Source organism: Otolemur garnettii, unplaced genomic scaffold (assembly GCF_000181295.1).
Source record: "Otolemur garnettii isolate 467f Iridium unplaced genomic scaffold, OtoGar3 scaffold00061, whole genome shotgun sequence".
Classification (NCBI taxonomy): domain Eukaryota; kingdom Metazoa; phylum Chordata; class Mammalia; order Primates; family Galagidae; genus Otolemur; species Otolemur garnettii.
Genome location: NW_003852456.1, coordinates 9,184,634 through 9,256,722, shown reverse-complemented (window position 1 = coordinate 9,256,722; position 72,089 = coordinate 9,184,634). Strand labels below are relative to the sequence as shown.

Genomic DNA, 72,089 nt, shown 5'->3' with positions numbered 1-72,089 from the left:
CTAATAGTTCAATCAAAAAAAAAAAAAAAGAAAGAAACCAGCTGGAGAAACTGCAGCAGAAAGAGTGGTCCATTCCAATATAGAGGCTTTTAATATATCTGTGTAGAGTGTCCAGATGTCCAGATGTTTGCAGTGAGTGTGGTTGTATAGCTGGCACAGTTTATTTTCATAGTAAGCATCTAAATATCCATTGGTATAAACGGGATCCCCCAATTAACATGTGTTATGAAGTAGATGTTTTTATTTTTATTCTATCACTTTTTATAACTCCTTAAGACTTTTTAAATTCATTCCACTTCTTCTTTTGAGCGAACTAAAAATATTATAGACTTTTTTGTTGTTTCTTTATTCAAAAGCCTGTAGTTTAATAAAATGGTTGATCAAGAGTATGGTAATGTTATATTTCCCTCAACAACAGCACAAATGTGACAATAAATGGCAATCCCCAGCGTGTACGCATAGCAGAGAACGTGGCTTACTGGAAAGCTATATCCCTGGTGGCAACCTTGGGATATAAACTCAGGGCCTGTCTATTACTACCATGCTTACAAAAAGTCTAAGTTGGAAATCCAGATTTTTATGTGACTTCAATCGACTTTTAAAGGTTGGCAACTAATTTAAAAAATTTTAAACACTGTGCAGACCGACAACCAATTTGCAAGCTGTTTCTGGCCCATGGGCTGTCAATCTACACCCTCTGATTTAACTTGAGAGCTTTTAATGGCATCCTTTATGTCACTTTATTTTACAAAGAAATAATCCTCATTTCTTTTATCTTCCCTCCACTGAAATATAACAAGCATTTTTTGCAAATAATTTGATACAAATTGATATATAATATTTATAATAAATTATGATGATGATTTTAATGTGCTAACGATTTGCCTCATAAGCACAAAGCTGACAGAACTCGTAACAAATTTTGTGCTTTTTCAAGCATCCTGCTGTATAGACTGAATTGTGTTCCTTCAAATTTGTGTGTTGAACCCTTAACTCTCAATTTGGAGACTGGACTTCAAAGAAGTAATTAAGATTAAAGGAAATCAAAGGGTGGGGCTCTAATCCCAATAGGACTGGTGTCCTAATAAGAAAAAGGGGACATACTGGGGGTGTGTATGCAACCATGGAGGAGGCCTTAGGAGCCACTAACCCTACTGACAACTTGGTCTTGGACTTTCAACCTCCATAACTGTGAGAAAATAAGTTTTTTATTTAAACTCCCCTGCCCTGAAAAAAAGGGCAAACAACCACAACCTCCTTCACTCAAATGACCAGATACTGATTGCTGCATATTTTCTGCAAAGCAGTGACATTCCAACCAGTCTGTGATGTAAAGAAGCTGATTCCGTCAAGGTGTCTGATCTGTGCTGCACGTGATAGGGATGGAGAAATGTCTGTTGGATGAGTGAATGGCGTTCATACCGTAATGTTTGGAAATGTCAGTGTGATTGAAATGTTTCCTCTTTCTTTTTTAATGACAAATGCTGACTGGGTGTGGATATAAATGTTAAAATCTTCAAAAAGACATAAGGAAACGGCAGTATTTTTCTAAAAAAAATAATTTGCCAACATGAGCCCTTACTTTTCCTATTTAAAGTGTGAGAAGAAGAGTTCCTATTTCGACTTAGCACTGTATTTAATTTCAGCCCAAATTATACTTTTTCCATTCCTGTTTCTAATTACATATTTTGACTCAGTTGCAACATGCCATTTAAAAGGCTAAGGCCAAACCTAGGACACTGCATTATATGAATAAAAACATAATTAAACATAAACATCTAAAAAGTCTCATTAATATGACTATACAGTATTAAAGTAACCAAAGTATTTTTTCTTATAAATTATATGGAAAAGTAAATAGCTAACACATGCAAAAATATGAAATGCAGAAACCAAAACAAAATAACATGTGTTATTGAATCACAAGAAAAATTTATGTTTTTTTATGAGAAATTGAATTTTACTAATGGCCATCTTCCAATTTTTTTCAGAACGAGGAAACTGAGTAATATACATGTAAAAAATTATCTCATTTGAAAAAATTTTAAAGTATGGTCTTGGGTTAAGGGATTATATTACTAGCTAATGTGAAAAAAAATAAGGATTAAGAAATTAAATATGCGTTTAACATAGTACTTTTAAGAAGAAATGAAATATCTGCAAGTAAAAAGTAATCGGTTATTTAGAAGAGCAAAAATGCATTTGTTACTTAGTTAAAATTCCTATAAAATTACATTTTATAATAATGAAAAGAGACATTTATTCCCATGATATCCAAATATAGGCTATGCTTATTTTATGTATATAAATGACAGAGAAACTGGGAAGAGTTGGGGGGGGGCAGGAAAATGCCTCAATTTATAACAGATGTTCAAAATGCACCCTGGGATACACTCGTTATGGACACACACAATTGACCCTTCACAGTCTGCTCTCCCACTTGCTTTCCTTACCTGTTCATTGGTTTACACCTGCATGTTGGGGGCACACCTGGTTGAAATGTGAGCGACTCCTAGCACAAGCTTGTTAAATCTTTTCCTATAACCTTTCCTCTTTAAAATGTAGCAAAATAAACTCAGAAACAAAGAAACGCACCTACGCAAACAAGTAGATCCCTGAAAAGCATAAGCAGCCACTGGACTCAACCAAAAAGCACAGGTGGAAGGAGAGTTTAAAGGGCCACAGAGCACTATGAATGTTTTTCATAGCGTCACAATTACAGAAACACCTGGTTCCTCAAACTGGCTGATCCACTGGGAAAATTTTCCACAATGTTCAAGGAGCCTCAGAGTAGCTTTAACACACTGAATGGGGGCTCCGTGGTGACACAGACTTAAAAATATCTGGGATCCCAGACCAAAGAGCTTCTTGGTAACTGTTGTTCTGTCCACTGAATAAGGATTTACCATGCATTTTTATGGCACCTATTATAAATAGTTACAAAACTCAAAACATTATGAGACTCTCCTGATTTGGAGAACATAGTGAAATTCAAAGAAACACGTTAGTATTTGATGAGAAGATTGAAGAAATCATTAGACAAAATAATAAGCCAAATTGCTGTCTAGGCAGGGGGTTGTTATTTCTCTGTGTTTAATTATATCTTCTATAATGATAACCACTAAAGATATTGTTATCTTTCTGTCTATTGTTATTGCTACATGCAGTGCTCCATGTGGTAGCAGAGCTGGAAGAAATTTTTGACACCTAAACAAGGTTTCCACATGTAGGACACATGAATAATATAGATAATTGATATTGTAAAAGCACAACTCTTAGTTTCATACTCTGCATCAGTTGAGGTGAGATATCATGTAATCCTGGCAGGTACAGAAAGTCATTTAAATATTGTTCCTTTTAACTAAAGCCTTCCACTATATGGCTGCAGTATTCAGTTTTGAGCATCGTGACTTCTTAGATCTCCAGATACTTGTACAGATGTAAAAATGAAGCCACAAATCCAACTGTCAATGCAAAAATAAATAATTCTGGCTTATCTCTGCCATTCTACCCTTGGTTGATATGGAAAATGGGAGTAGATTGGGTATCTTCTCATTGCTACTTTATGGAAATGAAAGAGTAACAGGGGTGGGCAGGGTGGCTCACACCTGTAAACCCAGCACTGTGGGAGGTTGAAGAGGATTGATCCCTTGAGCTCAGAAGTTTGAGATCAGGCCGAGCAAGAGGGAGACCCCATCTCTAAAAAAAATTAGCCATGCATTGTATGGAGACCTATAGTCCTAGCCACTTTGTGGGCTGAGGCAAGAGGATCACTGGAGCCCAAGAGTTTGAGGTTGCTATGAGATATGATGGCATGACACTTTACCTAGGGTGACAGAATGAGACTCTGTCTCAAAGAAAAATGAGAGTAATAAGTACTTAAAAGAATGATATGGCCTCACTTATCTATCTGGGGTAGGGTGGGGTATTTCTCCTCACAGTTGTCAAAGTGTTGGATTGTGTCTGGCAGGTTTGATATCACATCAGAAAAGTGATGTAATAGAGACCCAGATCCATAAGGATCTTAAAAGCCATTGTAAGTATCATAAGTACTTCAACTGTTACTCTGATCGAGATGGGGAGACATTGCAGATATGTGGCAACTGAGTGACACTATTGATTTCAGCTTTCATAGTTACTAGTTACAATTACTGTACCAGTATCTGTAAGAGCAGATTTTTATTAATTGTGTATCACTGTGTCTTTGTTTAACAATGGCTCAACTATGAAGCTTTAGGATTATTTCTATTTATCCACTATTATAAATGAATCTACGGTTAATATCCTTGGATAAAAACACTCGAGCAGGTATCTGTTATTTCTGTATGATACATTTCTTACAAGAATCCATGGATTTTAATGCTCATGATACATATTGTCAAACTGTTTTTCAGAAATTTTGTAAATACAATCAGTATGTTTAAGTAAAAACATAAAGCATTTTAAATTTAACCTTTTATGGTAAAGAATAAATACATTTCATTTGTTGAGTAAATAATATGGGTATGATGCTAAGCATTATATATACATCATCTTATTTCATCCTCACGGTAGCATATGGTATAAACATTTTTATCTTGTTTTACACATGAGGAAACAATCTCAGAGAAAATAATCTATCCAAAACCTCATAGTTGGTAGCATCAGAATTCGAATAACTGTTTAAATTCAAAAGTTTGTACTCTTAATTATTTTAGCACATTTCCTCCTTATTTTAAACTTTTGTGTGCTTGTTTTTCTTATAAGATAGTGCTAGTTGTCTTTTTGAAAACTCTAGTTGAAGTCTATATTTTAAAGTGGGATGTTTAACCCATTAATATTTATTGCAGTTGATATTTGTTTTTACCTCTGTCCCTTAATTTATTCCATTGTAGTTTTGTTTTTTTCTTTTGTTTTATATGCCTCCTATAAACAAACATATTTTATTCACATTTGTTTAGCCCAAAGCTTTGTATAGTATATATTATACTTTGAATTTTGTTAATAAATAACAATTTTTCAAAGCCATGTTTTAATTTATATTTTCTCAATCCTTAATTCTATAACTTTTTACTAACTTAATCCTTGACATTTTTTCATGAAACTTAAAACATTAATGTGTTTTTTGTAGATTATATTTTTCAAAAATGGCCAGAACAGTATCTCTAGTCCCAGTTATCCTTCTGATACAGGAGTGGGCAGACTTCTGTAAAGAGACAGCTAGTCAAAATTTAAACTTTGTGCCCCATGTGGTACCTTATTTCAACTCTTCAATTTTGCTGCTATAATACAAAACAGCCACAGACAATATGTGGATATATGAGTGAAGCCTGTTTATGACCTAAGGAATCTTTATTGACATTACCACGTAGCAGGTCAGATTTGGCTTCGTTGCTATAGTTTCCTGACCACTGTTCTGGAATCTTTATATGCCACTATCAAGAGGTAGTACTTTATTCTCTACTCTCCAGATATGGAGGATTTCTGTCTCATTTGCAATGAGTAGGATATGGAAGAGGTGATGGTACGTGCTCTGAAGACCATGTATGTCAGAAAAGGCAATGAAACCTCTGCCTTGTGTGCTGGAAGACGTTAGAATCCTGAGCCACCCATGTGAGTGGCATGAATGCCCAGCAGCCACCATGACATGAAGGAGCTTAAGCTACCTCACTCCCCATGGATAGATCACAGGAGCAGACCAGAGATTACATGGGGAAGTGCAATGCTCTTCTTTTGGGCTCACAAAATCTTGACCCACAGGAGATAGAACAACAAATGTTGTTTTAGGCTACAAAGTTTTGGAGTTCTTTGTTGTGTGGGATATAACTGGGACATAACTTGACAGCTGGAGGTGAAGTGCTGCTATAACAAAAACCCAAAATGTGTTGCATTGGTTGAGGTACCAAGCAGGAGGTGGAAGACTTTACCTCCTTCATGTTTACATGGATGGAGCTGGAACATATTCTTCTTAGCAAAGTATCTCAAGAGTGGAAGAAAAAGTATCCGATGTACTCTGTCCTACTATGAAACTAATTTATAGCTTTCATATGAAAGCTATAACCCAATTATACCCCAAGAATATGGGGCAAGGGGAAAGGTAGGGGAGGGGATGGGGGAGGATGGGTGGACGGAGGGTGATTGGTGGGACCACATCTACCGTGCATCTTACAAGGATACATGTGAAACTTACTAAATGTAGAATATAAATGTCTTGACACAATAACTAAGAAAATGCCATGAAGGTTATGTTAACCAGTTTGATGAAAATATTTCAAATTGTATATAAAGCCAGCACATTGTATGCCATGACTGCATTAATGCACATAGCGATGATTTAATACAAAAAATAAAAACTAATGTTTTGGATAAAAAAAGTCAAAGTGAGTTTCAGTAAAAATTGGAAGGACCTCCACAGAAGGGTTAGCAGAAGCCTGGCAGCCTCAGGAAGCTGTCAGTGCAGGCTTGGAGGAAAGTGAAGGGAATGTGACTAGAGGCTAGAAAAGTGAGATTCCTGTTGCCAAGTGGTGGAAAGTTTAGCAGAACTGTTCTTGGTAGTGATGTGGCAGATGATGCTGGTGATACAGCTAAGAAGATTTCCAGGAAGGGTGCTGAGGGTTCTTTGAGAGAAGAGAAAGATGAACTAATGGAAAATTTGGAGGAAATGTAAAGGGGGAAAGAACAGTCTTTTTTTTTTTTTTTGCGAGTACAGCATTTATCTTAATTTACCTTATGGAATTTGCACATTGCGGTGCCGCCAGAACCAGAACAGACTCAGAACAATTCTAGAGCTGCCACGTGGTCAGGCAACATACTTATGGACAGAAAAAGGAAGTGACTACAGGAAATGGAAGTGAGATATAACAGCTGGGTTGAGTACAGTGGAGGTCTGCCTCATGTCAACACAGCTTGAGGAGTTGGCCACTCGTGATTGGCTGACAGTTGGCTGCTGCAAGCCACCAAGACTTGGCGACTTGTCACAAAAGGAGGTTCCAGTTTGTTTATACACCCAATCAGGTTTCAGTTCACTCTGGGTAGAAAAACCTTTAGGATGAACTTAACATAGCAAAGGGGCATCTTTGGGCTAAACTTAACAGCCATATACCCTGTGCAAACATCTCTGGAACTCAGTTTCCCTATTCTAAAAATCAGGCTGTTGGACTCAAATGATCTCTAATTTCCTTCTCTGAAATATTCTACAATTGTTAATCTTAAACCAAAACACTTTTAGTGTAATATTCTTCAGATACGAGGAATAAGAATGCTATTCTAGTACTAAATTAATTAAACATAATTCCCCTTACAATAGTAAATAGTATAAACATATACCTTTAGGATGATTTAGAAATTTGCTCACTTTATGTAGCTTGCCCACAGACATACTTAAAATATAAAATTTTAAATTTAGACTTTGGCTGAACGTTTAGAAATTAAATTCAACCTATAGCCATCTTTGAAGCTTCATATCTAAAATTAGTGTGACTAATAAAAAATTCTGTATGTAGCCAACTTTAAGCCTAATGTAGGTGGAAGGGAAATAATTAGTAAGGATGAGTTTTGAAAGAAGTTTATAAAAGGAATTCTCATCAGTCTTATTCTTGTTTCACCACCACCACAATTGGTCACAGTATTTAACATCTAAGAAAAAGTTTTCAAGATATACATTTTTCTTTAGTAACTATGCCAACATTCAAAACAAAAGGAGTTTTAAGAGGACTTCATTTTCCACCCTTTTTATTTTTTGGCAGGAATAATTTCTGCTTCTGAAACAAGTTCATCTAAATTTATTATATTACTTTACACAGAGATTAGTAAATTTATACCACAAATTGCTCTATTTTAGTTTAAGGTACAGCTAGTAGTCGTAGAAAGAGAACTGAGAGCATTGGTATGATTAGGTGTTAAACTGTATTTTACAATTGTAAATCCTGTATATCTTTAGCTTAAAGTATCAGTTTCGTAGAGCTTCATTTTAATGATCCAAGATGGCAGAAACATAGCCTTTGCAAATGGGCTGAACTTGGACTTAAAGTTGATGACCCAACTGTAAAAACATTTAACGTGAAGCATTGGTGATATTGTGGGTTACACTAGGGAGGTGCATGTTTACAAAACATATTTTTCTGAAGTTCAGAAGTAATTTCTTACCTTTTCCTGTGATGATTTTCAAATTGAATTTAGATTGCACATTTATAACTGTGAAACATCACCCCAGACCGGACTTCCACCTTGAAGCTGCTCACTGAAGACAGTGCTTTGACTCAGTCAGGTAATGATTAAGTGTTCAGATCTTTATATTTTGTTAACTCTGAAGTGAAATGATGCTATATTCATATGTAAAAATTGAAGATGGTGGGTGAAGCCTAATTTAATAATCAAGGCATAATGTTTATGATGTAGTCCACTGGATTCCCAGGGGGACTAGAATAAATAGATCTCTACGGGCAGAAAGCACAGATAACTTCTCAAGTAGGTCCAATTTTTAGTTCCAGAGAATATTTAGTCAGCAAGCAATAGGTACTTGTTTTGCTCATGTCTTTTTGCCACCCTCATTTTATAAACAACCCGTAGGATAAAAGCCCCCAGAACTGCAATGAAGCACTTGGTGGTTTTACTCATATTTGCTAAAAAGTAAAGTGGATTGAATTAAAATCCTCATAATGTTTCTTATGCATGAAAATGAGTAAAATGTTAGCTGTTTTATACATATAATGCTTTGGAATATTCTAATTTTTAAATAGTTTTTGGAGGAAAAATAATAGGAGGATCTACGTGGCGATCTTTTAAACAAGTCTAAACCATGTTATAAGGATAAGCTGCTCCCCCATGAGACATTCCCATTTTTATTGGCAGTTAATTCTTATCATTGAGTGGTATTAGGTAGCCACATTTAGATACACATCATGCTTCTGGTATTCAATGAATATCAGGATCTTTTAAAATATTACACAATAGAAAAATACTTGGTGGTAAAGCCAATTAAATCCATTACAATCAGAAATGTTTTATGAGTTTCTTTTAAAGTTACTCTTTCAGCCTACACCATTTTAATGGAAATGCCTGAGTGATTAAATTAAAGCCTCTCCTTTGGTGCAGAGGTTTCTTCAGTCATCTTATCCTGTATGTGTTCTTTGCTGTTGTGAAAGAACATAACTTTCCTTTTAGGGACAGAATTTTGTAAGAAATTCTGCGTGGTATTACTCAGAATAAATACATGTCACGGGAGTGAATAATGTTTAGACTCTGTCAAACACTACCAAGAACTTTTTTTTTAACCTGAGTCTCCCACAAGGCCAAAATGTAGGTTCAATTCCTGGTCTATAACAGTATTTTTCAACCTTTTTTTAATCTCACAGCACACTTGAAACTATAGTTAAACTATCATGGTACACTTAAATTATGTTAATCAAAAATACAATAAAAAAAGAATATACTTCCCATGCTTTGAATTTCTTTAGAAAATAATTTAATTAATGATTGCTAAAAATTCTGTGGCATACCTAAGATCCTCTCACAGCACACGGATTGGAAATCACTGGTCTGTAAAGTCATTTAGTTTCAAACGTCCTTTTGACTGGAGGTAAATGAAGGTAGTGATGTTCAGCAGTAAGGTCAGGCGGCACTTTTTCTAGGATGACTTGGTGAACTTAATTGTCCAGACTTGTGCAGGGTGGTGAGATTTGCCTTCTTTGGGCGCCTCAGCATTTACTGGGGAACTGAAGGAAGTGAAGAAGTGGCTGCGAGTTCACGTGGAGGGAGAGTGTGCCCAGGGAGGGCACAGCATGTGCAAAGGCCCTGAGGGAGACCAGGTGTGTTTGAGGAAAAGCGATGGCTGTCAAGAGGAAGGGACCGGAGAATAAGTGACAGGAGGTGGTGTCAGCAGGGGACCACCCGCAACGCTCTGACTTCTACCCTTGGGATGGGGGAGGATGAGCATGTCAGCTCCATCAAGGAAAGGCGAGAAAAGAGCTGGAAGCAGCAAGACCAGGTGGGGCAATGCCGGGAGATGAGGTCGTGGGGGCAGATGGGCGTGGCACACGAGCTGAGGCGTGGTCAGACCTGGGCAAGGCAAACGGGTCCCCTGATGTACTGACAGGGGAAATCAAGGGAGGTTCCACGGCTTGGGCCTGAGTGACTGGAATAACAGCGTGGCTGCTGACCGAGACGGAGAACAGTGTCGAAGACGTTTCCATGCTGAGTGGAGGGGGCAGTAACAAAAGAGAGCCAATGCATTTTTCATTTTAAAATTTAAACAAATCTAGCTGGCTTTAATTTTGGATGGAAAGTCTCACATCAATCTGCTGAGAATTTCTCTGGGAAGACAGATCTCCTGTTTAAGGCAGTGCGTATGATTTTGATTCATCATAACTCGAGGGGACAATAGTTGAGCCTGGTCATGATAAAAGATGAAAATCTCTACAGCCCGTCTGTGTATACATCTGTCTCAGGGATGTTCCCTCCTTGAATAACGGGGGGTGATTTCGCGGGATGTGAAGGCAGAGAGCAGATGGCTCGTGTAAATAGCAAGCTTTCTGGATGGGATTTTAACAGTCTGGGCTTAGAGTAAGGCAACGGGAAGTATCTTCTGAGGACTCAAGTACTAACTTGGGTATTTGGATCAGGGATTGACAAGTGGCATACATGCCTGAGAGAGGTTCTAGCTGCTCTGGTGGCCTGTACTCACACATTTTGGCTTTCCTATACCATATACAGAGATGGGTATGACAGCTAGATAGTCAAGAAACTCCTTCGCTGTGCAGAGATGCTCCAAAGTGTCCCTGTTGTCCAGTCTTCCCATGTGCAGCTGGGAATGACTGGGTTTGGATCAGCTCTTCATATATTGGCTTCTGCTCTGCTTTCTTTAACAATTGAATTGTCCTCCTCATGCCATCAAGGCCATCTGAAATTTGACTCTGTCTTCACATTGAGTTGTAAGGAGGCAACAGACCTCCCCGGCCCCCCAGCTAACCTTCCTGGAGGAGGCCACAGCAACCTCCTCAGACGTACATGCTAATGAGTCTCTGTGTGCATCGTCCGTGCCAAACAAATGCCTGTTCATCCAGTGGACACCATGGAGGCTGACAGCAGGAAAGAAGGGCCTAGGAATAGCAGACTTCTGTAAAGAGGTGGGACTCTCTGTCCAGAGTCCTCAACACAGCAGCAATCTTGCTTCTAAACATAGAAGCAATTTAGGTCCTCTTTCAGGGCAGGGGGACAATTACTGCCAAAACAAATAAGGCAGTGTCTCTGGACCTATGGCGCTGCGTGACTGCTGTCTGGCAGGGGCCACAGGGAACAGCAGCACATTGGTTTGCCTGGGCCACCCTGGGCCGAGGGCTTTACTTGACTGTCACTGCCCGGTTGAGGTGTGTCCCCGTAGTGGATATCTTTGCCAGCTGACGCAGAATGTGAGACACGGGCCCATGTCCTGTATGCTTCACACCCATTCGCCCAGCAACAAACATGTACTGTGTGAACTTGAGTTGGGACACTTTGGGAAAGGCTAACGACCTTTGCAACTTCAGGATATAATTTTTTCAAGTTGCCTCAAAATTCTGATTATGTCCTGACACCTTCCCTTTGAATTTATCCGAGTGTCAGGGTGAGGATGTGATGGATCAATGTTCTTCTCTCTCTGATTAAGTTAGGACTCCAGGAGCTGAATAAATGCAATTTCAGAAAACAGCTTCATTGAGCTTGCTGGCTGACCACTTCAGGGTGTGCCGCTGGCCTCCATGAAGGCCACCTGCATCAAAGTGCTTTTTCTAGGGTTCCACACCCCATCTTCATCTCCACCCATCTACAGTAACTTCCACATGTGAGTTTTAAGGAAATGTGAGGATAGTCTGGCTTCAAAATTCTTTTATCTTCCTGGCTCCTGCCCTTCTCATCTCCACATCCTTCAACTCTGAATAGCCTCAGTTTCCATTCCTCTCTGCTTTTGCTCCTGGGCTCTGAAGCAAACCACTCAGACTCATTTATTATTTATCTTTGGCACATCTTCAAGGGCTTAGACCAGTGATTTTCAACTGGGGTGCTGCGGTATGCTGGTGTACCAGGAGAGGATCTTAGGTGCATCTCAAAAACTTTTAAAGATCATTCACTTAATTATTTTTGACAGAAATTTAGGGCACAGTAAGTATATCCTTTTTTACTCTTTTTTGGACCAATATAACCTTGTGTGCCACAGAAGTTTATAAGTTCCAGTGTGCCGTGAGATAAAAAGAGTGGGAACCACTGGCTCAGGCCACATGGCGTCCCCAACTCTACTTCCTACCTTGGTGAGACCAGCTCCTTGGACGTCTCTCAGCTTCACTCCTCCTGTGTCCTTAACCACCTTGTCATCTTTGTTCCTTCTCTTTTTTTCCTCATCTGGCAGAAAGTAGGAATTCTGTAGATGTTTGCTGAATGAATAAATGATTATCATGTGGTGATCCCAGCTCCTGAGACAGATGCTAGCACTTTACCGTGTTTCCACCTCCTCTGCTCACGAATACAATTAATTTCTACAACTTCACTGTTTTCTCTTTTAAAAAGACCCTTTCTTTTGATTATGCTCATCATAGAAAAAAATAGGCAAAAATATTTTAAAAAAATAAAATACAGATTACTTCATACAGAGATAATCGTTGATGACATTTGGGTCTATTTACTTGTTTTTGTGCTTTTACTTACTTTTTCAAACTAAATTTACTTCTTTGGTTATTTAAAAACATTCCTTTTAAGCCTCTAGTTCTTTCTACTTGTTGCAACATTTCTTCATGGAGTCACTTGGAGCAAGTCACTTAGTTTCTTTGAGCTGAAATGTATGGGCCTATGAAACTAACAGTAAGACCCCCTTGTGTGATTATAGTGTGTGGACAGTAAACATAAGAATTTGGTGAACAGCCGGCCACATAGTTGTTGGCCAATAAACATTACTCCTTGTAGCTTTTTCTCTCCTTTCACTTTAAACTTTTTTTAAATTTGTCTTATTTGGCAATGTGTGGTAGGTAGCTCACAACTGTAATTCTAGTGCTCTGGGAAGCCATGGCAGGAGGATACCTTAAGCTCAGGAGTTTGAGACCACCCTGAGCAAAAGCAAGACCCCACTTGTCTCTACTAAAAATAGAAAAAATAGCCAGGCATGGTGGTGGGCACCTGTAGTCCTGACTGAGGCAGGAGGACCACTTCAGCCCAAGAATTTGAGGTTGCTGTGAGTTGTGATGATGCCATGGCACTCTACCCAGGGTGATGGAGTGAGACTCTGTCTCAAGAAACAAATTATATGGATATCTTGGATGGCTATCTGTGTAGAGTCATTTTAGGAACATTTATGGAGGTGACATGACTGGGAGGTTATGTGCTTGGGGTAAAGAGATGCTTGACAGAGCTACAGAGACTAACGGGGCTGGCTCATTGGTTGGACAGAGGGATTTTGTTTTTAATCATAAAAGCAACAAGAGCAAAATAGTGATTCCATTTCCTTTGGAAATTCATCAATGAGATTGCCAGTTATTGAGGTTTAATACGTTGTTTAGCTATCTACTAATTCATTCCAATGTACTAAAAAATGTGAGGACTATTGTATGTTGTGAACACTTCAACTCACAGAAAATTTCTTCCGTTGTCAAATATTTGAAAACAGGGACTGTAATAAAGGGGACCCATAAAAGACAGTGGAATCTAAATGCTTGTACTGCTAAAGTAATTTGCCTTTCAGACCACCATAAACAGTGTTTACTAGCATCAAATGGAAAAACACAAGAAGCCAGAATTCCTCCTTACATATATTTTAAAATTACCACATGGATTACCCCAAGAGTGGCTCATCGACAAGGATAAAGGTATATATTTGAAATACTACATTGTTGGAAGAAAACTTCCATGTTAGGTCCTGTCTCTCCTTCACCATCATTCTAAAGGCTGCACGTGATGGCTCCCAAATCTCCCGTGACACGGCCTGTTGTGTGCCAGCTGAGCCTGTGTCCTGCCCCAGCACCTCTACCAAGCCTGTGCTGGGCCCTGGTCCAACTCTCAGCTGACTCCCTCCTTCCCCTCCAGGAAGACCCTGTTGAATCTTTTCCCTAGACACCATTCTGAAGGCAGTGAATGTAATGCACCCTTCTCCCTTCCTTTCCTTCTAATCTGGAGGCCGCTGGAGGACAGAGGTGCCCAGACTTCAGTCCCATCATTTAACTCCATGATTTGGGACCAGTGTTTTGTTTTTTGTTTGAGCCTGGGTCTTGCTCTGTACCCAGGCTGGAGTAAGTGATGTGAGTATAGCTCACTGCAGCCTCCAACTCTGGGGCTCAAGGGATTCTCCCACCTCAGCTTCCAGAGTAGCTGGGACACAGTGTCTGCCACTAATTTTTTTTTTTTTTCTTTTTGTAGATACAAGGTTTCACTCTGTTGCCCAGGCTGGTCTCCAATGCTTGTCCTCAAGTGATCTTCCCAGCTGGGCCTCCCAAACCTCCCAAAGCATTGGGATGATAGGCATAAGCCACCTTGCTCAGCCTGGGGAAAGTTTGACAATGTCCTTCAGCCTCTGTCTCCTTATCTGTGAGATAATGTCACCAAAATGCAAAGTTTGCCTACAAAAGAGCCTTTCTTATGATGTCCCCATAAGTAGGTGCTCATCACATCCATCTGAGACCTGAGAAATGCCCACGTGTGCAGGTGGATTGTCCTGCCCCTTAGTGCTAATAAGGGGCAGTCGTCCCAGGGTGGTGGGCGCCCAGGCTGGCTCCCAACTCCTCTACTGAGCATGTACTGAACAGCGGTTATGTGGTCAGGAGATGCTTTCCTTTCACCGAGTTTTCTGACATGATTTTTCTGAAAAGCTTCTCCCAGTGCTAGGCCCCAAATCAGCTCTCAATAACTAGTATTTATATTTAATCTTCAATTAGCTTGAATTTCTCTTATTTTGGAAGAAAATAGGAGTATGCCCCAAATGTTTTTTGTCTGATCTGTGCCTTTTGTTATTATTTCATTATTTTAAATGGAAAAAATGCTATATCCAGAGTGATTGTGTTGTGCTTTGTTTTTCTACACAGCCCTGCACTATTTCTGTGAGGGAAAACTATGTTCTGTGAACTCCTCGGCTTCCTTTTGAATGGATTACAAGTGGAACCGACTTTTCCAATTACCGACTCAATTGACCTGGTACAAAGAAGGTTAAAGTTCCCACCTAATATATGATCATTAAAGCTTTTCATGGAGATTTTCAGACAAGGCAGTCTGGGAAAACCCCTGGGACAACATCATTTTTGGTGCCAGACTGATAAAGCATTTAGCATTTGTCAGTTACAGGAGAAAGAAACATGTTGACATATTAATTAGATGTAATAGCACTTTGGGGACAGAATGGAAAGAATTAACTTCTAAAAACAATGTTAGATAATAAAAGATATGCATAAAATTAGACAATCTAAAGCATACTTTAAATAATACTAGAACTTTGAAATCTATACCAGTTATTGGGGAAACGTGCATTGAACAATATTTTACATCATCACGCTATTAATTTCATGGTTGATAATTTCACCAAAGATGTTTTCCAGTACCTGGTACCAGTTAAGGGAAATTAAAAAAAGACGTTTTTGAAAAAATGTCACTTACCAAGAAAATCAGCTCTTTAGCCACCTAAACGCCTCTTGGACTCCATAAACTTTTTTTGGGGGGAGGGGGTTGTTTGACCAATTTCTGAAATGTTGCAAAAACAAACGGTGAGTAGATCCAGTAATGGTCCTCCATGGTCGTAGTTGAAATCAATCATGCAGGCCATTTATCTCTTCCTCCTCTCCCTCCCTCCACTAGACTGGTGTGGGCTGGTCACTTGAATAGCGCCCGTGCACATGTGTTTCAGTTTGGGGAGCCTTGGCCATAATTGATGAAGGATTGTTTTCCTTTTTCTTTAAGAACACATAAACAGCAAGCTTTAGGAACTGGGACCCACAGTGGTTTATGTGAAAAGGACTTTAAACTCCATCTTATCTTTTAAACATCTTACAAACTTTTAGCACATTGAGGTCTATGCATCAGTGTTCAGAGACAGAGAGTGTCATTATTTCATAGTTCAGACAAGCACTTGACTACAGTATTGCAATGCACTGATTCGTTTTGATCAGGTTTAGAGAACTAGATGCTCATTGTAAACATAACATATGTGCCTTGTGGACTAAAATGCTTCGGAAACCTTTGCACTCCTGTTAACTTACACGTTGACATAAACCAAATTTTATTTCTTATTTTCTTCATGGAAATAAAAAAGAAATTTGTGTTTTTGTGAGTCTTGTTTTTGCTACAGAGTATCTGATTTTGGTATATATTCATGGTTGAAATTTATATTTAATTCTGACAATCCAATGTAGCCATTATTAATCTCTTGGTCTCTTTCTCTCTGTCAGAGAAGAAACGGAGGCATACAACATTTAGGGAAGCATATAGGCTATACATGTACAATTGTCAGAGGCAATTTTCTACCTTTGATTAGTGCTCTGTTTTAATTATAAAATAATTATTTAACTATAAAATAAATATTTATTTAGTTATGATTAACTTAATAATTTGAACTCATGAGGAAAATACAGATTATGGCATTTCCTCATATTTGAAGTCTTCATTTAAAACACATCATACTTGGTGCCTTTGTCACTTATAGAAGGTGCAGAATGTGCAGACTTGTTCAAACGGTAATTAGAGAGGTTTAATTCTATCCCAGAATATATAACTATTTCCTTTCATTATAAAGGAAAAATCACTCTTTCTGACCTTAGGAGTAGGGATTGGAATCAAACCACTCTGAGATATCACCAACTCCAGTGAGATTAGCCCACATCACAAAATCCTGAATCTGCAAATGCTAGTGTGGATGTGGAGAGAAGGGAATATTTTTACACTGCTGGTGGGACTGCAAACTAACACAACTTCGTTGGAAAGCAGTATGAAGAATTCTCAAAGAACTAAAAGGGAACCTTCCATTTGATTCCACAATCCTATTCCTAGGTATCTACCCAGAAGGAAAGAAATTATTTTACCACAAGGACATTTGCACCAGAATGTTTACTGCAGCTCACTTCACAATTACCAATATGTGGCAGCAACCCAAGTGCCCATCAACCCACAAATGGATTAACAAACTGTGGCATATGTACACCATGGAGCACTATTCAGCCATAAGAAAAGACAGGGACTTTACAGCTTTTGTGTTTACCTAGATGGAGTTGAAACACATTATACTTAGTAAAGTATCTCAAGAATGGGGAGAAAAGTAGCCAATGTACTCAGTACTAACATGAAACCAATATAAACAACTACATGCCCACACAAAAGAAAAACACAAGTTATTGGGGAGGAGAAAGGGAGGGAGGGAAAGGGGAGAAGGGAGGGTGATTGGTGGAATCTCACCTAAAGTGCACAAAGTGAAGGTTTTCAGCACACCCCCTGGGTGAAGGACACAACTGCAACTTGAACTTTACCTTAGAAGTAAAAAATTATGACATAAATATTTGTACTCTCATATCAACCTGAAGTAAAAAAAAAAAAAAAAGAAATAGGAACTAGAAATGAGAAGCAAAATACTTTGGAATACTGTTTTTGACTTTCAGTAAATCGTGCAGACCTGAGGATATTACTGCATGCCAAAGTGCTGTGAAATACTTTCTGAAAAGCAGTCATGTAATACATTCATGTTCATGGTAGCTCTGCATTGGTTTGTTAGCGTTACAGAGTGCAAATACTTGGAAAAGCTGCCCAAAACTTTCTGTGAGGCATGAACCCTTCTCACTCTTGATCTTATCGGGACTTGTCTTATCACAAGAGTTGGAGGAGTTGGCGAAGTCCCCTCCTGTGTACACTCAGACACAGGGCCAGCTTTCTTGGTGCTGCTGATGCCTGAGGTAAGCTTGGATGGTGAAAGCTTGTTGGTCTGTCCTGTGCTTTCTGGGGGAAAAACACTGTAATGCATTACACCCAACATCCACTTCCAGTGACATCAATCTGGAAGCTTTTGGTTGTGAGATTTGGTCTAATATCTTGATCACATTATATCTTTCCTCTCATAAGAGTATTGCAATCCTAATGTTTTAATTCTCAGAATGCTGGATTTTTTTTGGTCTTTTTAAAAATTATTATTACAGGTTAATTTGAGGGTACAAAGAATTAGGTTACAGTGTTGGCATTTGTTAGATAGTGTCTCTCTTATAATTGTGTCCTGCCCCCAGGAGGTGTGCCATACATACACTCTAACATTGTGCCCATTAGGTGTGAGCACACCCATCTCCCTCTCTCCTCCTCTCTCCCTATTCCTTGTTTCCCTGCTCCCCATCTTGAATTGATTGGAGTTTTTCTTTTGTGTGGGTTTCACATTAGTATTGAGTACATTGGATTCTTGCAATACTTCACTAAGAAGAATGTGTTTCAACTCCATCTAGGTTAATACTAAAGATGTAAAGTCTTCATCTTTTTTAATGGCTGAATAGTAGTCCATGGTGTACATATACCACAGTTTAATAATCCATTTCTAGGTTGTTGGGCATTTAGGTTGCTTCCACATTTTGATGATTGTAAATTGAGCTGTGATAAACAACCTAGTGCAAATGTCTGGGAAAGATTTTATGACAAAGACTTCACTAGCTATGCACAACAACAAAGATATACAAATAAGATTTAATTAAGCTTAAATCTTCTGCACAGCTAAGGATACAGCAAGTAAAGCAATAAGACAACCTTCAGAATGGGAAAAGATATTTGCATGCTATGAATCTAACAAAGGGTTGATAATTAGAATCTACAGAGAACTCAAATTAATCAACAAAAGGAGCAAACAATCCCATCTACCACTGGGCAAGAGAGATGAACAGAGAGTCTTCTCTGAGGAAGACAGACAAATGGCCAACAAACATTTCAAAAAATGCTTGATTGTAAAAGCAATGCAGATCAAATCCCCCCGAGATATCACCTAACCCCAGTGAGGACTGCCCACATCACAGAGTCTCAAAGCTGCAGAGGGCTGGATCCTTGATGCTACAACACTGTGCATTTCCAGTTCAGTGGGTTCAGGGTTGGGAAGTGATGCTCAGCCTCAGGCTTGGGGACCATTACCCAGAAATGTTAAGTGACTAGCTCTTTGTAAATGATACTGAAATAAAGCTTTAGCTTTACTGTATGTGTTTACAATGTTTTCCTTTGCCAACTGGGGGAGACGCTGGAGCTTAGCGGACACTCATACACAGGTTTTATAGGATGTCAGACAAAATGATTTTTTATTGAGGAAGGGTCAAGCCTTCAAGTTGTGTTTTTCGTTGTGTCACACTATTCAATATGAGGAGCATGTTATAAAAATTCAGGGCTTCCACAAGAAGGCAAAGGCTAAGAATGGTGATTTAAGACGACATTATCCTGTTTCTAATTCCTACTCTTTCTTCCTCCGGAAATGTAATTGCAAAAGCTGGGACAAGGGATTGGAACTTGGGCTTCTCGATCTGTCCCGAAGTGAGTCGTAAAGTCTGTTTTATGAGTCTCTCTCCAGCCTCTTTCTACTTCTCCAAATTAAAGGAGACAATATGACAATCTCACCCAGCTCTGATCTTATATCTTAATTTGCAAACTCAGTGGCAGCATCAGTCCCTGGTTTGAGTGGCTCAGAGAAAACAGTGTTGAAATGGATTTATCCATAGAAATTCAGTAAAATGTCCTCTGTACTGAAGCCAAAGCCATTTTTTAAAAAGTAAACTTTTCATAGGAAAGATATAACCTAATTATAGCCTTAGAATATGGGGAGAGTGAAGGTGAGGGGAAAGGAGGGGGGTGGGTGGGTGGGGGGAGGGTGATTGGTGGGGTCACCTCTATGGTTTATCTTACAAGGGTACAAGTGAATCTTTCTAAAAGCAGAGTATGAATGTCTTAATAACTAAGAAAATGACATGATGGCTACATTAATCAGTTTGATGAGAGTATTTCGAATTGTATATGAAAACACCACACTGTACCCTGTGATTGCATTAATGTACACAGGTGTGTTTTAATAAAAAAAAAAGTAAACTTTTAAACAAAAAATTGTTATTTCTTAAAATTAATGTACTCAATGTCAATTCCTCAGTTGTTCGTGTGTACCATGGACCTAAGGTATTAACAATGGGAGGAATTGGGTGAAAGGAACTCTATGAACCACCTTTATAACATGTCTGTAAATCTAAAATTAGTCTAAAATAAATTGATGTACTAATTACAAACACATTGTTCTCATCCTGATAAAACTGTGACATGATAGGGCGGCCCCTGTGGCTCAAAGGAGTAGGGCGCCAGCACCATATGCTGGATGTGGCAGGTTCAAACCCAGCCCTGGCCCAAAACAAACAACAACAACAACAACAACAAAAAAAACCCAACTGTGACATGATAGCCTAAAGACTGGGACAAAGTGGGAACTGTGCCGTTTCTGTTTAATATTTAACAGAGAGAGTTCAGGGTGTGGGGTTTTCTTCTTTCTGTGATTTTTAGAACTAAGGGCCTTTTTGTTTCTTAGCATATGAACTTTATGAACCCATCTGAGACATTTTCACCAGCTATTTGTTTCTGGGCAGGCCTTGTCACATTCTGTGGAGCCCCTTCACCTGGCCGGACTTTGTCAGAGACCTGAGACCAAACCTTCAGCAACAGCGTCCCTTGATTGTGGCCTCACAGGACCACCCACTTCTGGGGGTGAGAGGCTAATTCTACCTCCCTGTCAAGTCTGTTTTAGACCTTGGGAAAACAAGCATTTCATTTAAACTTTTCCAAACTGGGCAACATTTATTAGGAGCTGTAGTTGTAACTTTTTTTTTTTTTTTTTAACAGAATCAAGATCAAACATTAGCTCCATTTCTATAGAAGCAAGATGAGAACTTACAGTTTATCTCTCTTAAAAACCTTTCAATGAGGAGAAAAAGAAATGTGCGTGAGCTTTAACTACAATTATTCTATGGTTAATGAGATGCTGTTGATCATCTGGAGAAAAAAGTAACATTCTTTGACATAAATCTGCATACAATGGTTATGAATCTAACTCGATTCCTTTGCTATAGGTAAACATTACTAATGAAAACCAAAAACTGCCTTAACTTGCAAAAAAAAAAGAAAACCCTAAATTTATTGACATGATTTTGCAAATCACAGTTAATTGAGTCACAGACAAAACTTCAAATAAAGGAAATAATGTGGTAATTGGACCCCTCATCTTATATGATATACTTGTTGGCATACATTACTGGTTTGCTATCTTTTAAGAGTATTAAATCATTGTACGAGAACATTGCCAAAAAAACTCTTCATTTCCTTTTAGTGACTTCTTACTGCCCTCAGTGGAAGTTTAATAGAAAAGGAAGGACATGATGCAGTTTTAATGACAGGAAACCCATGGCCTTCCAAATGAATAAATTCCGTCAGTGGCTGCCACAGAGTGAGCTAATTATTTCCTTTGATAAATTAAAAGCTGTAAAAGTCCAAAGTATATAAGCATGTGGTTTATAGTTTATGATCAACCTGTCTGCATTATTGAATGTTCAGATTATCTTCATTATTTTATAAACATTATTTTTTAAAATTTTGTTATCATGGCAAGTGGTATGTAGAGCATGTGTTCAACTCCCATGGCTCTGACAAATGGCTAACAAATTAACCAACCTTTGTATTTCAGACCTTTAGGATGCTAAAATCTAGTATGCCTTGGATGACAACCTTGAAGATAAAGTTCATTTATGTTTGTGAAATAACAGAACAAACAAAAATCATTTTTACAAGGTGTCTGGGCATTTATTTTTTATTTATTTTTCTTCTTTTCTTTTCAATATCAGCCAATCATTTGAGACATAGTATAGTGACTCGTCTAACAAAATTTACATAGCCCCATGTGATCTGTGTGAATTGATTTATTAATTAGTTATTTGACACATAATTGTGTTTTAGCCACACAGTAGAAGCAAAAAGGACTCCATCCTTGAGTTTGTAGAGCTTGCAATGCAGTGGGGAGCCATCCGTCTGGTGACTGACTGTCGGGTTCCAAACCTGGAAATGTGAAAGGAGGTGTGTGGTTTGGGGAAAGCTTCTGGGCAGGGTCCTGGACAAACCCCTCCCATGCAGATGCCTGCCTCTTATTCTCTACTTGTTTCTTACCTTCTTATCTTTAGTTAGATACTCACTAATCTCACCCAGCCTCCACATCTCTGCTTTCTCTTTCTCAATTCTAAATAAGCCTGATCCTGTTAACGTCTACTCTGAGACTGCATTTTGCAAACGATGAATCATGTTACTTCTTGTCTTGGGATCCCATCCCAGGAGCCCATGTTTCATTTTTAAGGCCACAGATCAGACACATTTCTCTACCACTGTGCTTTGTATGCAGTAGGTGCTTGATAAGCTTTTTCCAAAATGATAAAATCCTGAGAGTAGTAGGAATATTGTCTAGGAACTCCCACATGCTAGAATCTTACTTATTCCACTGTATTATCAACCTGGTTTTGAGCAGTACCATAGTGCTGATGACTCATTGTGATCCTCTATAATTGTCTTTGTTTGTGCCATGTTTGCCTGTAACCAGGCCTTTATCATCCTGTCTGTGGGGGTTGCGTTCCCCTTTTGTCTCATGCTGATTAATTTTTTTCTGTTTATTTTTTATTTCTTCTTATTTCTGTTTATTTTTTCAAGGTCATTTAAAAGTATAATTATCTTCTCCAGGTTGCTGAGCTCCCCACTCAGATTGGTGTCACTAGTAGCTTGCTAAGCTCCTTGCAAATTCACTCATGGCATTAAGGATATTCTTAAATATTTCTGGCTTCAGGGAAATTCCTTCAGAAAAGCATTAATGCCCTGTTAGCTGATATTAGATTGCTGTACCTGACTCTTCCTGAATATTTTTCTAACAAGATTGTACTCTCATCTAGTCATGAAGACCTGTGAAACAGGAAGAAGAGGGATTATAGTTATTTCTGTCTAAAAGGTATGGATACTCAGGTGAAAACATTTGAACAAAGTCACTTAGACCAGTCAGTAGCACCAGCTCTTAAGTGTGTGCCTCTGACTTCAAAGCCAATGACCTTGTTATTCTACCACATCAGACCACTCTGCTTATATGTTACTATGTGGCTTAGGACTAAATTGAAACCTTCATTGACTATTTCTGCCAACTCTACCCCAACGTGTGCTCATGACTCTTAATGCATAATTGGTCTGCAACATAATTCAACTTAATATGTACTGGTTGTTCTCACTGTGTGAACGTCCTGATGGGCATACAAGGTAATTGTGATACTGTTCCAGGGGAAGCAATAGTCTTCATTGACACAGGGGCACACACATCGTCATAGGAGACTAAGAACCACAGAGGTAGTAAAAAAAACTATGTGGTGATATCTAGAACCTATTTATGTGCTATTTTGAATTTTTGTTTTGTTTTGTTTTTCTTTTCATTATTTATTTCAAATTAATGTGAAGGTACAAATTTTTAGATTACATTGTTCTCACTTCCAAGGTAAAGTTTGAGTTGTAAAAGAGCTCCTCACCCAGGGGGCATGCTATACACCCTCACATTGTGCCCCTTAGGTAAGATCATGTCACACTAAATGCCTTGTTTTTTGTTTGTTTGTTTGTTTGTTTGTTTTGAGACAGAGTCTCTGTCACTCTGAGTACAGTGCTGTGGCATCATAACCCACAGCAACCTCAAACTCCAGGGCTCAAGCAATCCTCCTGCCTCAGACTCCTGAGTAGCAGGGACTACTAAGGATCTGCCACCACGTCCAACTAATTTTTCTGTTTTTAGTAGAGATGGGGTCTCCATCTTATTCAAGCTGGTCTAGAACTCCTGAGCTCAAGGGATCCTCCTGCCTCAGCCCTCCAGAGTGCTGAGATTACAGGTGTGAGCCACTGTATCAGGCCCAGACTCTTGACTCTTGACTGGAATACCAAGCTTTAAAGGTGAGCAGGCTTCATATTAGTATTGAGTTCATTGGATATTTGCTTTTCCATTCTTGTGATACTTTACTAAGAAGAATGTGTTTCAACTCCATCCAAGTTAATACAAAGGATGTGAAGTCACCATCTTTTTATGGCTGAATAGTATTCCATGGTATACATATACCACAGTTTGTTAATACATTCTAAATTGATGGGCATTTAGGTTGTTTCTATGTCTTGGCTATTGTAAATTGAGCTGTAATAAACAATGTCCTTATGATAAATGATTTTCTTTTTCTTTTGGGTAGATGCCTAGTAGTGGGATTGTGGGGTCAAATGGGAGATCTAATATGAAGCCAGTAGATGATCTAATTCACACCCACATGGGAGAAAACTAATTTCAATTCAAGTTGGGGGGAGGGAGAAAGAGGAAGGGAAGTTGGGGTGCTCCCACTAAATGGGCATAATGTAGGGGTGTATGGCACTCCTTTTGGATGTGGGGCATAACTGCAAGAGGGACTCTACCTAACAACCTCAAATATTGTGATTTGGTTGTTTATACCCTCACCATATCACATTGTAGACCTTGAATATCAAGCAAAAATGGCTAGACTTTATGAAGTCTGATTTAACTATCAAATAAATCATTATCAGGGATGGGAACACATGTTAAGATCAAAGCATCAGTTATTTTTATTACAAAGTTATTAATTATTCCAATTCATAGAAGCCCTTCTTAAGTGAAATATATATTTCCCTCAGGGCTATTTATGCCTGTTTGTCTATAATTTCTTTCTTTCTTTCTTTTTTTTTTTTTTGAGACAGAGCCTCAAGCTATCCCCCTGGGTAGAGTGCTGTGGCATCACAGCTCACAACCTCCAACTCCTGGGCTCAAGTGAGTCTCTTGCCTCAGCCTTCCAAGTAGCTGAGCCCATAGGTGCCCACCACAATGCTCAGCTATTTTTTGGTTTCAGCCATCATTGTTGTTTTTGGGCCCGGGCTGGATTCGAACCCACCACCTTAGGTGTATGTGGCTGGTGCCTTAGCCACTTGAGCCACAGGTGCTGAGCCTGTCTATAATTTCTTCATCTAGCATGTGACAAGGCATCACCATCCTTTTTCTCAAGTTTCAGTCCTAAATTTTTTGCTCCACTTCCTACACATTTATGCTTTCTGGAGCCAATAAGCTATTTCAGCCATCATTTGTGTTTGTAAATGTCTATAAAACACATCACATTTATGCCTTAGAATACTATTCAGCCACTAAAAAAGATGAAAACTTTACATCTTTTATATTAATCTGGAGGGAGTTGGAACACATTCTTTTTAGTAAAGCATCACAAGAATGGAGAAGCAGGAATCCAATGTACTCTATTCTAATATGAAGGCAGTAGATGAGCTAATACAAGGGGTGAGGTAGGGGAATGTGGGAGCGGGAAGAGGGGAAGACACAGGGGGTTGGGGGTCACAGTGTATGACACCCCTCTTAGGGGCGGGACCCAATTATAAGAGGGACTTTACTTAACAAATGCAATCAGTCTAACCTAATTCTTTGTACCCTCAAAGAATCCCAAACAATAACAACAATAAAAAAAAAAAATCATGTTTTCAGTCTTTGTGCTCAGAGCAGTTGGCTCATCCATCCATTTGGCAAGAATGTCAAGGGAAAAATTTACACATAAGGAATGTGGGTTCTGGGGCAATGCAGACAACAGAAGACCACAGGGGCCTCCCAGCCACCCCACGTGACGCATCAGAGTGCGGTTGTGCCAAAGCTCAGATACCCCTGAATTTGAGAATACCACAGTGGCATATCGTTTATTCCATAACATGAAGCAACACATGATCAAAAACATCTAATCATCTCATTTCTCTGTTCATGATTTTAGACAGAGTGAGACTCACTTGTTCCATGATATTGAACAAAACATGGATGCTGGCAGTTGGCTTGGCCCACCCCATGGTGAGTGTGTTGTTCTCCAGTGGTTGGTTTGGTACGGATTCTGCCTCAACAACTTACATGGCCATATGCCGTGAAGTGGAGCTTTGCTGTTGCTGAGTATGGTAAAACCCACAAAAGTGAAAGCTGAGAACTTTTAGGTCAACTGAAGTGAGAAATAAGATTGTATTTGTACAAAGTGACCCAATTACAAAGGGCCCTAACATACAGTCCAAGAAATTTGGACAGAGTCTAACACATATTACTTTGCAAAATTTTATTTTTGTGAGTGGTATATGCAAGAACATTTTTGGTGTGTCTGTAGTGTAAACAGGCATTTCTGAATCTGTCTGTCTGGTCAACATCTTCTAGCTACAGGGCAGATGGACCCAAGCAGCCCTGGGATCAGCTAATTCCAAAGGGGAATGAGACTCAGGAGCTGAGAGAAAGCTTCTTATCCCTTTCTTTCAAACCTGCTTATTAGACAAGCAATCAATCTTTTTCATGGATTATAGATAAGAAGAGAGGACAGAGGGCCACCCCACCACCCCACCACCCCCAGGAAATCTCATCCATAGGGAGCAAGAGGAAAGAGGAGTACGTGTTCCCAACTATTAATTTATCGTTCCCAAATTTTTGACAAAGTGGTTATTATAATTGTTATTTTATTTATTGGCACTAAAAGGGACTTACAATGGTAGTTCTGTGAATTCAGAGATTCAACCCAATGTCATTATTATAAAAATCTCTGAAGGACTTTTCCTTCCATGGTGTCAAGGTTTGAATGGCTGTGTCTCTCCAGAATGTGTATGTTGGAACTTAACCCCAAGGTGATGGTATAAAGAGGTGGGGCCTTGCAGGAGTGATTAAGTCTTAGGGCTGTGACTTCAGGAATGAATTAGTGGTGCTTTAAAACAGGTGGAAGGTAGTGCCATGGACCTTTTTGCCCTTCTGCTGAGTGACACAGGCTTGGCCTGGTCCACCCCGTGAAGACAGAGAGCAGCCCTCACCCTTACCGGACTCCAGACATGCTGGGACCTTCATGTCGGACTTCCCAGGTGCCAGACTGTGGGAAAATACATTTCTGTTCTTTATAAATTACCCAGTTTCAGGTATTTTGTTATAGCTACACAGACTAAGACATCAACATGTAGGGAAGTGGTATTTTGTTTAAAACAGTGTAAGAAAAATATAACATCTGTTGGCTTTGTCTGTTAGTCAGATCACCATTTTACTGCTCCAAGACCACAAACCACTGTTAATAGAACTTACTTGTATTTAAAAATGATTTGTAATTTCATTATGTGAATGCATTTCTGTGTCAGCAATACTGTCCGACAGCATAAACCCTGGCTGCGGGTGAGGGAGGTCCAATTCTCTAACCTGGTGGAGTCACTAGGGTACCCGGCCTGGGGAAAGGAAGGGAGAATGGGAAACCATCGGCAGACCCTTGGAGTCTTGATTTCATGACCTGTGCTTAGCTCCAGGATTCTTTTTTCTCCCTCTTTCCTTCTTTTTAACTCCACAACACAGTCAGTTTCCTCTTAATCCTTTCTTCGAAACCTCTCTTGACTTCGCCAATCCTTCCCCCTTCCACTGGGGCCGGGGCACCGCAGGTGTGGCTCCCACTGCACCTGGACGGGGCCTCAGCTCTGCCTTTTCCGGACGGCTCCTCAGCACACCCACAGCCTGCTTCTCAAAGGGCTACTTCAATAGGATTTTTTGCCTTGCTCAAAATTCCTCCATGATTTTCCTTTGCCCACATCTCAAGGCCCAGATTCTGCTTTAGCATCCTTCACAAGCTTTCTCTTCGGAAATCTTCCTTCCAGAAGATTCTTTCTTTACAGTCTTCAGTACATACAAGCGGAGTCTCTCAAGGAAACCTGGTCTTTGCCGCAGCTCCTGAAACACCTCCCTGGGTGCGGCCTCGACCTGCGGTAAACCCGGCGCCACAGGAGGGCGCGCACTCGCCCGGCGCCCCACCCACCCGGGCGCCCCACCCACCCCGGCCCGGCCACCCTCCGCGTTCTTCCTCCACACCCTCGCGCCCCTTCTGTTTCTCTGCTCCCCGCTTTCTCTCAACCAGGCACTTAACCTCCCCGAGAGCAGGGAGTGTGTCCCCTTCTTTTCAATTCTGTACATGTTTTCTTGGACATAGTTATGTAGATATTTATGAAGGATGACAGTGCAAAACTGAAAGTGTTTGCTGGATATTTCTTGGTGTAAATGAGGTTATCTAACAACATCCGTGCTCACTCCAAGGCTAATGAAAGATCAGGGGACATAAAAGAAATCATGGAGGTAGGTTTTATGAGAAATCCTTTAGAGAGAGAGAAAAAACTATAATATTATTATTAATAAGTTATGGGATATACTCTTTTTTTTGGTTGCTGTTGTTGATGTGTTTTAGCAACCCAAGTGTATATGTTATATTTTATTTTATTATTTTTTGAGACAGAGTTTCACTCAAACAATCCTCCTGCCTCGGTCTCCCGAGTAGCTGGGACTACAGGCACCCGCCACCACTCATGGCTAGTTTTTCTATTTTTAGTAGAAACGGGTGTCTCACTCTTGCTCAGGCTGGTCTTGAACTCCTGAGCTCAAGAGAATCTCCTGCCTCAGCCTCCCAGAGCATTGGGATTAGGGTCCAAACCCTGTAACCTGGCCATGTTGTGGTTTTAATTTTGCAGGAATAGTTTGTTTTTTGGTGGGGACCACTCATGCAACGTTTTCTAATTTCCTGGTGTCACAGCTGAGACAAGTGTAGGAGGAGCTGAAGAAAGAATATCCTTTGGGTAAGATCTGCTGGGTTAGCGAGGTCTCCTTGGGAAAAAAAACAATTATCCACACTTATCTTAAAGTTGCCACTATCATGAATGGGAGGCATAATAATATTATGTTAAGATATATTTCCTTTTCCAGTCAATGTAGGGACAAAGGAATGGGATAGAGATGAGACAGTTTCCCTGTGGTCCTCAGAATTAACCGGAAGACAGCACTTCAAAGATTATTTGTTGCAGTGATATTGGTCATGCTACTTGGTTAAGTATCTGAACTTTTTTACAGTCAAATTTCTATTCAGAGGCTTATATCATTTTTAGAAAAATTAACTTTTGTCTGAAAATTGGCAAACAGTGCCTCAGTGTGAGAATAGGTCATTTCATGGGAAGAAGGAAGGAACCAGGTATGTATGGGTGTATAAAAGAACTAATTATCTTTTAAGAATGATCTTCCTTTGTTCAAGGAGAATTTCTCCATTAAAACCAAAGAGAGCTATGTGTTCTAACTCCAGACAAATTATGTGTAGTAATCATCAGACAATGGGAATGCTGTAAAATGTAATAGGTGTTGTCTGGAAGGGCCAAATCACTTTAGGTTTATTTGAAGGAAAGTACTTTTATAGCAATTTTACTAACTCATTTTTCATTCTTTGTGAAAAGGATGTACCTAGAAAAAATTTAAAAGACCAGAGGAAATACAATCAAATGATAAATTCGGGGCAGACCTCTGCTCTGGACACCTTGTTTTGTGGTGGCTGTGTTTTCAGCTTTCCCTGCTTTTTCCTGCATTTTTAAGAGAAGAGTGTTTGGCTGCTAGTTAGTGGTCATACTCCCCCTGTTTTTCAGGGAGAACCAAGGCAAAGAGATTATGATGTGTGCCATATTGTAAAAGGAAACGTCTGCTTAGAAGTCTATAGCTGACATTTTTATGCAGTATCTTGTGTTTTCAAGGCAATGAAATGCTAGACAATGTTTTCCTTTCAAAATGAGAGGAGAATCTCAAATAAGAATGGATTTTACTTACAGGTTTCTGATTAAACACAGCATGTTTGTGCTCTTCCTCCATAACTGCAGGATTATCATTGCTACAGACCTGGGGTTCACCCTGAACTCCACACTCCACACCGCAGTTATTAGACATACAGGTTTGTTCTTTTTTTTTTTTTTTTTTTTAGAACTCTTGTAAAATATTTTTGACAACATTTTACTAAAATGTGAAGAAGTGGTAAGTTCTTAGAGAATTATATTAATTTAGTTCAATGAGCTCATCCCTCCCTTGAAATGGACATATCTGGTCTTTAATTTACCTGTTTACTTGCTCACTTAAGAATCCTATTTTTCTGGACAGACTGAACACTTCACTCCAGGCCCTTCTGGAAGTGTCCTCGTGTGTTCTACTGTCACCATTCACCCCTGCCCACAAAGGGCTCCGTAGGCATGTAGGTCAATGTGCCACCTTTGCTCTCCTCACCATGACTCATTGGTGGAGGGGGGAGAAAAAGGGTATGGAAGCATGGGGTCTTCAGCTGGGGCTCCATGTGCGTTCAAAGATTATCTCTAGGGCCAGAGGTGGTGGCTCATGCCTGGGATCCCAGCACTCTGGGAGGTCGAGGTGGGAGGACTTTTTGAGCTTAGGAGCTTGAGACCAGCCTGAGGAAGAGCAAGACCCCATCTCTAGTAAAAATAGAAAAACTAGCCGAGTGTGGCAGTGGGCACCTGTAGTTCCAGCTGTTAGGAAGGCTGAGGCAAGATGATCACTTGAGCCCAGGAGTTTGAGACCAGCCTGAGAGCAAGAGTGAGACCCCTATCTCTGCTGAAAATAGAAGGAAAAAAAAAACTAGCCAGGCATGATGGTGGGCTCCTATAGTCCCAGCTACTCAGGAGGCTGAGACAGGGGGATTACTTGAGCCCAGGAATCTGAGATTGCTGTGAGCTGTGATGATGCCACATCATTCTACCCAAGGCGATAGAGTGAGACTCTGTTTCAAAAAAAAGACTATCTCTGGTTGTTAGCATTGTTCATCCATTTAGAGCAATTGGAGAATAAAATCCAAAATTCTACTTTTTATATAAACTATTTAGAAACTTCAATCCAGTTTTAAGTTCTAAAATAGTCAGAATAGCACAGACTCTGACATGATTTGTAATTAGCATTAACAAAATGAATGTTACAAAATAAGTATACATGATTCATGTGTACTTATTCACAGACACATCAAGTGCCCTGGGTAACAATAGCTTCCTTACTGAATATAACTCCATATATGCAGGGATTGTTCTCTGTTTTCTTCCCCGAGGTGTCCTTGGTGCCTAACATTTGTTCATTTATTTAAGAGACATTTATGGGAAACCTAGTATGCCCCAAACCTCCCAGATACAGACAGCAAAGTGTTCAGTAAAGCATGATTGGCTCCTGCTTTCAAGGGTGTAGAGTTTAGGGTGATTGACTGACATTAAACCTCTTACCAAAATAGTTACAACGAACATGTAAGTTTGTTGACATCATGATTTAGCATTAAGGGGATTCTGGCTGCAGAAAGCTTCTCTAAGGCAATGATGTTTACGTGAAGGCTGGATGATGGCTGAAGATTGGCCAGAGAGAGGAATAAGATTGGCAGGATGGGTAGATGAAGTGACTCATGCAAGACTGGGTAAGAATTGGAATCTATCCTAAGTACCAAGAAATTTCAGTTAAGAGTTTTGAACAAGGAGAGATTCAAGCTACATTTTAAGAAGACCATCTGGCTGTGCTGTGGAGAATGGGTGGGAAGAAGTGGGAGTAGGAACAAGGACAAAAATTAAGGGGCTGTCATAGTTCTTCTGGCAAGAAAATTGTTGGCTTATTTCTTAGGGCAGTGGCAGTGGAAATGGAAGGGATGAGGGTGGCTGGGCGTAAGTTCTGGGGGGTCTGAGTTACAGGTGTTGGAGATGGTTTTGGTGTAGGAAGGAAGGGTGAGAGAGGTGTTGATGATTGCTACCAGGTTTAGGTATCTAGGTGGTTGCGATGCCATTTATAGAGAGAAAGAAAGACTGAAAGAGGAGTAAATAGAGGGTAGATGGTCACAAGATCAGGAGTGGATACATGAAGCTCAGCATGCCTGTAAGACATCCTGGCAATGATGTCAGGTAAAGAGATGAAGGCCAGGGGCTTGGGAGATGGGAAGAAAGCCCTTGTCCTCAAGGGGCTCATTCATAGCTGGGTGCGATGGCTCACACCTGTAATCCCAGCACTCTGTGAAGCCAAGATAGGAGGAACCATTGAGCTCAGGAGTTGGAGACCAGCCTGAGCAAGAGCAAGACCCCGTCTCTGTGAAAAATAGAAAAACTAGCTGGGTGTGGTGGTGGGTGCTTTTAGTCTCAGCTTCTTGGTAGGCTGAGACAGGAGGATCACTTAAGCCCAGAAGTTTGAGGTTGCTATGAGTTATGATGACATCACTGCACTCTAGCCTGGGGACAAAGTGAGACTCCATCTAAAAAAAAAAAAAATACAGAGAGGTACAAGGGGTATCTGGATAGGATCCTCAAATTCGGACATCATCAGTGTATACATGGTTTCTATGGCCAGAGGGATGAGTAAGATGGCCTCGTGTGCTACCTCCAAAACTTGTTGCATCATAGGGATCTCTGGGCAATTATTTAAAATACACATTCCTAGGCTCTGCCCCAGACTCATAGGGTAAAAATTCCTAGGGTTGAGAAGCACCAATCTGTGTTTCTAGTAAGCACTTTCATTACTTGTTATGTGCAAATTGATTTTGAAAACACAGTGCAAGACAACCATTTAGGCCAAATTTGGAAGAATTCCAACATTTGAAGGTCTGGGGAGAAGAGATGGCAGGCACATGGGGACCAAAAAGGAGATTGGGAGAACAAAGAGGGCAGCAGACACTGGGGGTCTGTTCTCAACACCTCTGCTGCAGACTTAACCCCCTGAAACAGCATTATTTTACACTCTCACATTTCCTATTACTTTGTGGAGACATCACTATGTTTTCTCAATATGAATTTATGCACTCATTTATTTCAGCAAATCCTAAGGCATTAGATGATCATAATTGCTTGTATTCTTTCTATATTCAAAATATTGTGTCCCTCAAGGAAAACGACACCCCCTGAGCCAAATAAGTATATTTTAACCTGTTTGAGAGGGTAGAGATTAAAATCTTGTCTTTGCAAGTGGGAGTGGCCCCAGAACTCCTTTTGCTGATACGGAATTTGACCATTAGAGTGAGATGAGTTAAAATCATTAACAGCAAGTAAAATGAAGCTGTGGAGATGGCATTTGAGTTGCAACATTCTTTTCTGTGAATTTCAGTGCTATGTTTTGATTTTGCTGTGGTTTACTTCATTTGCAAACAGTGCTGTTAGGACTGTTTTTAAACATGACTCTGATTTTAAAGCTCTTGTTTCCAGCCAAGCCCAAGACACTAAAGGAGAGAAGAAAATGTGTCTTAATATTCCAGTGTCACAGCTGTAGACCCCCAAGTTCAAGTCAGATTAGATTTGTCAAGATCAAGAGCAATTTCTGTAGTTTGCAGATTTGAAGTTTAAAGGAAAGAATTAAGTAGTCTGAACGTACACATTACCGCTTCCCAGGGCTACGTGTCTGTCTGAAACCACCTGAGTTTATTCTGGAAGGTTTCATGGCTTCATTCTCCGCCTTCACTGTCCAGTGTCTGTTAAGTGGAGGTGGGTTTAGCCGATCTGTCTTTTCTCTCTGTGACACACACATCCTCCTTCTTTGGGCTCTATTCTCTCCTTTGGGTCTTGACTTATACCACTATTTTGGAAAGTTACGATGTCAGCCAGAATCAAATGGAGTCCAGGAGATTTTTAACATGGGATTTATTTAGGATGGTCATTCCAGTGGCAGCCAGGCCACCCTTAGCAAGGACCCATTGGCTACTTTTATGACTTTGATCTGAATGCCTGTCATGCCACGTGTAAACCCATAAGAAAAGAGTTAGACTGATGGCTTGTGCTGACACTGAGATGTTATTTTAAATGCCCAAGGCATACTTCTCTGGAGGGAAATATCGCCTTACTGGGAGGTCTAGGGGTGACAATTAGAAGTAGAGCTGGGTTTCTGTTCATCACTGCCTCCAAGCTCATTCTCCAGCTAAGGATGGAGTTTTAAATCTGTGTAGGCAAGAACCTCGCCTTCTTCCTTTTGCCTACTTCTGACGGCCAGTCTAGGCAGTGATTTCAAAACAATGAAGTTTGAATTCAATAGTCAATTGAGAACTCGCCTTTGAGCAACCTGTGTGTCGTTGTGGACTCAGACATGTGCTGGTGAGGTTCACACTGACTGATGAAATTGGAATGTAATGAAATATGGGACAGATCATCATAAGCTTTGGGGAAGAGCTAGTAATCAAAAAGCCATCTGGATTTCATGGCAACAGTTGTCCCTATTTAACCTTCAGCGTTAATGACAAACGTTTCATATTGGCTTCTGTACCTCCAGGCATTTCGTTTATGTTGTTTTCTTTGGGAAGAACATTATGTTATTTCTAGAACTCATTTGGCATTTGTTTGATTGACAAAGAGGTAAAGGAAAATACTTGGAAAAAGAGGTCCTGTGTTCTAATGCTGGTCTCATTTGGCTTCCATTGAACTTCCTGTCCTCAGGATGTGATGGAACAGATGGGTAGACAGAGTGATGATGGCAGCAGGGCTGGATTAAGTCACAAAAATGTAGGGTTCAGTCCTGCCACTCCTCCTCTCTGCGACTTAGTTTCCTCATCTAGTGAGCTGAGACAGTAAACCCTCCCCTGCTCGGCACCCAGGGGCTTTGTAAAGATCAAGGTGGGTATTTGAGAAAGGGACTGTAAGATTCTAAGACCTTATACACATTTAAATACTTTTATTGAGATAACCAAGCAAAGAACATTTCAAAGAAATTAAAAACTAGAAATATAAATAGTATTAGTAGTAGTGATACTATAGGAGAAATTTCGGGAGTAGAATTAGCAATAGGAGATATTAGTTAGTAAGCATCTTATCCATAGTAAAAACTGTTCTAACTGTCAGGTTCCTTATATGCATTTCTTTAATATTTATAATAACTTTGTAAAGTAGATTTTTTTTTTTTTTTGCTCAGTCTATTGCCTTAGGTAGAGTGCCCTGGAATCATTATAGCTTACAGCAACCTCAAACTCTTTGATCTCAAGACATCCTCTTGCCTTAGCCTCCCAAGTAGCTGGGACTACACCACGCCTGGCTAGTTTTTCTATTTTTTAGTAGAGATGGGGTCTTGCTGTTGCTCAGGCTTGTCTCAAACTCCTGAGCTCAAGGAATCCTCCCACCTTGGCCTCCTGGAGTGCTGGCATTCCAGGATTATAGGCATGAGCCACCATGCCCAGCCTGTAAAGTAAATTAAACAAACAAACAAACACCATATAAGTTTCAGAGAAAAGTGAAGCAATTTGTCAAGATCCCTCATCAAGTACGAGATAGTGTCAAGTCCCCAAGATGGATATTACATCATTTGAGCAGAAAAAGGGGAATATAGGTTTTGCCCATTTCTGGGACCTTGTTTTTCTTCCTCCATGAAGGTGGTACCAGCACATTCTTGATTTTATATTTCCATTTTGAGGATCTGGGAGGATACAGAGTGATAGGCTTCTCACTTCTCTTTGATTTCTTTTGTTCCCCCCACTGGCATGATGGAGAGAAAGCATGATATTGCCAAGTTCTTACCAGCCGGTTCAACTTAAAAGCACACAGAAGACTAGTGATAAGCTGTGCGCATTTGCAAGTGTCCACAGGACCCAGTGGGAGACATGAAATGCCTCTACCTGAGCAAATACTTTAATGGGGCTAATGTCAAAGGAAAGTAGGAAGGTGACTATGTAAGGTTGAAAACTTCAGCTTGGTAAGGTTTTCTGTCACCAGTGCTGGAAAGGAACATAATATAATTTTTATGAAAAGATATTTGGAAAAAAAATTTTTTTTGAGACAGGGTCTTATTCTGTTGCCTGGGCAGAATCACAGCTCACAGCAAACTCAAACTCTTGGGCTCAAGTGATCCTCTTGCCTCAGCCTCTGAAGTAGCTGGTACTACAAATGCCCGATAGCATGCCTGCCTAGTTTTTCCATTTTTTGTAGAGATGGGATTTTTCTTTGTTGCCCAAAATGGTCTTAAACTCCTGGCCTCAAGCAATTCCTCCACCTTGGCCTCAAAAAGTGCTGGCATTACAGGCTTGGGCCACTGTGCCCCACCAGACATTTGTAAATATTATTAAGTAACTTCAAGACATTCAGAATTTTGATCCAGTAGTTCTATTTCTAAGCAAATAGTGTTGAAACACAGATTAGGTATAAATATAGTCATTTTGCTGTTTTTTCAAAGTTAGAAAAATGCCATGTTAAAAAATAAATATTTTAGTCAGTATACTTTCCTATGATAAAATATATATTTTAAATATTATCTAATATAATGCATTATAATTAGGTAGGAAAAGCAACATAAAAATACATAGAGGATACACACATAATTTTGTTTGAAAACACAGCACAGAAAAAAATACTAGAAAAATCTACACCAAATTTGAGTGGAAGTATCAGATTTAGTTTTGCTTTATGAGACAAGCACATTATGTTAACTTGTTTTAGTGATAACTTATCTTGACTGCTAATTATTAAAGTAACTACAATAGGCCATCATTTCATTTATAAGAATAAACTATTATGTCTAAAAAGAATTTTGCCTGGCATTTGGTTTGCTTTTAGGAAAATCCTGAGGTTGCTAGGCATTAAATTCTTCAATTGTTTAAAATGAATATATTACTATGATTGCTTTCTTTTCACTGGATAAGGAATTGACACTTTTTCTAAATTGCCCAAATAATCTATGCTCAGAGAGATAGTATTTTGGCAATCTGTACTGGTTGTTCCTTTCTTCACAGTCATTCTGAAGGTAAATCCTTCAGGAGAACATTTCTCTAGCTTGTTCATTATTTCCAGAGGCAAAAACTGGCAGGGCAATTTATAATTCAATTTTTGCTAAATCCGTGACACCCAATATATATGTCAGGCATTTCAACGGCACGATACTTTGGGGATAGGTGATAAATTGTACTGATTATAAGCACAAGCTGTGCTTCTAAAGCATCATATCAAAAAGAAGGTAAGTATTATTAGGAAAATGTACTGCATCTTTAGACTGTCTGGAACCATCAAGGATAATCACTTCATGTGAATATATTCCCCTTAGTGCTACATGGCAAAATCTTAAGGTTCTTACTGTGTTTTCTTGATAGCACTCATCTGGAAAAAGGACACTATAAGTTCACAAGCCTATCATGGGCTGGTTGTCTTCCAGCAGCCGCAGAGCTCTGGGCTGCAATAACTCATCCCTGCCAGAGCACCTCGCTCTACAACCCAAACATGGCCCCAATGATGTGAGGGCTGTGTTGGTGTGTGTGAGTAGTATAAATATTATCTTATAATATAATCTCCTCTGATCTTCCTAAATGTCCTTCTAGGTCTTTCCCTATGTGATACATGTGGCTTACGCAAAGCCAAGCCATCCCTTGGGTTATCTCCCAAGAAATGCTGGGAGATATAATATAAAAATATAAAACACATATGCTGCCATTTAGTTTGGCATTTCATTAATGAGTGAAGTAATTACGAAAAGCAAACTGGTAAGTTACTCCAGGTCCTGGAGCCCTTCCCCTCAAGGTCAACAGTTTCTGTTTAATCGGGCTGTTAATGACCAAGCATCATTGTTTCCATGTGAGAGCTGTTTGTTCTCAATGGGAAGCAAGTTGGTGGTCTGTGAGCAGCTTCTTATGTGCAAACATACAGATCAGGAAATCCACTGATGCTCTTTGCTGCCCTGGTGCATGACTCAGCCAAAGCCATGCCTTTTGAAGGTGATGGCAAAGCAGCTCTGTCTCAGACAGAGCGGACCTCAGAAAGGAAATGTATTTCTAAATGGAAAAAGTTATACCAAAATAGTTGGCATGAAATAACAGAAGATTCATGAATTTGCCTTTGGTATGTATAGTGAGCTTTTTATTGGCATACTTACTTTTACATATGTTCACTTACTTGAACTTCAGAGTTCACATATGTGATATAGGCCATGCTGATGATAATATTTCAAAGTTTCAGAAACTAAAGCTCAGAGAGGTCAGGGCTGGCCTATAAAATCTCCCTAGCAGTAGCTTCCTATTTTGCTTCTAGAGCAGTAGCTCTCAACCTTCCTAATGCTGCAACCCTTTAATTCAGTTCCTGTGGGTCATGACCCAAAGGTTGAGAACTGCTGTTCTAGAGCAATATGAAAAGCCTCTTGGTAAAGGTGATTTGAGCCAAGATTCCCAGCACCAGGAGAATCCAGGTAGAGCAGAACAGTAAATGATAATCCATGAAGGATGCCAGCATGAGGATATTCAAAAGATAGGTCTCATCATCACATGTTCCTAATAGAACTTGCCTTTGTTTACTCACGCAAGGATACATGAGAAACATCTTGCAATGGATTTTAACATGCACTCATGACTACATTGCGTGAGCACCTGTGTATTCACACAGGCTGAAGGTACATTAAAAGTAATGAGTTGATGGTGGTGTTTTGGCAACAGAAAAAGTGGCACAAAAGTGGCACCAAAGATCTGTTAAGGGCAAAACATGTAAATATGCATTGGGAAACAGATGGGAACCCACTGCTGGAAATAGGCAAGAAGTATAAACACCTTTGAGAGAGAGAAAGAGGTGAGCACTGGCTGAAAGATAAAGACAGGCGATTTAATATCTACAACTAAGCTGATAATAGTATGTCTTGATTAGGGCAGAAAGGCATCTGATAACCTCCACAGTTAAATGACATTATTGTGGGACATTTCAGTCAAGAAAATTCTGAAAGTTCTTATAGCCTTCTTCTAGTGTTGTCACAGCAAACTCAGGGGTCTGCACTACTCAGCTGATGATGTCCTCTCCCACACACAGGGTTTAGAAAACAATGAGGAGAATTTTGGTTGTCACCATGACTAATGGGCAAGGTCAGAGATGATCAGCTTCTGTTCCTCACAGTGAACCCTGCCCACTGAGAAACACATAACATTTTCCTCCTAACCCAAGACTGACAGATCCCAGGTGCAGGAAAATCACTGCTCACTATCTCAACATTTTCACTGTTACTCTTCAGCTACTTGGAATTTGCCTCGACTTTAAAAAGTGATATTTGTACTAAGATTATAACTAAAGGGAATGCCTAACGTAGCAGATAACTTTCAGCTAACGTTTTTATTAAACACATCCTGTTAAAAAAAATTTCAGGTTGATATGAGGGTACCGATGTTTAGGTTACATTGTTTTCCTTCCTAAGGTAAAGTTCAAGTTGTAGCTGAGCCCCTCAGCCAGGGGGGAGTGCTGAGCACCCTAACAGTGTGCAGATCAGGTGAGATCCCATCCACCAGGGGGCGTACTGACCACCCTCACTCTGTTCAGATCAGGTGAGATCCCATCCACCAGGGGGCGTGCTGACCACCCTCACACTGTGCAGATCCCGTGAGATCCCGCCATCACAGTCTCTCCTCTCCCATCCTCATGCTCTCTCACTAGACTATACTTGTGTTTTTTCTTTTTTCTGGAATCTCTCTTCAGTCCTGACTTCTTCAACATCATTCTCCCCAAGCTCAGTCATCTCACTAAGTTTCTCTGACTTCCCCAATCCTTTTTTTTTTTTTAATTAAATGATAGCTGTATACATTAATGCAAACACGGGGTACAGTGTAGTGTTTTCATATGCAATTTGAAATACTTTCATCAAGCTGGTTAACATAGACTTCATGTCATTTGCTTAGTCATTGTGTCAAAACATTTATATTCTAGTTCTAGAAAAGTTCACTTGTACCCTTGTTAGACAGACCATATAGGTGATCTTTCCAGTCACCTTCCCACCACTCAGCCACCCTTCTCCCCTCCCTGTCCCCATCCCCCTCCCCATATTCGTGGGCTAGAATTAAGTTGTAGCTTTCATTTGAGAGCTATAAATTAGTTTCACAAAAGGGCTATGTACATTGGATACTTTTTCTTCCATTCCTGTGATACTTTGCTAAGAATATTTTCCAGTTCCATCCATGTAAACATGAAGGAGGTAAAGTCTTCATTTTTCTTTAGGGCTGCATAGTATTCCATGGTGTACATATACCACACTTTATTGATCCATTCGTGGATCGATGGGGACTTGGGCTTCTTCCATGACCTGGCAATTATGAATTGGGCTGCAATAAACATTCTGATACACATATCTTTGTTGTAATGTAATTTTTTTATCTTCTGGGTATATACCTAATAATGGAATTGTAAGTTCGAATGGCAGGTCTATTTTTAGTTCTCTAAGTGTTCTCCAGACATCTTTCCAAAAGGAACGTATTAGTTTGCGTTCCCACCAGCAGTGTAGAAGTGTTTCCTTTTCTCCACATCAACCACCAACATCTCTGGTTTTGGGATTTTGTGATATGGGCTAATCTTACTGAAGTTAGGTGATATCTCAAAGTAGTTTTGATTTGCATTTCTCTGATGATTAAGGATTGTGAGCATTTTTTCATATATCTATAGGCCGCACGCCTATCTTCTTTGGTGAAATTTCTCTTCAAGTCCTTTGCCCACCTTGGGATAGGATCACTTGTTTTTTTTTTGTTTGTTTGTTTGTTTTGTTAATGCGTTTGAGTTCTCTATGGATTCTGGTTATCAAACCTTTGTCAGAGACATAATCTGCAAATATTTTCTCCCACTCTGAGGGCTGTCTGCATGCTTTACTTACTGTGCTCTTGGCTGTGCAGAAGCTCTTTAGTTTGATCAGGTCCCAATAGTGTATTTTTGATGTTGCTTCAATTGCAGACTATACTATAAATTGATAGTGCTTAAAACAGCATGATATTGGCACAAAAACAGAGAGGTAGATGTATGGAACAGAATAGAAAGCCAACAGATGAACCCAGCTACCTACCATTACCTCATTTTTGATAAACCAATTAAAAACATTGAATGGGGAAAAGATTCCCTATTTAACAAATGGTGCTGGACGAACTGGCTGGTGACCTGTAGAAGACTGAAACTGGATCCACACCTTTCACCATTAACTAAGATAGATTCTCACTGGATTAAGGATTTAAACTTAAGACATGAAACCATAAAAATACTTGAAGAAAGTGCAGGGAAAACACTTGAAGAAATCGGCCTGGGCGAATTGTTTATGAGACTTCCCCAAACCTTGAATGCCAATGTTCTCCAGAGTCTTAGCTTGCTCTCCTGTTGTTTTCTTTCCCACACCCATGGCCTTGGCTGTCACCACAGATGATTTCCAAATATCCATCTCCTAGGCTGATCAGTCTCTCCCATGCAAGCTTTGGTTGTCCACTGCGTCCTCCCTGAGCAGTCTGGAGGCACCTGCATCTGAACTTGCACTCTTTTCCTTCTGGCCTTCATTCAGTGACAAGCTTTTATAAAGGGAAGCTAAACACAAGGGTAGAGCATAGAATGAGCCTTCTAGGCAAGCTGAAGAGATGAAAATGAGTGATTACAGAAGGATGTATTCATGTTTCTGTGAGAAACAGAAGAGGTAGGGCTCCATTCTGAAAAGGGAGTAAGGTCCTGGCGTGGAGTTTGGGAATGTGTTGGGGTGAGCGCTGTTTTAGCTTGGAGCTCCCCACATGATCAGAGGCATTCTGAAGAAAGAAGTCATGTGTGCACATGGTTGGGAAAGATTAGGGCACGTTCTTGCCCTTAGTGGTAATTTGGTATGACTTCAAAGTGCCTGGGAAGCTGTCAGAAGAGCAGTTAAAAACAGGCCACCTCCACATCATCAAGGTGTTTTATTTCTATGCAAAATAATATGGACTTTGTCCTGCAGGCAACTGAGCAATCAAGTAAGTTTAGCCAGAGATCTGTGACAACATCAGTTTTCAGGTGATATTCTTGGTATGAGGGAGCTGGAGTATTGTGGAGGGGACACTAGGACAACATGGGGGATTTATGAAATCATGAGGTCCTGACTTAGAATTCCAGAACTGGGATACAGAAAATCGCACATGTACTGTCCTTTGAAGGTAAAACCAACAGGTTGTGGTAACCACTGAACGTGGGAAGTGAGGAAAGGGAACAGAATTGAGGGCAGCATCCAGGAGTCTGGGTTGGGGGACAAAGGGTATGGTGCTATTGAGAAAGATGGAGGATAGAAATGTCTTGGGGAAAATAAAATGAACAAACTTTTATTTCATCATGGACTATTTTTTGAAGTCACCTTGACAATCAAAGCTGAATTATGGCCTGTTATTATTACTTATTAATATTCTGATCTTCTGGGATTCAAGCTATAACAGTGCTTTTCCTTCTGAGGACAATGTGCTTTGGCTTTATCCTTTTTGGTAGAATAGATATAGAAAAGAAAGTGCATTGGAAAATATTTCAAAAACACTATTCTTTCTTATTTTATTAAGTCTTTCATACATAGATCATAAATATATTTATGCCATTATAGGATTCAATGTGTTGATTATTTGTACAAATTACAAATTGGAGTGCTTACATCCTACTAAACAACATAGCGTTCACCACTTTTACCCAATTACAGGATTAAGACATTTATGCTTTACACCTGATAGATCCAACTTGTACTTGCAATATGCTCCATAGGTGTGGTCCCCCTACCAACCCTCCCTCTGTCACCCCACCCCCCTCCCTTCCCCTCTCCCTCCCGTTCCCTCATTCATCCTAAACTATAGTTGTGTTTCTTTTTTCATATGCACATGTGAGTGATTATAAATTGGTTTCACAGTAGTACTGAGTACATTGGATATTTTTTTTTCATTCCTGAGATACTTTACTAAGAAGAATATTTTCCAGCTTCATCCATGTAAACATAAAAAAGGTAAAGTCTTCATTTTTTAATGCTGCATAGTATTCCATGGTATACATATACCACAATTTATTAATCATTCATGGGTTGATGGGCACTTGGGCTTTCTTCATGACTTGGTAGTAATGAATTAAGCTGCAATGAACAATCTGGTGCAAATATCTTTATTGCCAAGTGATTTTTGGTTCATTGGATATACACCTAGAAGAGGAATTGCAGGATCAAACGGCAGGTCTATATTTAGATCCCTGAGTGTTCTCCAAACTTCCTTCCGAAAAGGATGTATTAGCTTGCATTCCCACTGAATGGAGTAAAATTGAAATCATTTCCATTCAGATCAGGAACCAGACAAGGATGCCCACTGTCTCCACTGCTTTTTAACATTGTGATGGAAGTCTTAGCTACCGCAATCAGGCAAGAGAAGGCAATCAAGTGGATCCAAATAGGACCAGAGGAGATCAAACTGTCACTCTTCACAGATGATATGATTATATATCTGGAAAATCCCAGGGAATCAACTACAAAACTCCTAGAAGTGATCAAGGAATACAGCAACGTCTCAGGCTACAAAACAAACAAACAAACAAACAAACAAAAACAACCCACTATTCTTAACTTCAAACACAATGTAATCTTGGGCAGGTTACTTTAATTGCCTTATATCCTAAGAGGGCAAAAATACAAAACAAAAACAAAACCCCCCAGCCAAAACTCTACCTCATAGTGATGTACAGAAGGTCTATCTAATCAAAGGAAACATTTTATTTTTTTTATTTTGAATTTTTTTGAGACACAGTGTCACTCTATTGCTCTGGGTAGAGTGCAATAACATCATCATAGCTCAGAGCAACCTCAACTCCTGGGTTCAAGTGATCTTCCTGCCTCAGCCTCCTCAGTAGCTGGGACTTTAGGCACCCACCATCACACCCACCTAGTTTTTCTATTTTTAGTAGAGACAGGTTCTCACTTTGGCTCAGGCTGGTCTTGAACTCCTGAGCTCAAGCAGTCCTCCCACCTTTACCTCTCAGAGTGTTAATATTACAGATGTGAGACACTGTGCCCAGCTAAAAGGGCACATTTTAAAGCACCACACAAATTTGCACTTAGAAATTTCTCTAGAGACTAGATTCATCTTTCCTTTCTCATACCATGATTTTCAAATATCAGCCACTGTTTCCCAGATATTCTTCTTATTTTTAAAATAAAATCATGGTCCTTATAACCCCCATATTTTAGTAAGCCTTACAGAGAATGAATAATTTCATGGCATTGCAGTTTTCAGCCTGCCTGATGTATTCAGAGATTCTGAGGTTAAGACTTGCCTAATTGTAATGATTTGTGTCAATGATATCTTTGAAAAAAGATAGTACTTGGAAGAAACTACCCTTTAAAGAGAAGCTTTCTGAGTCTAAATCGTTTTAATAAAAGTTACCACACATAAGAGGTGAATGACTGTTATCCAGAAGGTTCTGCCGGTTCCTCCAGCTCTCCATACCCGGCTCTGCATTGCACCGCCATGATGGGCCATAGTCCCATACTTGTGCTTAGCCAGAACACAAAGGGTGAATCTGGAAGAGAGTTCAGTCTGGAAACATCAATGCTGCTAAGACTATTGCAGATATCATCCGAACACATTTGTCCATGATGAAGATGCTTTGGGACCCAATGGGAGGCATTGTGATGACCAATGATGGCAATACCATTCTTTGAGAGATTCAAGTCCAGCATCCAGCAGCCAAATCAATGATTGAAATTAACCAGATGTAAGATGAAGAAGTTGGAGATGGGACCACATCAGTAATTATTCTTGTGGGGGAAATGTTATCTGTGGCTGAGCATTTCCTAGAACATCAGATGCATCCAACAGTGGTGATCAGTGCTTACCACAAAGCATTGGATGATATGATCAACACTTTAAAGAAAATCAGTACCCCTGTTGACATCAATAACCGTGACGTCATGCTGAACATCATTAACAGCTTCGTTACTACCAAAGCCATCAGCTGGTGGTCTTCTCTGGTGTGCAACATTGCCCTGGATGCTGTCAAGACTGTACAGTATGAGGAGAATGGTCAGAAGCAGATTGACATCAAAACATATGCAAGGGTGGAAAAGATACCTGGGGGTATCATTGAAGACTCATGTGTCTTCTGTGGAGTCATGATTAAGAAGGATGTGACCCATCCACGAATGCGGTGCTACATCAAGAACCCTCGGATTGTGCTGTTGGACTCTTCCCTGGAATACAAGAAAGGGGAAAGCCAGACTGACATTAAGATTACACGAGAGGAAGACTTTACCCGAATCCTCCAGATGGAAGAAGAGTATATCTAGCAGCTCTGTGAGGACATTATCCAGCTAAAGCCTGATGTGGTCATCACAGAAAAGGGCATCTCGGATTTAGCTCAGCACTACCTCATGTGGGCCAATATCACAGCCATCTGTAGAGTCCAGAAGACAGACAATAATCACATTGCTAGAGCCTGGGGGGCCCAGATAGCCGACCAGAGGAACTGAGAGAGGATGATGTTGGAATAGGAGCAGGCTTGTTAGAAATCAAGAAAACTGGAGAGAAGTACTTTACATTCATCACTAAGTGCAAAGACCCCAAGGCCTACAGCATTCTCCTCTGGGGAGCCAGCAAAGAGATTCTTTCAGAAGTGGAACCCAACCACTAGGACGCCATGCAAGAGTGTCGCAAGGTTCTTCTGGACCCTCAGCTGGTGCCAGGGGGTAGAGCCTCTGAGATGGCTGTGGCCCATGCCTTGACAGAGAAATCTAAGGCCATGACTGGTGTGGAACAGTTGCCATATAGTGTTGTTGCACAGGCACTAGAGGTCATCCCTCATACCCTGATCCAGAACTGTGGAGCTGGCACTATCCATCTGCTTACCTCCCTTTGTGCCAAGCATACCCAGGAGAACTGTGAGACTTGGGGCGTAAATGGTGAAACCGGAACTTTGGTGGACATAAAAGAACTAGGCATATGGGAGCCATTGGCCGTGAAGCTGCAGACATATAAGACAGCAGTAGAGACGGCAGTTCTGCTACTACGGATTGATGACATCATCTCAGGCCACAAAAAGAAGGGCGATGACCAGAGCCACCAAGGTGGGGCTCCTGATGCTGGCCAGGAGTGAGTGCTGGCAAAGTGACTTCAATGCACAAAACCAGCAAAGTCTCTTCCTTTCCTGAGCCAGAACGCCAGGAACACTGTGGACGTCTTTGTTTGGAAGAGATCAGTTTGAGGGGCAGTCCCGAGTCCCTTTCAGTCCCAGCTCAGTTAACAAAAAGCACGGACATGTAATTCTTCTCTGTTGTAAGGTTTCCATTTAGTTTGCTTCCAATGATTAAATCTAAGTCATTTGGAAAAAAAAATGGAGGTGAATGACTGTAGTGGTTGGAATTTGAACATGAAGCTTTCTTCACTGCAGGGGAGGGGTAGTGAGGGGTGGAAGGGTGAAGCCGACACAGGCAATCCCAGCTTCAGATTTGGTTGGTCTAATGGATGAAACGCTTTAAAATTGATGGCTAGGAGTGGAGTGTGATGCAATGGAGTCCCAGGAAACCTGATAACAAAGAAATTATCTTTTATAAAAGCAAGGTTGAGGCAAACTTTTAGTGTAAGATAAACCAGACCTAATGAGCTAAATAGCTCTGGAGTTATTCCAGCCATTGGGCCCCTTATTATAATCTATACAACTTGGTATAGTTGACGCAGTTGTTTGAGTGATTTATGCTACTGATAATAGACGCTTATAAATTTCTTGGAGGGAAGTATAGATCTCCCTAATAGCCTGTGTTTTAATTCACTTACACAGTTAGTTTCCACTAGCAGCAGCTTAAGTCTTTTCTATAAATTAAAAGAGCCCGCCCTTTCCAAACCCTGTGCACACACTGGAAGAGCCATTGAAAGCATGCCAGGTTGGGACGCGGTCGGCTCGACTTTGGATCTGATCCATGTCCCCCTATCTCATACTGTCTAATGTGCTTATAGAGCCACAGGGAAGGCAGATGGAGCATTTTAATTTTGCAGCAGTTATTTTCATGTGAACACATACAGAAATGTAAAAAAAAAGAGGAAAAAATTATGTACCTCTAAAAAATGACATCCAGCTGAGAAGTAAGTATTGATGAGCTTTCTACACAGGCACCAAAATAGGTGGACTGACTCATAGAGGAAAGAAAGAATGAGATGACAATGGGCCCTATAGCTGAGCCTGGGCAACTCCAGACATTTAGAAACACGCATAGAGAAGGACAGGTTGTCAGAGTTAATTGAGCACCAGAAGCCCCTGATGAGGGCAAGTGTGACAGTTGGTTCTCTCCGTAAAGCTAAGAGAGGAAAATCTTTGATTTTTTTTTAAAGTTCTTCCTAATGTCTTATTTATTTATTTATTTATTTTTATTGTTTGGGATTCATTGAGGGCACAAAGAATTAGGTTAGGTTACACTGATTACATTTGTTAGATAAAGTCCTCTTGTAATTGTGTCCTGCCCCCAAGAGGTGTGCCATACACTGTGACCTCCCATCCCTTCCCTCTCCCTCTCCCACTCTTCATTCCCCTATCCCACCTTGTATCAGCTCATCTACTGCTTTCATGTTAGAATAGAGTACATTTGATTCTTGCTCCTCCATTCTAGTGATGCTTTGCTAAGAAGAATGTGTTCCACCTCCATCTATGTTAATACAAAAGATGTAAAGTCTCCATCTCTTTTAGTAGCTGAATAATATTCCATGGTATACATACATCACAGCTTGTTAATCCATTCCTGTGTTGGTGGGCATTTAGGTTGTTTCCACATTTTGGTGATTGTAAATTGAGCTGCTATCAACAGTCTAGTGCAAAAAATCCTTATGATAAAATGATTTATTTTTTCTTCTGGATAGATGCCCAGTAATGGGATTGCAGGATCAAGTGGGAGTCTAATTTGAGTTCTTTGAGGATTCTCCATACTTCCTTCTGTAAAGGTTGTATTAGTTTGCAGTCCCATCAGCAAAGTAAAAATGTTCCCTTCTCTTCACATTCACACCAGCATGGGCAGCTTTGAGACTTTGTGATGTGGACCATTTTCTCTGGGGTTAGGTGCTATCTCAGGGTGGTTTTGGTTTGATTTCTCTGATGATCAGTGACAATGAGCATTTTTTCATATGTTTGTTAGCCATTCTTCTGTTTTCTGTAGAGAAGGTTCTATTCATCTCTCTTGCCCAGTGATATATGGGATTGTTGGGTCTTTTTTTGTTGTTGATTAATTTGAGTTCTCGGCTCAGCACCCATAGTACGGTGGTTATAGCACCAGCCACATACAACAAGGGTGGTAGGTTTGAACCCAGCCTGGGCCAGTTAAACAACAATAACAACTGCAACAAAAAATAGCTAGGTGTTGTGGCAGGTGCCTGTAGTCCCAGCTACTTGGGAGGCAGAGGCAAGAGAATTGCTTAAACCCAAGAATTTGAGGTTGCTGAGAGCTCTGACACCATGCACTCTACCCAGGACAACATAGTGAGACTCTGTCTCAAAAAAAGAAAAAAAAATTTGTATGAGTTCTTTATAGATCCTAGTTACCAAGCTTTTGTCTGATTCAGAATGTGCAAATATCTTTTCTCCTTCTGAAGGTTATGTTTGCTTTGGTTGTTGTTTCCTTAGCTAGAAGCTTTTCAGTTTAATTAAGTCCCATTTGTTTATTTTTGTTGCCACAGAAGTCTTCTTGATAAAATCTTTCCCCAGGCCAATATCTTCAAGTGTATTCCCCACACTTTCTTTGAGGATTTTTATTGTTTCATGCTCTATATTTAAATCTTTTATGTATCTTGAATCAATTTTTGTAAGTGGTGAGCAGTGTGGGTCCAGTTTCAGTCTTTTATATGTGGATATCCAGTTCTCCCAGCACCATTTATTGAATACGGTTTCTTTTCCCCAGTGTATGTTCTCGTTTGGTTTATCAAAGATCAAGTGGCTATAAGAGGTTAGTTTAGTCTCATGGATTTGTATTCTGTTCCAAATGTCAATGTCTTTATTTTTGTGACAATACCAAGCTGTTTTAATCACTACAGCCTTATAATATAGCTGAAAGTCTGATAGGGTGAAACCCCTGTCTTTCTTTTTATTACTAAGAATTGCCTTGGTTATACAGGATTTTTTTCTGATTCCATACAAAATGAAGAATTATTTTTTCCAAATCCTGAAAGTATGATAATTGTATTTTAATGAGGATTTCATTGTATCTGTAGATTGCTTTGGGTTGTATAGTTGATTCTTCCCAGCCATGAACATGGTATGTTCTTCCATTTGTTAATATCTTCTGCTATTTCTTTTTGTAGGGTTTCATGATTTTCTTTGTAGAGATCCTTCACCTCTGTTGTTATGGATTTTCCTAGGTATTTCATTTTTTTGAAGCTACTATGAAGGGAATTGTGTTCTTGATTAGCTTCTCATCTTGGCTGATATTGGCATATGCAAAGGCTACTGATTTATGGACATTGATTTTATATCCTGAGACATTGATATATTTTTTGATCACTTCCAGGAGTCTTGTGGTTGAGTCTTTGGGGTTATCTAAGTATAAGATTATATTGTCAGTAAAGAGGGAGAGTTTGACCTTCTCTGCTTCCATTTGATTGCGTTTTATTTCCTTCTCTTGCCTGATTGTATTGGCTAGAACTTCCAGCACTATGCTGAACAGTAGTGGTGATAGAGGACAACCTATTCTGGTTCCGGTTCAAAGTGGAAAAGATTTCAATTTTACCCCATTCAGTATAGTATTAGCTGTGGGGTTTGTTGTAGATGGCTTCAGTCAGAATAAGAAATGTGCCAACTAAGCCTAAATTGTTAAGTGTTCTAATTAGAAAAGGATGCTGAATTTTATCGAATGCTTTTTCTGCATCTGTTGAGAGAATTGAAGAAACAATAAAAAATCTCTCAACAAAAAAAAGCCCTGGTCCAGATAGCTTCACACCAGAATTCTATCAAACCTTCAAGAAAGAGCTTATTCCCATACTGCAGAAATTATTTCAAAAAATTGAGAAGGAAGGAGTCTTCCCCAACATGTTCTCCAAAGCAAACATCATCCTGATACCAAAACCGTGAAAAGACCCAACTAAAAAGGAAGATTTCAGACCAATTTCACTAATGAATATAGATGCAAAAATTCTCAGTAAAATCCAAGCCAGTAGATTACAGCTACACATTAAAAAATCATTCATCATGATCAAATAGGTTTCATCCCAGGGATGCAAGGCTGCTCTAACATACGCAAGTCCATCTCCATAATTCACCATATCAACAGAAGTAAAAACAGAGAATGTTTTGATTTTAAAGAGAAGGCAAAGATAAGGGTATTTATATATCTATATATACATATTTTTGAAGACAAAGTCTCACTCTGTCACCCAGGGTAGAGTGCTTTGGTGTCATAGCTTACAGCAACTTCAAACTCCTGGGCTCAATGATCCTCCTGTCTTAGCCTCCCAAGTAGCTGGGAGTAAAGGCACTGCCACCACACCTGGCTAGTTTTTTTGTTTTTAGTAGAGACAGGGTCTCACTCTTGCTCAGGCTGGTCTTGAACTCTTGAGCTCAAGGTATCCTCCTGCCTTGGCCTCCCAGAGTGCTGGGATTACAGGTGTGAGCCACCACACCTGGCCTAGACTCAAACATATGTGAATGCTGATTGGAAGGGAACAGTGCACACTGACAAGGAAAGATGAAATGAGCGACACCGTTTATGTGGGTTACATATATATCTCAATACTTTATTATACAAGAGATCAAAGCTGAGAAATTCTTAAAATATTCTTTAGTTATTCATTTAAAATTAGTTGTAATAAACCCATTACACATTAATATAAATAATAGCTCACAGCAACTTCAAACTCTTGGGCTATTCTATTTTAAAAACTAGGTTTCCCAAATAAAAATCAGTTTGTGATAAAAGTGGCAGCTTCACATGTTTTCATGTCTCTTTAATGTTGTGCCGGGTCCTCGTCTTGGCCTCTGCAGGGACCTGCTGCTATATGTTACTATGGCTCATGTATGTAAAGAAAATCTGGCCTTGCAGATACAGCATGGGACAAAGGACAGGTGTCGGTATGCTTCTTTGATACCACACTCAAACTCTGCTGTTTTCTTAAAGATGACCCGCAGTGCAGAATCTGAAACCATGTGGGTGAACTTTTGTACTCTACATCCATTTGTCTGTCTTTTACTTTGACTTAAGTTGTGCAGATCTTCCAAATGTTGACAGATTTCATTAGATAATGTCAAAAAATTACATTTAATATTATCAGTGATCTTATCAGAAACTTCTTTAAGTATTGGGAAGCTATCAAGCTTAAGATGGTAGAAGCAAGTTTCCTAAAGTTCTAATATTCATTTTGTCATTGGCAAAAATTAATCTCAGCTGATTTCCTGGAACAGCTGCACTTAGGCTGTGCCAGTTTGCAGCCCCACCGGGGCAGGAGCAGTCTTCCCGTAACTCAGGCTCAGCAGTGGCAGGCCATCGTTGCTGCTGTACTCTGTTCATCAGACAAGTCACTGTGTGCAGGTCATGTTGAAGGGGAGATGGTCCATGGGGACCATTTTGAGGACCGCCTAGCACTCTGATAACCTCCAGCACAGCCAGAGAGCTGTGCACAGGTGAGAAGGAACTGTGTTTGTCTCCCTCAAGGGCAACTTGGCAACATGTTTGCAACTCTTAACATCATTTTGTCCTTATGACATGCCAATTCTACCTCTAAAAAGTAATAACTGCAAAGAGTAGCATAAGTTATAGTAGTCCAAAATTGAAGAGACCTAACTGCCTAGTGATATGAGATAGCTAAATTACCACACATTCCAGGAGGATAAGATTTGCAACCATGAAAAATATTTTTGAAAAACTTTGAGTAACAAGGGAATTACTTATAATTGGTAGTTTGGGGGGTTATGCAGGGTGACCATAAACGTTGTGTGCAATTTCAGGTAGTGTGCAATTTAAACCTCATGGCCACCTTGTGTATGCCATATACTGATACTTTTTGTAAAACTTAATGCAAGCTTATATGCACGGAATTCTAAATGTTAACAGCTATGTCTTTTGTGTGGTAGGGCTGTGGGAAGTTCTTATTTTCACCTTAGGGTTTCCTTTTTTTTTGTATTCTCTAATTTTTTTTTGTTTTTTTTTTGAGGCAGATACTAATGCTAGTGGCCCAGTCACCATCAGAACTTCCATTGGGATCCCAAACTCTGCTCCTCCTCTTCCTAGGTGGAGTGTGAGAAGAAGAACGACCAAGTCTCATTTTGTTGCTCTCGGTAGAGTGCTGTGGTGTCATAGCTCACAGCAACCTCAAACTCTTAGGCTGAAGTGATTTTCTTGCTTCAGCCTCCCAAGCAGCTGGGACTACAGGTGCCGGCCACAATGCTCAGCTATTTTTAGGGACAGGGTCTCGCTCTGGCTCAGGCTGGTCTCAAACCCTTGAGCTCAGGCATCCACCTGCCTCGGCCTCTCAGAGTGCTAGGATTATAGGTGTGAGCCACTGTGCCTGGTCCCATATTCTCTAATTTTTCTATGACATAGGCAGTCAGAAATATTTCCTAGTGAAGAACTATTAAAAATACAGAAATAAAGGATAAATTTTAAGAAATGAACAGTAAGGAAACTTTGATAGAAAGGATTTTAAAACCAGTTGCTAAAATAGTCTATGAAAGTGTAATAATTATATTTTCAGTTATAAGGATTATGAATTGTCTCTGTGCTCAGTCTGATGAAACATGAGCTGGATAGCATCACTGTTTTAAATATGCAGTTACAAGTGAAATTTGGGCTCCTGGGAGTGAGAAGTGGGTGCAACAAAAGTTGTTAATAGTCTTAAATTCCTTTTATTATTAAAAATTAAATTATCCTTTACTTGTGGATTCCTAATAGGGCAGACAAATCACAAGTTCTTTATTAAAGGACTATTCTTTTCAGTAGGACATGAGTTAAGTGATATAAGAGGCTGCTGCTAGTGTAAAGAGATGGTTTTGACTAATTTGATTGGAATTCTATGCAATAGTTCTGTTTCCCAAGTCAAATTCCCAAGCCATCAAGTGTCTTTCCTTGTGCCAGTGGCAATCCTATGCTGGGTCCAAGAGCAGCATGGCCTTCGGTGACACTCTCAGTATGTCCTAAAGGCTCTTTGCAACATCTTACTACTGAGTACATACCTCTTAGAAGGGAGGAATTTTTTTGAGACCATCTAATATCCTATGAGATTAAGTTAATTTGGATTTGAGCTGACTAGCTTCAAGCAAGCAAGAAAAGAAGGGAAGGAAGCCAGGAAGGAAGGAGAAGGAGAGAAGAAAGAAGGGAAAAGAAAAAAGACAAGAAGGAAAGAAGGAAGGAAGGAAAGAAGGAAGGAAGGAAGGAAAGCATACTAATATATTTTTAATGAATATTGTAAGAAATCCCCTTGAGAAGTTCCCTTCTATAACTTTTCCTCATGTGATACATCCAAAGTTTAAATTTTATCTGGTGTTCCACAATTGCCCTGTTACGATGGTTTTTAGTAGCTGATCCATTATAATGTATCTTTAGAGAGTATTTCTTATATTTTAAAGTTTGGATCTGAAACCATCCCCAGACTTAGTGCTGACATTCACAAGGGCTTGATAGGCTCTCTCTCGAGCCAGAGTAAGCTCTTATTGTGGTCAACCCGACTAAGCCAACTATTAATAATGTCAAATACCATTGTGCAAGGCAGGGCAACACTCAGTTGCAGTGATTCATATCAGCTGAGCGTTAGCAAAGAGATCCGTGCAGGCTGTTTCAGGATCCTGGACTGCCCTTGAATCCATCGCTCTTGCTAACACAGTGGAAAAAAAAAAAATCTGGGTTCATGCTCCAGGCTGCTCAGACTTCTCAGTAAATGTTTCACTGTGTCTCAAGGAGAAGACAGAATGTTTTAATGTGGGAAATGGAACCTTCTGTCCTGTCTGTTCTGGAGAAAAGAATGTGGTTTCTAAAATATTACTTTTTGAACTTCCTGTACTGTATTTATTCAGTTCTCACTCTTTAAAAGGCTAAATTGTGTTATGACTAAACCAGTTGCTGGTAGACCCAGTTTGCTCTGGGAGAGAAGAGTCCTTCCCTCCTATGCACCCTTTTCTTTGCAGGCTGCATTCCTTCCCATCTGTGGGGCTTAACACTCAGCAAATCTTTGACAGGGAAAGCATTAGCCACGACAGCCATTCCCCACTCACCATGTCACACAATCATATCCTCCCTTAGAATGTGCTGATGGGCTAGTGGAGAAAAGGCAGGGCGTGGGGTGCATCTCCCTTGGCTTTGGATTCCCTTCTGTGAGCCTCAGTTTACCCATTGTAAGATAAGAGACCACAGTCAACCCCTTATGAGGTAGGTTTGAAGATCAGAGTGTGCCCATAACATCATGCCTCATGATTAGTAATTATTCGAGAAATTATGGTATTTGGCTAATCGGAACATTTTCTTTTATTTGGATATAGAAAATGTGTTGCAGTTGATGAATACATCAAAAAATAGGAAACTTTTGAACAGTGACATATGCTTAAGGCCACTTTTTACAGATCCTCTAGGAACTCAAAACACAGAGATGTCAGTGAGAAGAGAAAGACCAGACAAAGTAATAGTTTTCATTTTTTGAAAATTGCAACCTCTAGTAAGAAATAGTCTACAATACACACACGTACATGCCATATGTGTAGCTGAAGTGAGAGTTTAATAGAACAGTGCTCTTGTATGTGTGACATACTCTGATATTCCATCTTCTCTGGTCATTCCCAACTAAGCTGATTTCACAAGTCTATACACAACTTGAAAAACATGGATTCAAAGGAGAGTAACTAAATTTATTAGCCCACATCACAAAGTCTCAAAGCTGAAGAGGCTGGTGTGGATGTGAAGAGAAGGGAACACTTTTACAATGCCTGTAGGATTGCAAACTAATGCACCCTTTTTGGAAGGAAGTATAGAGAATCCTCAAAGAACTCAAATTAGACCTCCCATTGGATCCTGCAATCCCATTACTAGGCATCTACCCAGAAAGAAAAAAATAAATCATTTTATCATAAGGACACTTGCACTAGACTGTTTATTGCAGCTCAATTTACAAGTGCCAAAATGTGGAAACAACCTAAATGCCCACCAACCCAGGAATGGATTAACAAGCTGTGGTATATGTATACCATGGAATACTATTCAGCCACTAAAAATGATGAGGACTTTACATCTTTTGTATTAACTTGGATGGAGATAGAACACATTCTTCTTAGTAAAGCTTCACAAGAATGGAGAAGCAAGAATCTAATGTACTTAATTCTAATATGAAGGCAGTAGATGTGCTAATACATGCCCACATAGGAGAAAAGTTCAAATCAACTCAAGGTGGGGGGAAGAGAATGAGGGAGCAGAGTGAGGAGAGGAGGGGATGGGTGTGCTCCCACTTAATGGGTACAATGTTAGGGTGTATGGCACATCTCTTGGGGGCAGGATGGAATTGTAAGAGGAGCTCTACCTAATAAATACAAACATTATAACCTAATTCTTTGTACTCTCAAATTAACCTGAAACAATAAAAAAATTATTACATAAATTATTACAACATTAAAAAATGTTACACAAATTTGTTGCATATTGGCTACTAAGTCTCACTTTATTTTGCCTGTATTTAATAACCTTAGGTTATGAGTCACTATTTGACTCTAGGAAAGGGGAAGAAAACTATTAATAACAGTTCCTAAGTATGTTCTGTTGGCCAGATTATCTCATCTTTTAATAGTCAAACAAATCCTGCTATTATCCTCATTTTACAGATAAAGAAATAATCTTTGTTGCAAGAGATAAGGTCTCTTCCCTAGAATTCAAACCCATCAATTTTCTGGTGTCCCTAAATGGAATAGGTAGGATAGCCAGAGAGGTCTGTTAAGAGTGACACATTTGTTAAGTTTTTATATCTGGGCAGCTGTAACTGTATACTCTTCTCTCTAAATTAAATTATTCATCTTTGACCACTTAAGAATAGAATTTAGGTCTAAATTATAACACAAATATATGGGGGAAAGATCACATACTAATTCTGTTTTTTATAATCTGACTGAAGAGTGGCCTTCACCAAGAAGTACAAGAATAAGTAGGTTAAGTCTTTGTGAAACAACACTCCTTGGCATGCAACTGTTTTCTTCTGTAATTCTAAATAAAATTTTAAAAAAATTACCCTTAAAGATGCTTTAGAAAAGGCAACAAGGGAACCTGTATTCTTTTTTAGTTAAAAATGTAACCAACTTTGATAGTACAATTGTAAACCTTAGTTTGATTCCAGTGTTTGAAAGGATTATCAGACTACAAGTTTATTTTTTCATGTTTTTTTTTTCTCCTACAGATTCTTCTCTGCAATGGATTAACCACAGACATTTGAAGTTGTACTGTTTAAATATCTTTGAATTATTTCTGTTTAAAAATGTCAATGGGTACGATAGGAAAAGTACATTTTTTTCTCTGTAACTTCAAAACAACTGAACAGAACCTTTGGACTCAAACCAAGAGTTGGATGTTTTAGCTTTAAGAAGATTTCTTCTCTGAAAAGTAATGAATGGGTCTCTTTGCAAGTTTCAATTCTCTGACTCTTGCTGTATTAAACAGAGAATGTTTCCTGAATAAATAAGCATTGTTTTTCTTTCTCAGTTATCTCTCAAAATCTGAAATGATATACACTTCAGACACACAGAAAACTTTTACACAGATCAGATGCCTGCTGTTTTTAATTGTTTAAAAGATAACCTTGGGTTTTGTTAATGGCTGCTTCTTTCACGTTTGCCTTGGTGAATGGCACCCTTGAGATTCCCCCTCCCACCCCATAGTCAGTGGAACGGGAATTGAGAAGAGGCCCATTATTATCATATCTCTTGGAAGTGCAAAAAAAAGAATCAGTAACTTTCCCTATAAAAATTCATATAGAGGATTGTGGCAAACATTGGAGGATCATCAAGGTCATATTCCTGAACTTGGTGTTGGGGCAATCAACTCCCAGGGTCGGATTTCAGACACAGAAATGCAAGGTAGACAAATCAATGTGGGTTTCAGCCCTAAGTGTAGAGCACCCAGAGATGTCCTGGAGACTCATCATGGCTTAGAGGACCATAGGGGCTTCAAATGCCACCAAGGCTTGCACCTGCTATAGAAAATCCTGGGTCGCAAAGCATACACGTTCCCAGACTCACAGTGCCTGAGCTGAGGCTTCTCAAATCTCCATTTGTAGAAAAGATGAACTGTGGGAAGATGCAAGATTTGGAAAAGCAGATTTTAAATAGAAATTGCTTATTATACAACCATTCTTAACATGGCTAAATGTATACTGACTCATTTCTCCCTCCAATGGTCTTGTCAATATCTGCAGATTTTATGCGAGAACACAGTTCATTCCTTTCATATTTCCATTCAAAACTCATTGTATCTATGAGGCAACTAGACTCTTTTTTTTTGTGAAGGAAATTTGTAGAGATAAGATGAATGGTTAACTATCGCTGAACGTTAAATGGTGACTCAGTTGATAGGTGAAGGTTATCAGAAGGAAAATATGGAGTGATAGATTAGTGAGCCTATTGAGGACCCCACTTTGTTTTCTTATTTTTTGACGCACTCTTTGTACTTTCTGATAAGACCAAATGTGTGACAAAATGCTGTAATACAAAACATAAATAATATCAACGTGGTGGGAAAGAAAATTCATTATATTTATTTATTTATAGTCTCCTAAGTAATTCTACAGAAAATTTCTAATATATAAGAATGAAAACTTACACTCTTTCAATATAAGAACTTGTTATTTTTATTGATCAGAATTGAATAGTGTATAATTCCATAGAAATAAAAAGTGTTGTGTTTAGAACTGTACACATATTTTAATCTGTCATCATCTGTGCTAAGAAGAAAGAGAGGCTGGAAGTGGAAAACACCCTTTCATTTTTAGTGATAAACATTGTTTTAAGAATCAGTAGTCAGCATTCTATTTATTAGGATAAGATAATCACATGATAGAGTGAAAAACAGACACCCGGGATCCAGCTGGAGTTTGCCGACTATCAGATTGTGCGAGTCACTTGAACATGCGGAAATTTCACTTTCGGATTTAGAAAAGGAGAATCAATCCATCTGTATTTTTTAAGGTTCTAAAACAATTTTTTTTTGGGGGGGGACTACTGTTTCACCAAGAACAAAGAACCCGGGAACAGATGATGTCGCCTCTTACACTTCCCAGCTCCAGGTCCCCTCTGCCGTCCACGTAGTCTGTTCTGTAGGGCGTGAGCCTGCCTGTCCCCTCTACCCAGCTTCCTGCCCCTCTCTCCTCTCCGGGCTCCAGCCCTTCTACCGCAGTGGCGAGTCCGTGGAGCAGCCCACCCCCATCCTCCCCTGGGTTGTTTTCTTGCTCCACACCAATCTTCTTTGTGTTCTCACCATGGTCGAATCCTGCCAGGGTGCAATAAAATGGCTGGAGTTGGAGTTCCAACTCGAGCAACCTTGGGCGAGCCACCAAGCCTGTTTTCGCGTCTGTACAATGGGACAAGGACCTGCTCCTTAGGGTAGCTATGAGGTTTAAACGAGACATTTCATGCCAAATGCTGGCTGTGTACCTGCCACACAGCAAACGCTCTGGAAGTGTTGAACAATATTATGAATTCCAGAGAACTGTTTCCCTGCTTGAGAGCATTTATTGGCTTGTTTTTGAATTGTCCATCTTTTTACATATACCCACTGCTGCCTTTGTATCTGAATTAGACCCTATGCTTCTACAGAAGAGAAACTGAGTATCCTGAATGCTTAAAATTAGCCTGTCTTAGGGCAGAGGCCAAATGAACAAATGAGTGACTTCATGACCACACACACTTTATACTCGAATAGGTAAAAGAATCAGACAGTAGTTCTAATCCACAGATAAAATTTGTAATCAATCAGAATGATTTAGGAATTTTTTTTTTAGCAACCTCGAACTTCTGGCACATTTTAAAGTATTTGTTTACGATTTTAACCATTTTTAAGGCAGAAGACTGAGTAGGCTTGTCCTCCCTGACCAGACAACCCTAGGCATTTAAGACTTGTCCTTTGGAGGCCAAATTCTGTTCAGTTGTACATTAATAAAACAAACTTACAGTATATGCAGGTTTTCTTAATTTTGAATCTTATCAATGAAAATAACATGACTTGATAATCAGATTTTCCTTTGGCCAAAGTAGCCAAGAAAATCCCCTGTTATTTATTTTTTAAAACCTCACCAGTAATTCAGGACCAAGAAGGCAACCTGTGGAAAATTCCCTAATGAAACATACAACGTTTGTTTATTACAAAAAAAGAACAGAAGTTTATGCAGATTCACATCTGGGGCATCAAGGTTGCCAGCTTAATATAATTGTTCTCATTTTGTGAAGAACTAAGAGGAAGAAAAGAAGTGACTGTTTGGCTCATTAAGGGTTTAATTCCAGGTTTCTGTCTCCCAATCTCTTCTCCATAAAGTAAACGTATGTCCACACCTGATGTCCTTTGTGTTGACTGCCTAATTAATGTTGTCACATCCCGAGGTCAGCAGACATTCTGGAGCCCTTGTTGCCCCCACCCCAGCTTCTCCCCACTCCCTGCCTTCTTCTGGAGCATACTATTGGTCATAGGTAGCTTTTTAAAAAAATTTAGATTGATAAGAGGATACAAATAATTATGTTATAATGACTGCATTTCTTCGGTATAGTTCAAGTTGTGGTTGAGCCCTTCACCTAGGGGGTGTTCTGAACACCTTCACATGGTGCTCAAAGGTGAGAGCTCACCAGTCCCCCTCCTTTTCCCCTTTCTCTCCTCCCCCTACTTGAATGTCCTTGTGTTTTTATTCTGTGTGGGTATATAGTTGCTTATCTGTTGGTTTCATATTAGTACTGAGAACTTTGGACACTTGCTTTTCCATTCTTGTGATACTTTACTAAGTAGAACTAACCTTCCAGGTTAATCCAAAAGATGTAGTGTCCATCTTTTTTTGGCTCCGTGGTGTACATATACCACAGCTTGTTAATCCATTTATGGGTCGATGGGCACTTGGGTTGGTTCCATGTCTTGGTGATTATGAGGTACTTTATTCTTGAAGGCTCTTCTCTCCTCCACTCAAATGCCATTGCCAAAAAGCAGCAACCTGAGGACCATTTACAGATGGGTGTGATGGAAGCTAGGACCAATTTGCAGGAAGTCCATCTGCTCCAAGACGCCTACCCTGAAGAATAGCACTCAGTTACACACAGACTCAGCTGGATACATAGGGTCACGACTTTATTAATAGGTATTCTAGGGGTGCATGCAGAACAGCATAGAATCTTATCATGGTGATAAAGCACCCTATAAAATGTAGGACTTAAGCCTTAGGGACAGGAGAAGAAAATATAACTATATAATTTGATTTTCAAAATGATTGCTAGGGTGTACGAGTTTGCAAATGATTTGGCAAAAAGTAATTGTGAATCTACAAAATGTCTAAAGTCATCTTATAATTAAAAATGATATCCATGTTTTCCAGCCAGATGATGATTTCAAAATAAAAGAGATGGATACCTACTCTGATTATTTAAACACACATTCACCTACTTCTACGGTTGTGGCTTAGCTAGATGATCTTTGGGGTTCTTTCTAGGATTTAGTCAGTGATACTGAGCAGACGTGAAAGCAAGAAAAGAAGGGGAACCGTGTAAACTTAACAAAGCAGAAGACACATGTACCCAGAGAATTTAAAAATTTAGAATATTTGTCAGACTTTTTTTTTAAGTTCACAAGTAATCTGTATTGATCATTATAGGAAGCTAGTCTTCCAAGTTAGACTATGTACATGGGTGTGGTCAAAGCTCTCTTTGGAAGAAAAAAACATTGAAAAATTTAAAAGGTACTTTGAGGAAATCACAACTTCCTATATTGTCTGCCTTTGTTAAGTCTCCAAAAATATTTTAGTCATTTCATACATGTAAATGTGTAGTCCTTTAAAAAAGTAGGTGTGTGTAAAAATATACACCAAGACATAAACTACAAAATTGTTTTGGATATAGCAAAATAGTGTACATGATCCTCATTGATGACACATGCTGGCAATGTATTTTATTTCTTTTTGTTAAGTGTTAGCTTATTAACAATTTTATTTATTTTCATTCTTTCATATATTCTCTGATGAAAAATACCATAATCATTAATTTGGCCCTCCATCTGCTGCCAAAAAGTCAAAAGTAAGAGACCTGGAGATGATGACAGCTTCATCATCCTTCGGGTCAACATTTCAGTGGTGCCGAGTGTAATGCGATGGCCCGCGGAAGACACGATAACAGTCTACATTATCCTGCAATCTCATACCTTATGTTTTTAATAATCGGTTTTCACTGAATATGGCAAACTCAATTTTTTTTTTTTTTTGGTTGGAGTTGGGTGGGATGGGAGTGATAATGTTAAAGGAAAATGGAGGAAGAAGAACGTGAACTGTCAGCTGTGAATTAAAATCGTAGTAATGTCTTCTCAGGCTGGAAACATGCACTCTGTCCTGCTCACGTGGGGCAGGGGCGTGTGTAGATGGAGGATAAGGGGAAGGCCCGCAGCCGAGGTGAGGTAGATGCTCATCATGTGCGACCAGGTGGGAGGAAGGTGTGGCGAGACAAGAGAGCAGAGGAATAACTCGCTTAGTGTCTGGCGGGATGCTGTGAATCGCTTCAGCAAGAGCTTCTGTGTGGTGTATAGGTTATGGGAGTTTGGTCTTGGTATGTATCTGCTGCAAAGAAATGCCTCTGGGCTCAGGCTCAGCTGGGGTCACTTCAATTTGGCACCTGTTCACTGGAGCTGGCATTTATGGGTCATCCCCAGCTATGGCTGAAGTTAAGTCTTTAAGATCTCCAAAACTATAAAATGCAAAGCCATATTGCATTCCAGTAAAGAGAGAACATGCCAAATTCCATAAGGTAAGTGTCATAGGGTGGTACTTGACTGTACCAAGGACCCAGTTTATTACACTTGCTTAAAGTGACTTTCACCAGTTAATTTGGTTCATTACAGCAGAGAGTAAATCAGTAAGATAGAATAAGAAAAACAATGCTTCCATCAAACTTTCATAACGTATTTAAATCAGAGGGAGGGGTTCTCGGCTTTTGCTCAGCACCAAACAGAAAGAAAGGAAACAGACAGTTGAGGTGGGAATTTTTACACACTATGCAGATTGTGGTGATTAAAACCTGCTAAGTAAACTGAGCTGCTGAGTATCCTTTACATTTTGTTTTTCTGAAATCCCAAATGCTTTTAAAATTTGAAAACTTTCACTCCTGGCCTATGAGACTCTAGAGAACCAGCAGAGCAGGAAAGGAAAGCTGGCATAGTAAGAATAAACAGTGATTCTGCATAAGATGGATGTGAACTGTCAAAAGAAAGGTCCACGGCAGACGAATTTCAATCTCTCCAGACCCTTTTTTAGACCTCTTCCTCTGCTTTTCTTTCTTCTCTGACAGTTCCCTGGAGCTTTCAGATATCTTTCTGGAATGGGTCTGGTAGCTTTGCTCCCTTCACGTGGGACTTCACAGTAGTTCCCAGCATCCCCCAGTCCCCCTGGGTGTCCCAAAGGGATTTCTCAGCATCATTACTTGGGGTCAGAATAACTAGACTTTCTCTTTAAAGCCTGCAGGAGTCCAAACTACATGTCTTTGTAAAGCATTTGTGTTACTTTCTTTTATTTCTTTGTTCTTGTTGTCAGAGAAGGCAAACATTACATGTTGTATCACCTTCCCCTGACCTTGTAGCTCCGGAGAGCAGTGGGACAAGCGTCGGCTTCAAAGGCAGGCAGGGCTGGCGTCCCCAGTGCTGCGGCCTCAAGTGAGCAGTGTAATCTCTCTGGGTTTCCATTTTCTCATTTGCAAGCTAGGAATATTCTCACCGCATGGTTACGGGATTGCTGAGAAGTCTTTCATATTTAACCTGCAGAAATGCTCATCTTTATTCCTCTCCAATTTGTCAAATGAAAGACAAATTGTTACCCGGCCGATTGTGCGAGAAGGGCATTTTCTTGTCTTTTCTCTCCCCGAGCTTCCACTGAAAACATATGCCAGGAAAATGAGTATTGTTGGGATGAGATAATTATGATTGTAATAGATGGTTTAAAAGAAATGTCAGCTGCTCATGTTTTATTTTTCACATAATAGAGCTGTGACCTGTTTCAGTATGATGTTTTCAGGACCTGGTATATATTTTTATTTTCCTGCATAAATCTTTCATCCTTTCACTGACATTTATTCATGTTATATAATTATCCTAAAAGGGAAGCTCTGGCCAGGCAAATCGGTAGTTGTCTGTCTCTAAAGAAACATCCATATCTCATCCCTTGGCTTTCCAGTTCTGTGATCAAGAACCCTCAGGCCCACTTTTAAGGAGGTTGCAGGCTAGTCAAGCATTGCCAGCTCCCAAAATGTCCAAAATGAGGTTATGTGTGGAGCAACATCAATTTGCTGGGCGATACTTAAGCAATAAATCTAGGGCTTTTTGTCCAGTCACTGTTTCTTTTGAGCTTTGGGAAAGAAAATTAACCCACAAGAGCTTTCACAAATTAGATATAACTGCCTCTAATTGTGTATATGTAAGCTTATCACACTGAATCGCAGTGCTGCCACCGGCTGTTATGCCAACAAGGCCTTCATTTAATCGGTGCGGTGCCATTTATTGGCGATTAATCACCTGACTAAAATGTCATATTAGGGTCACAGAAACACGAAGGCTAAAAAAGAGAAAACATTAAAGCCAGCTGATCAACAGAAGGAAAGAGCACGCTGTGCCCTGGGAAGTTCTAAGAGCTTTGTTGTGTTAGAAGCTGGCAGAGCATGGAGGGAGAATTCAGTCATAACCTTCAACTGAGATCAGCACAGGTTTTAATCTGCTTGGTTCAGCAGGAGGCCAATCTTTCAGTTCTTTAGTGAGTTTCTGTCTCTAAATAGGAAACTTCTGCCCACAGAACACTTGAAATTTTACAGATTCATGATTTTCATTTGAATTATCCTTCACTCTTTCTGGCATTTCCCCCTGGTTGTTACTTTTAAGAAGGTAAGAAATCAGGTTGCAGGACGGGATGGAATAAACAGCACCAGCTGCACAGTCAGTCCCAAAGGGCTTATGAAAGGGAACGGAGGGATTCACTTGTCTGCAAGGCGGTTTGTGTGTTTTATACTAAGATAACCGAACAGAGATGCCAAGGAGTTTTTATTTCTTAGAACATTTGCCAAACTGAATGTTAATTGGACAAGAAGAAAATGAATGAAGACAACTTTGTTTCCTTTTTATTACTCAAAGGGGTCCTGTGCTGTGCCAGTCTGTAGAAGTCCCTGCTAGCCTCCCACATACAAACAAATTGTGAGAAGTGCAGATAATTTTACCAGTGTAGATTCTACTCCAGCTGGTGTCTGACACCTTGACCATGCCTGGCCCTCATAAATACTGCTCCACTGGCTGACTCGGAAAGGGTATACAGAAAGAAGCCACACCTACGGTCTCATTTCATAAGGGATCCTAGGTAATTCCCACTAAGCAGGGAGACCTAGACCCAGGGTAGAATCAGAGTATTTTGTAATGTATAAAACAGACTGTTCAGAGTTGGAATAAATAGAAGCTGGGAACAGTGAGCACCATGAATAAGGAAAATGAATTTCAGTTCTCTTACCTCTCGAACGTGTGACACTCAGTAGGAAGGAGGCCCATGCTGTGAGCCAGCCTGCCTGCCTGTCTGCAGGGCCACTGCATAAATGCCTACTAGCCACATGGGGCCACTGAAACATAGAAATGTGGCTTATCTGAATCGAGGCGTGTTGTAAGGGTAAAATATACTTTAACACTTGAGATACCATGTGACTAAGTATAAAAATGACTATAGTTTATGTCTAGTCTCATAATCTAATCTATTGCATATTTCAAAGTAGCCAGAATAATCTGAATGTTTCTAGCATAAAGAGACAAATATTTAAGAGATGTCTTTATTACATTGATTTCATCTTTACAAATTATGAGCATATTAAATCATGATATGTATCCCCCAAATATGTACATATGTTATGTGTCAATAAAAAATAAAATTTAAGTTTGTGAAAAGAAGAAAAAAAGAATATAAATTCTCTCACTAATAATTTTATTTGTTGACCAGATGATGAAATACTGATTTGGGGATATATTGTTTATTAAAATGAATTTCATGTGTTTATTTTCATGCTTTTTAATGTAGCCATAGGAATTTAAAATGAGGTGCATAGTTTCCACTGTATTTCCATTAGACAATACTGGTATAGACCAAGGAACAGTCACCTCTGCTGGTATCATCACTGCCCCGAACCCAACATGGTTCAGTTACCTGAAGAGAAACTCTTCCTGACCTAGTCTAGTCCCCTAAAGTAGGCAGACTCTTAATCAAACAGCTAGAGTTGTTACAACACCAAAGGGACAATAAATATAATGACCTTGGGAGGTCTTTATATTGCACTTGAAAATGGAAGGATTACTTCTGGAAAGATAGGAATTGGCATCCTCTGGGGACACAACAAGAGAAGCTGAGACTGCACCCCTGAAGGTTGGAGGTTAACCAAAATAATTCCTTACAAGTGAATGTTTAACACTGGAGTTGTGACTCTTCTTTTCCTGGAGGGCACTGGGGGTAAAGTAGGCCTCTTCTGAAGTTCAGGATAAGGGTAAGATTGGAGGAAACAATATAAGGCAACCATGCCAGGACTGGGACTTTTCAGATGCCTTGAGGGCCTCTAAAATTTGGTGACAAGGCAGGACCAGGTTACCGCCCCTTTGAGCCCTCTTTAATTTCTCCCCTTAGATGCTGAAGGGGAATGAATGAAATTTATCTTAAAATGTATTACTTTGGGATATGTATTTGTTCACTTCTAAAACTTTCATTTTAAAATTCATCAGAATCTTACATCTGGCACTTGATCAAAAAGTACCTACCTCCAGAGCTGGAACAGTCTATAATATTATGTTATTATTATTATATGCCCTTGTGTGTGTGTAATTATTTATATAATTAAATCTGTATATACATGATAGGCCATAGTACCCATTCAAAAATGTATGATGAATGTATAAAGGGTGCCAAAAAATGTATCCACATTTTAAGAAAAGGAAAAACTGTATTAAAATTGTAATACTCAAGCCATGTTTGACTTCTGTAATTACAAGAGACAATATACAAGATAACCAACATTATCGGTGTCTATTAAATATTGCAATTACATCTACACATCTACTCAGAAATGCAGACACCTGAGTTTTCAGTGACTCTGAGCCGTGGAGAAGTAGTATTCACAGAACACATGGTGTAGTGTCCAGGTGTAGCCAAAATACTGCACAGCCATGTGCACCTCCAGTCACATGAGGAATTGAAAGTTATCTTTTAACAGAACGTATGAGGTTACGCTTACTCTATAAATGAAGAAAACTACTTTAAACTAGGTCTTCCTACAAGGAATTGCTTCTTCTTCTTCCTGAACTGCCAACTTCATGTCTGAACCTTTTCAGCAATGCCATTTATTCCACCTTCACCGCAAGTCCCTTTCAGAGCCAGCACGCGACTATCTGGCCTTTTATAAAGGTCACGTGTTTTCCTTCCAGTCAGAGGCACCGTAGCTACATGTCGGAAAATGTGTGTATTGATTCTCCCAAATGAGAGCTTATAGCCTCACAGAGGAGGATCCTAAGGTGAACAACTCAGCCTGTTGGCACTTAGTTTTTTTTGGGGGGGGACCCCAAACTACTGGAGCCTTTACAGATGACTTAACTCTTTCCAGGCATCAACAAACCACCTTGCTTGTCAGAGTAGTAATGTTGGACGGGCTTGCAGGGTTTATGCCGATGTCTAAAAAGCCATGTTCATGCTGCAGCCAAAAACTGTATGGAAAGATGAAAAAAGTATAAATATTTTAAACATTTTTCCAACAGATGAGTAGAATTGTTGCTTTCAAATTTAGAAAAACACCCTATCTACTGTAGTTCCTAGTAAAAATTAACGTTATCACCACATGCTTTTCTTGAGAACCCCAATCGTATTTCCAAATGTCTTAAAAAAAAACTCTTCTCCTTTGTGGGGCAGCCAGAGTTTGGGTCAGGCGATTTAATTCTCAGTACTTTTATCAACAGGAGAGGTCCAAGCCTAAACCAGGGAACTTGGGTTTTTTTCTTTTTATTTGTTTTCGTTTCAAGATACAGATGATAAGCCCCTATCAAACCCACAGTTTAGTGAGACGGATGACATCTCAGTAACTGGCAGTTCAAGGAAGTCATCGCCTGGCTTGTTTACGTGAACACGTTTTAGGATGGCCATTTAGCTTCTCATCCGCTCTGCCCTGCTGCCCAGCCCCAAGGGGACATGCAGTCAGTGGGCTCACAGGTTGCTGATAAACTATTGCCCTGTTTGGCAAGCAAGGGAGGACAGTGATAAGGGCTCTGATTTGTGTTTTATCTGTCGCTAAGTTTTCAGCCAGCCTGAAATGACACATTTCTGTTATCGTCTTGGATGCCGCAAGTTTCTTAAGTGAAGTAGATTCTTCAGCGACTTTTAAGAACTTCACTTCCCCTCTTGGAGAAGGTTAGGTTGAGGATGCTGCTTTAAACCGCTCAAATGTGGTTCCATTAAACTTTGAGCCTGTGAGCCTCTTCTCCTTGGCCAATTCGTAACTGCTGTCTTATCTATGTGTAACAGTACTGCTCTTTGGAAACATAAAGCCAATCTTGCTTCTGTCATGACAGAAATACTTGAAGTAAAACAAAAATTAGAGGCCAAAAAAGTGTGAATCTGAAAATTACATGTACCATTTTATCCATACTTTAAAATGTTCTACAAATAGCATTCATTCAGATTCTCAATTGAATATAGGTTGACTTCAGATAATGAATAAAAAAAAACTTAAAGAAGATAATCTGCCTTCGGGAAGAAAAAGAGTTGTCAGAGGATACAATTAGAAAGCAACCCCCCCCCCCAAACTCCTGTTTACCCTGTGATGGATGCTACAGGCCCACGATGGGGGTCAATGAGAGATTAGCCACATAAAAGCAAAGGACTATGTCCTTATCTAGTAAATAACAAAGTCTGTAAATGAGAGCCCTCCGTACTCTTGCCCAGCCCATCTCAGGTTGCTTCCCCTTAAGTTTAAATGGACTTGTCGTTTTACAAGGATGGATGGGTATTACTTGCAAGCCTTTATTTTACGATAGAAGAATGTGAGTGTTTTGCAAGTGAGATTTTCCCATGGAGAAGGGATGAGCAATGAATCATAAACAGGGTAGGCGCTCCAAGCTTCTGTATGGAAGGTTATATTCTAAATCCTCTCTCGCAATAGTGTTTTCCTACCAAACATCCTAAGATTGGAGGGGATGGGCAGAGGAGGCCAGTGGAGCTCTCTTTCAAAAGCAGTGGTGGTCTGTCTCCTGTACTCTCAACTGTATTGAGAGTCGTCCAGTTATCCGACTCAGAGAAACTGACTTGTTTCCCCCAAGTAATATGCTTCTGTGACTTCCCACCATCCACCTGCTCCAGGACAAAGCCTAAACTTCTTAGCAAGCTAAGACCTTCCTAAACCAGACCTGCCTTTGGAATCTGCCTCTGTTTACCCGTCTGGCCTCTTTTGTTGCTGTTCTCCAGGAGCACTTTTTATGTGGGTCACCCTGAGGTACCTCAAGTCCTTTGACTAGTCAATGCTTTTATACCTTATCGATTTACCCCTGTCCAGGAGAACAAGGTTTTTAAAATACTAGTTTTGATCACTGCTGTAATGCTGGTTCTGTTTCTAGAACTTACTAGATATCAAATAAGGATTTGTTAATTGGATGAGGTGCATGCACTCTTCCTTGGGTTTGGAAAAATCTTTCTTCTTTCTTCTGCCCATTTTTAAATTTAGATTTCAAAATTGTGTCACTTGGGGGAAGTCTTCTACCCCCCCCCCAGAATTAAAAAGAACATGGCATCCCTGTGACGTCTTCCCCACTGCACGTCAGCTGTGTGTGTCCACTATAGACAGGGACAACCTGGGAACCCTGCGGAGCTGAAGCGTTCTCCAGTCTGATATGCCCTGTGTTTAGGTAAGCACATTATGAACTGAATTAGTGCCCAAGTTCCCCCTCAAGACCAGAAGCCTAGGTGATCTGCTCCCCAAATGTCCTTTGTCTCCACTCTCCCTCGCCCTCCCCCAGTCCCATGGCTCCCTTGCCATTCCTGCATGTAGTGTGGGCCTTAAGCCCTTTGTGCTATGGTCCTGCTGTCTGCACTGCTCCTCTTTGGGTATAGATCCTCCCACCATCTTTGCACAAATGGCCACTTGTTTACTGAGATCTGCCCTGCACACCCTGCTTAAGCTGCAATCATACCTACCCTCAGCCCTGATCTATAATATAATATAGTGACTTTGAGGCTCATTGTTTCCCTACTTGATCTCAAGCTTCAGGAAAGTGAGATGATTCTTTGTTTTATTCACTGACGTATCTTAAGCTCTTATAACAATGCCTAGAACACAGTTGACAATCAACAAATATTTGTTGACTAAAAGAACGTTTACTGTATACATATACACATTTATATATACATATAAAGATATTCACTGTTTTAGTATGTCACACACAGAATCAATTATATAGTTGAATAGGCTCATTATCTGCCTTAACACATGTCTATTCTTTCCCTTAATAAAAGCTATAAAGTTTTCACTGCTTCTTCTGTAAGACCTATATACAACCTGATTGAATTCACAGCCCTGTTCCTAATGCATCTTTTATATTTTCCTTTTAAATTGAATTCTTTGCCTTTGGAAAGACTGTCTCTGGCTCAAACTTTTCACAAACTTACAATGTGCTTCATAAGACACAGATTTTAGCCCCTATTTAAAACCATGGTTGATTTGGAATCAGTCCTCTATTTTTGAAGACTTCAATAAAATTCAGATTGTAAGCTCTTCAATTCCTTCGTGCATTCACTCTACACATTTGGGGAAGACAAACAGGCTAGGAGTGGTACAGCTGCTTCTGAGGCTTCCTCTTACTGAATGATTGACTATAAAAGAGCTCATATTCCCTGTGAAAATATTTTCACTTTATGTATGTACCCACTGTTTTTAACCACATTTTTTTTTAAACCACTAACAAGCATAAGATGAAAATATTTATACCTGTTTTCCCCTCATCATGCGGGCACGTGACTCCTGGCTTGAGGCATGGCAAGGAGACATCCCTGGGAGTCCTGTGTACATTTTATTATTCTCTCTGTAGTCCTGTCAGTAGAGAACAGGGAGCTCTGAACTTGGTGGAAACATGGCCATTTCATACTTCTCTTGAGCTTGTATATGGTGGGCAGAACATAGGATTTCAGGAAATGACATCATCATGCTGTTTGTGTTGTTTTCAGTTTTCCTTTTTCTGTATGTCTTGTTGTACCGTTTCTAATTTTATGTCTTCCTTTTTACTTTTTTTCTGTTTCCCCCCTCAGCTGTTTAATGAGGTTATCTCAGGTTATCACCCTCATTTTGTGTTTACTTGGTATCTGTGTACATTTTTATTAGTGTCATCAGATAATTCAGGTACGTGGCTCCTTTTTCCTTGTTCCAGGATGTCACACCCCATGGAATTGATGTAGGTACCAGTGTGGCCTGGCTTCATGTCTATTGGATGACAAGGAAGTTAGCTGGCATGAACCAACTTCATGCTAGTTACAATAACTGTGCACAAATGGTATTTATAATTGTTACTCTTAAATCATTGCTTATGATTTATAATAAACATTTTTCATGTACTCTGTTTAAAAAGTTTATCTAAAACAGTCTTAATTACTTTAAAATATTTTTTCTTATCTTAAAAGTACTGTACTAACTAACAAGATACCTGGGCCTTATGTACAGTAAAATAATAGTTTGTTTGGGTGAGATATGGCCAAATGCAGTCTCAACCAAATATTTCATGGTATTCCTTCTCTAGCACTTACTGGACACCTTCTGCCCATATAAAGCAAAGGCCTGATGTTGATTTTTTTTTTGCAGTTTACGGCCGGGGCTGGGTTTGAGCCCACCACCTCTGGTATATGGGGCTGGAGCCCTACTCCACCCAGATGCTGATTTATTTATTTGAACAACATCTATGAAGTCCTGCCTGTTAAACTTAATCTCTACAACATTCTGTGGTTAGATATCTTTTCAAAAATAACTCTTTAAAATAGTTTTACTCAAAATCATCTATTTGTTGAGTGGAAGAGCTGTTTTTATTACTCTATATTAATGTACTTCACTTATGGATTTAGTAATGAACTGTGTTTTACCCAGCTGATAATAACATACTCCTGGAGGCAAGACAGTTCAATTTTTAAAGGGAGGAAGGGTAGGTTTTAAAAGCTGTTTAGTGTACCCCAAGCCCAGAAGATTGCTACAGTGAAGTCTGTAGATAAACTGGGAAGGTGTGGGGGGCCTGAGGACTAGGTAGACTCTGAAGAATAAGGGAGTACAAAAGGCTAAAAAATAAAGAAATAATCCCTACTTCACAGGGTGCAGCTGTGATATTCCAAAAACTTTATGGTGATAAGTATTCTATTTTTATCATAAAATGGTGGGATGTACAGTGGATAATACGTTAGAGTGATACTTGTTTCACTGTCACTGAGCTTCACCTTCCAAGCACACAGACCTTGAGGCCCTTTCTCCATTCAACTTGGCTTGACTATCACAAGGCCAAGCCCTGGTTCAGAGGTCAGAGAGAAAGGGTTTGGAGAAACGAGTTCCCAGTTGCTTGGCCTGGGAAGAAATCTGTAGATACCAGGTGGACGGGACCCGGATTGGACCTAAGGAGGCAGTGGGAAGTTTTTGTTCCCAGCACCCACAAGCCCCAGGAGACCCCAGAGACCACCTAAACTCCCTTCCTGTACACAAGTGATATCAGTATGTAAAATGTGCAGGCACCGGGCATCACTGGTGTTGACAGTGTCTTTCAGACAATGCAGTTTGCTATTCCCAGCTGGATCTTCCTTGGATTATAGTTTTTCCTTCTGTCATCTAGGACAGCAGCCCCCAACCTTTTTTGTGCCAGGGACTGGTTTCATGGGAGACAATTTTTACATGGGTGGGGTGGGGTGGGGAGGGCAATGAGGAGATGGTTTTGGTAGGATTCAAGAACATTCCATCTCCATGTCAGATCATTAAGATTCTCACAAAAGAGGCACAACCGAGACCCCTCCCATGTGCAGTTTACAGCAGGGCTCTCTCCTGTTAGAATCTAGTGTGTGAAAGGAGGCGGAGCTTAGGTGGTGATGCGAGCAATGGGGAGTGGCTGGAGATACAGATGAAGCTTGCGTCACTTCCCCTCCACTCACCTCCTGCCGTTCGGCCTGCTTCCCAGCAGCAGGGGGACTACTATAGGGTGACCAGACGTCCCAATTTTGGCGGGACAGTCCCACTTTACAACAATTTGTCCCGCATCCGGCGGTGTTTTAAAAAAGTCCCGATTTTTGGAAATAATGAATGAACGGGCTGGAAAACAAGAAGGGAATATACCGCTTTCAGCCGCCATATGGCTATTTTGCCAGAATATGAGTTTTATATTATTTTTGTTAATTTTATAATGTTAAACTGTAATA

The 72,089-nt window shown here is 39.8% G+C and overlaps 1 long non-coding RNA gene and 1 pseudogene across 2 annotated transcripts; both read left to right on the top strand.

Moving 5' to 3' along the window:
* Nucleotides 1-22,872: 22,872 nt before the first annotated feature.
* LOC111726326 lies at nt 22,873-55,868 on the top strand. The gene is made up of 3 exons (XR_002774131.1): nt 22,873-22,930; nt 25,773-25,846; nt 55,845-55,868. It is a non-coding gene; the product is annotated as an uncharacterized LOC111726326 (long non-coding RNA).
* Nucleotides 43,974-45,623, top strand: LOC100957951 (annotated as a pseudogene). Its single transcript, XR_001161422.2, has one exon. The product of XR_001161422.2 is annotated as a T-complex protein 1 subunit gamma-like (transcript).
* Nucleotides 55,869-72,089: the final 16,221 nt, after the last annotated feature.